This window comes from Mesoplodon densirostris, chromosome 4 (genome assembly GCF_025265405.1).
Source record: "Mesoplodon densirostris isolate mMesDen1 chromosome 4, mMesDen1 primary haplotype, whole genome shotgun sequence".
Classification (NCBI taxonomy): Eukaryota; Metazoa; Chordata; class Mammalia; order Artiodactyla; family Ziphiidae; genus Mesoplodon; species Mesoplodon densirostris.
The window spans coordinates 177,413,869-177,468,511 of record NC_082664.1 but is presented as its reverse complement, the minus strand read 5'-3'; the positions used below and the strand labels follow the sequence as shown (position 1 = coordinate 177,468,511).

Sequence of the window (54,643 nt, the reverse complement as noted above, 5' to 3'; positions counted from 1 at the left end):
TGCATCTTTAGAAATAGAAGATTACTGCCATCTAACTCCATAAAAAGCAGCTATAATAATAAAGCACATCCCAAAGCTTGAACAGGTGGAAAATAGCAGTTTTAAAATTTTACTGAGTCAAGATATTTCTTCTCAGTCTGCTGGGAACCAAGGAGAGAAATGAATGGAAATCCTCTCTTGGTAATAAAATCTAGAGTCTGATGTGCACGGCTCACCTTCAAGCTCTCCCCTCAATACAGGCAGATTACTTGTCTTGTTTTACTAAGAGAATAATCTTTTTCCTTAGTAACCCACTGAGCATTCTCAATGCACTAGTCAACGTTTTCTGGTGAACAGAATGTGGCTAGCCCTCTCTTCAAAATAAAAAAAAAATCTTTCAATTTCAAAGGAGAAACATATCTGTTAGAGGGAAAAATCAAACTTAACATAATTGTAAAAAGAAAAAGTGCCTCTCCCCTATTTCCCTCCACAAAAGAAGCCACTGTTAAAAGTCTGGTGTTTAGTCTTCTATACTTTTCTCTACATATGTCACATGCATATTTATAAACAATTATTGAGTTTATGAGTTTAGTTTTTTCTTTTAAGCAAAAATGGTACCTTACTTTACATATGGCTCTGCAATTTTGTTTCATTTAATATCAAAGACTTTTAAATTGTTCTTAGTTATCTAGTAAGAATTAACAAACGACTTCTTAAAATCAGAAGTTCTAAAGACAGAAACAATTTTAAAATGCAACGTTAAATTTCTGGTAAAGTTCCCTTCAATCCACTCAAACAATTTAATTCTAAATAGCTCCATGGTAGAAAAAGTTCCTTGTATTTCTCACTAATAAAGGAAATCTTTAATGGAAAACAAACAAACAAAAAAGGTTGCAACACTTAACAATATACTGTAGTTAAAACAGAAACATAAATCATACAGTTCATTCAAAAAGTATTTTAATATAAACATCATTTATAAACAAAACAAATAATGTTGATATTTTAGTTCTAAAAAATGCATGGTTTCTCTCAAACACTAAGATGCCACCTCAATAGTGATTGCCTCACATTTTCCGGTCTCTTGATCCGTGCATGTCACGTGTAAAGATCCATCCCTAAGCAAACAAAAAATAAATAACAATTCATAAGCTCAATTTATAAAAACAGATAGTCCTTAAGAAATTACTTGAGGATTTTGAGTAAACAAGAGATCATTTTACTTTTTGAAAGAAGAGCATTAAGAGATAAAGAAGAGACACAACTTTATGTCTTTACATTTAGAACCGTATGCCATAATTAGGTAGTTGTTCTTAAAAATTTCCTCCTAGATCACTGTGATGAAAAGTTGTATTCCTTGAGAACCCATGATGATAAATACCTTAAGTTGAAAACTTCATGCAAGTTCAAGAAGTATCAAGCTGTCTTCAAGCCCAGGCCATGGCAGACCTACCCTAATGAATTCTACATTTTGACTAATTATGGTTTATGGAATGAATTGTCCTTAATGTTAATTTGGAACTGATTTACTTGTAACACATAGTATTATGGATGGACTGTAGTTAAGGAAATGATAATAACTGGATTTAATTAGTAATTTATTTTCTACAGATTTCCTCTTGCAATATTGAAATAAACTTACCCTTTCATAGGACAAAAAATCAATTATGTAAATCTCAGAAAATTATATTTAAAGTTGATGAAAATTATATCTCAAACTTGCATGGACCAGTTTTTTAGGTTGACTACACCCATAATAATCAAAGAGTTCATAAAAAATTCAGAGTGCAAATGACCTGAGATATAATTTTCTTTGTAAATATAGTAATTTTACAGGGCAAAAATTTAAGTTACTGATAAGATCTTTATAAGTTTTTAATAAATGATTTTCCCAGAATGACAACAGGTTAAGAATCAATAAACTAATAAAAAAGGTCAAGTCTCAAAGCGAATTTTCTTAACATCAGAAGTAGTTTAGGGCCTCCCTGGTGGCGCAAGTGGTTGAGAGTCCGCCTGCCGATGCAGGGGATACGGGTTCGTGCCCCGGTCTGGGAGGATCCCATATGCCGCGGAGCGGCTGGGCCCGTGAGCCATGGCCGCTGAGCCTGCGCGTCCGGAGCCTGCGCGTCCGGAGCCTGTGCTCCGCAACGGGGGAGGCCACAACAGTGAGAGGCCCGCATACCGCAAAAAAAAAAAAAAAAAAAAAAGAAGTAGTTTAATTTTTTACCTTTTCATAGTAAGAACAGCTAATATGTCACGTAATCCATTTTCTTTTTTATCTAAATCCTGGAGTACAACCTGTTTATGCAAAAATAATACAAGGATGATTTAGTACTTTGACATATTAATAAATTGATGCATCAATTATTCCAATGGACTAAATCTTACTCATTACTGAAATGAATCTTTTAAAACAGGGCCGTGTTCAATTCTCCTACCATTTATCATAATTTGGAAAATAGAATTAAGCTTTCTTAACTGACATGTCTCCTCTAAAAAGAGGGCATGTAAGATAACTAATATATTTAATATATTTGTCCCTCTTAAATGTCATGTCCTAGATTAAGATGATTATTTACATGAAGTACTGTTTGTCTCAGAAAATAAAGACCAAAAAAAAAAAAAAAACAAAATAAAGACTGCTCTTCTTTTTGGTAATTGCACCATTATAGTAACATGTAAATTACATTTTGGTAAGCCTTTTATATATACTTTAAAAAATTCAAATATTTTAAATGCACTTGGAAAACCTATTTAAAAGAAATACATGTCAAATTCTTTTGTACAGCTAAGATTACATTTGTAAGTAAGAGATACTAATGAATTTACTATAAAATTCCTTGGTTTCCTAAAGGAAGGTATACCAATAGACCAAGTTTGAAAGTGACTTTTCAGATTTTGCCAAAATCAAGTTTTATGATCTTAGGTAAGTACTAAGTCTACTCGTTTGTAGAATGAGGACGTTAGAACAGATGGAATCTCTAGAAGATTCTCTTCCAAATAAAGTATTATGTGACTAATTTTTCTCTTTCCAGCATCTGTAAGTTAGGATGTAGTGACAGTAGCTGTAGTGTCTCAAGAGTAGTATGTGGAGAGAAAAGGTAAGAAATGTACCAGAGAGGAATACTAAGACTTCCACCTGAGTTTAGAAATCTGGTGCACAGGAAAATGCTTTTATAGTGATATACCACAGAAACATCTGGCGGAGCTTTGAAACCTTGACTAGTTGAAAGAGCCCTTCTCCAGTAGATCCTAAGATGTTAAGTCTGAGGTGGAGCCCAGACATATTATGTGTGTGTGTTTTCATTATCCTTTTGTTGAAATTAGAAAACAGATATAAAGCTAAAGATACTATACATTCTCTTTTGTTACCTACGTTTGTTTTATTTTTACTGTAAAAGTAATTAATCTTCATGTTCTGTGCTGTCTGTAAAAAATTTAGTATAAAGTGTTAAAAAGTAAAAAAAAAAACCTTCTTGGCACCTTCAAATCTACCCACTGTTAAGTTTCCTCAGTACAGTTCAAATACCTGTAGTTACTTTCTGTATCCACGCATGGGTATCTAAATACACACACCTATCCAAACACCACTCCTTCACACACAGCCACGCTCTCAATCGTTTTACTTAAACACAATGGTACCATGCTGTAAATACGGGTCTGCAGTCCTTGTGTGTGTGCTTTAATGAAACCATACTTGGGCATGTTTCTAAGCAAATACAATGGCTCCACCTCATTCCTTTTAAAGGATGTGGAGGACCATATCCTATGATATATGCATGTGGTATTTGAAAAAACAAACTTATCCTATGTCAGAGGCAGCATGGTATAATGGCAAGAGCATGGGCCCAGGAGTAAAACCAACCTGAGGCTAAATCTCAGCTCAGTCAAGAAAATAACAAGGTATTTACTACCATGAGCCTGTTTCTGAATCATCTATAAAATGCACATAATAATGTCTATCTCACAGCATTTTGAGATTATGTTTGTAAATTGCCTAGTCCAGCACACCTGGCATTTAGCAAACAAAGAAATGTCATTTCCCCTGCCACTGACCTTACTACCAAGGAGGGTTAAGAGCACAAAGACAAGCAGTAGAAATACAATTGTACTTTATTTTCCTCTAACTCTTTCAAATTGAAATTGCCTATTTCTTCTCTCTTTCAAAAATAAATAAGTACAAGTAATCCATTCATAAAAATGTGTTAAATGTCCTATATGCATATTATATTAATTGATATTAAACTGAGTCTAATCCAGAAGGAAAAACTAAACCGTTTCAACTGATTAATTCATAGTCCAATCTGATGTAGTCACCTGTGCAAACTTGTTTTCCTCTTTTGCAGAGTTTTTCCCCTCAGACTCATAGAGTTCAAGACATACTGAGGATGTACTTCCAGGGGCCTGTAACGTGTGCTGTCTTCGAGCTGGCAAAGGAGTCCCCGACGGAAACAGTACTTTGAAACTGTTGGCTCCTGATTCATCGACTCCCTAATAAGCAGGAAAATAATATGCACACCCTTTGATATCATTACAATTGTAAAAAATCACTCCTATTATAAATTAACATATATTCCTGTTGATAATCTGGAAACTACATAGCGGCCAAGAGAAGACAATAGAAATGATCCTTAATCCCGACCCACTTTATTTAAAAATAAATTGAACCTCTCTACTTGTATTATACAACCTCTCTACTTGTATAAATAAAACCTCTCTACTTGTATTAGAATCTTAAGCTTAAAAACAGTTAATTAAGAAATTAACATATTAGATTAATACTAACTAAAAGAATATCAGAAGCTCATTAAAAGTAAACTTATAACTCGAAATTTAAAATTTTTACCAGTACACAAAGTTTTATTTTAAAAACAGTACGTATGTAAACCTGTGGCAATAAATTTATACTACTATGGAAAAGTGAAGAAAAGCTCAACATACCTTAACTAAAATATCTTTGGCTGAACACTCTATCTTAAGAGCGTCCTCCACTAAAAGGTTTTCTTTCCCAATAAGGATTCCTGCTTCCATAGCTGCACCAATAGGGATAACTTCATCAGGAGGGACAGAATTGAGAAGCTCAACAGCTGGGAAAAGATCTTTAATCATTTGCTGTAGCCTTGGGATTCGAGAAGACCCTCCACAAAGGACAACCTAGAAAATAAAAATAATTTTGTTTTTTACTTTTAGAACAATGATTGTTTCTCAAAATTAAGTGTAACAGGATGAGTCGTCTTCATCACATGAAAAGGTAAAATATAAGAAGCCCTATTTTAACATATTATTTTATGTTATACTTACCATATATACATATAAATATGTATTTAATACATTATAAATATTTAACGTACTGTTTACCCATAGCAACAAAATTTAAAATGAGGAGATCTCAGCACATATTAGAAAATATAATAACATATATGTGGCTCATGATGAATACTGGGCATATGAGGCTTAACCATAGATACACATTTGTATAGGAAATATTGTACTTAATATTTCGTACGGTTCAAGCATTATCTAAAGGAAGTGTTTACATAAATCACAGCATTTCTGTGACAAAATAAACAGTGGCAATCTTCTCTATGTGAAAACTATGCCATAGATTTTGTCTTCACTGTGGAATAATAATTTTCTTGAGGAAAAAGATGTTTCTTATACAACTACGTTTTAAGCTACGTTATATTACTACGTTATAAAACTACGTTTTAACCACTTGATTAAATATGCACAAAAACTCCATATAAAATTGTCCCTTTATGAGCCTGCCCACACATCTAGTGCCCCAACTTTTATAGCTGCCACCCAAAGGATGGGCCCCCAGATCTCTAGCTCTGAGAGCCAACAGGGCTTGCATTCATGAGTCCCACAGGATGACAGCAAACAAAGAAGCTGTTTTTAAATGGGCAAAGGAGCAACTCCTGCCCTGTGGCTATACACCAGGGCTCAGCACAGAGGGAGAAGGCAAGCATGCCCATCTCCCAGCTTCTCCCTGGAAGGGTGTGACTGCATCCTTTCCCAGCTGCTGCTGCCTGAGGGTCTGGTTTCTAATCAGCCTATATCTAGGTGCTGCCTTTGATCTTCCTCTTTGTTTGATTATCATCACTCATGATGGTCTTGGCACACCCTCAAATACTGAGAGCCACCAAGAACACAAATGGCAGCTTAGACGGGCACAAAGTTTTGAGAAGCTACCAGGAACTCAGGTAGGGCTGACTGACAAGGTTCATCTCCTACACAAGACCAGTCTGTCAAAACTGGAAGAGGGAGCAGTTTTTTGTTTTTTTTGAGGTTAGCAGTTTTATGTAAAGCCCAGAAACCAACACAGAGAGTCTAGGAAAATGCAGATACAGAAAAATATGTTCCAAACAAAATAACAAGATAAATTTCCAGAAAATGATCTTAATGAAACAAAGATAAGTGATTTACTTGATAGAGTTAAAAACAACAGTAATAAAGATGCTCAATGAAGTCAGGAGAGTAATACATGAACAAAGTGTGGATTTCAACAAAGAGACAGAAAATATAAAGTACCAAAGAGAAATCATAGAGCTGACGAATACAATAACTGAACTTAAAAACTCAATAGAGGGTTTCAACAGCACACTAAATAAAGCGAAAGAAAGGGTCAGTGAATTTGAAGACAGGGCAGAGGAATTTATTCAGAGGAGCAAAAAGGAAGAAGAATGAAGATGCGTTCAGGGACTTACCAAACACCAGTAAGTGGACCAATATATGCAAATATAAGGGTCTCAGAAGGAGATGTGGAGGGGGGAGGGGGGCAGAAAGCTTACTCAAAGAAATTATGGCTGAAAACTTCCCTAATCTGGGGAAAGAAACAGCCAGATCCAGTGAGCCCAAAAAGTACCAAATAAGATGAATCTAAAGTGACCCACACTGAGACACATCATAATTAAATTGCCAAAAGTTAAAGACAGAAAATCTTAAAAGCAGCAAGAGAAAAGCAACTTGGTTAGATACAAGGGAACACCCTTAAAACTATAAGTGGGTCTTGCAACAGAAATCTTGCAAGCCAGAAGGGAGATATTCAAAGTGCCGTAAGAAAAAAACCGTCAGCCAAGAATACCCAATTCAGCAAAGCTGCTCTCCAAAACTGAAGGAGAGATGAGTGTTTTCACACAAACAAAAGCTGAAGGAGTTCACCACTACTAGATTGGCCTTACAAAAGAGGTCAAATGGAGTTGTTCGAGTTTAAACAAAATGCTAATTAATACACATGAAAACATATAAAAGTATAAAACTCACTGGTAAAGATAAATATAGTTAGATTCAGAATACTCCAATATTGTAATGGTAGTGGGTAAATCACTTATAACCTTAGTACAAAGGTTAAAAGACAAAGGCACTGGGCTTCCCTGGTGGCGCAGTGGTTGAGAGTCCACCTGCCGATGCAGGGGACACGGGTTCGTGCCCCGGTCTGGGAAGATCCCACATGCTGTGGAGCGGCTAGGCCTGTGAGCCATGGCCGCTGAGCCTGCGCATCCAGAGCCTGTGCTCCGCAACGGGAGAGGCCACAACAGCGAGAGGCCCGCGTACCGCAAAAAAAAAAAAAAAAAAAAAAAAAGACAAAGGCAGTGAAAATAACTGTAATTACAATAACTTGTTAATGGATACACAAAAGATATAAACTGTGACATCAAAAACATAAAATGTGGGGAGAAGGAGTGTAAAAATGTAGAGCTTTTGTATGCGTTTGAAGTTAAGTTGTTGTCAGCTTAAAATAGGCTATTTTAACTGTATAAGATGTTTTGTATAAGCTTCATGGTAACCACAAAACAAAAATCTGTAGTAGACACACAAAAGGTAAAGAGAAAAGAATTAAAGCAAACCACTACAGAAGGTCATCAAATCATGAAAGAAGAGGACAGGAAAGAAAGAAATGAACTACAAAACAGACAGAATATGATTAACAAAATGGCAATAGTAAGGTCATACCTATCAAAAATTACTTTAAATTACTTTCTACACACTACAAATTATTGGATGAAGAAATTAAGAAGACAATCCCATTTACAGGACTATCAAAAAGAATAAAATACTTAAATAAATTTAACCAAGAAGGTGAAATATCTGTACCCTGAAAACTGCAAGACTTTGATGAAAGAAACTGAAGACACAAATACATGGAAAGATATTCCGGGTTTATGGATTGGAAGAATTAATATTGTCAAAATGTCCTTACTACCCCCAATATTCAATGTAATCCTTATCAAAATTCCAATGGCATTTTTCATAGAAATAGAAAAAACAATCCTGAAATTTGTGTGGAACCACAAGAGACTCCAAATAGCCAAAACAATCTTGAGAAAGAAGAGCAAAGCTGGAGGCATCACACTTCCTGATTTCAAACTATATTACAAGCTGTAGTAATCAAAACAGTATGGTATTTGCATAAAATAAGTCAAATAGATCAATGGAACAGAACAGAGAGCCCAGAAATAAACCCACATATATAGGGTCAATTAATTTTCAATAAAGGAGCCAAGAATATACAACAAAGAAAGAAGAGTCTTCTTAATAAATGGGGTGGGGAAAACTGGATATCTACATGCAAAAGAATGAAACTGGACCACTATCTTACACCACACATAAAAATCAACTCAAAATGGATTAAAGACATGGAGTAAAACCTAAAATGATAAAACTCCTAGAAGAAAACATAAGGGGTACACTCCTTGACAATGGTCTTGGCAATGCTTTTTGGATCTGACACCCAAAGCAAAGGAAAGCAAAAACAAACAAGTGGGACTTATCAAACTAAAAAGCATGCACAGCAAAGGAAACCATCAACAAAATGAAATGGCAACCTATTGAATGAGAGAAAATATTTGTAAATCATATATCTAAAAAGGGGTGAATATCCAAAATACACAAGAATCTCATTAACTCAATAGCAAAAAGCCAAATAGCACAATTTAAAAATGAGCAAGGGACCTGAATAGACATTTTTCCAAAGAAGACTTACAAGCAGGTGAAGGTACCTGAAAGGGTGCTCAACATCACTAATCATTAGGGAAATGGAAATAAAGATCACAATGAGGCATCACCTCATACCTGTTAGGACGTCTATTACTAAAAAGACAAGAGATAACAAATATTGGTGAAGATGGAGAGAAAGGAGAACACTTATACACTGTTGGGAATGTAAACTGGTATAGCCACTATGGAAAACAGTATGGAAACTCTTCATGAAATTAAAAGTAGAATTACCTTATGATCCAGCAATCCCACTTCTGAGTATATACACAAAGGAAACAAAATCACTATCTCATAGAGATATCTGTACTCTCATGTTCACTGCAGCGTTATTCACAATAGCCAAGGTATTTGGAAACATACTATGGAAAGATCATAAGTGTGTGTCAGTGGATGAATGGATAAAGAAGATGTGGTACAGATATACAATGCAATATTATTCAGTTTAAAGAAGGAAGTCCTGCCATTTGTAACAACTTGAAAGAAACTGGAGGGCATTACGCTAAGTGAAATGAGCCAGACAGACAGAAAAAAACTGCACAGTATCACTTATACGTGGAGTCTAAATTAAAACAAAACAAACAAAACAACTCATAGAAACAGAAAGCAGAAAAATGGTTGGGGTTGAGGGGGTAGGGAAAATAGGGAGGGGATGGTAAAAGGGTACATACAAACTTTTAGTTATAAGATGAATAAGGTCTGAGGATCTAATGTATAACATGGTAATTACAGTTGACAATATTGTGTAGTATATTTGAGATTTGCTAAGAGAGTACAACTTAAGTGTTTTCACCTCCTGCAGAAAAGGTTAATATATAAGGTGATAGATGTGTTAATTAACTCGATGGTAATAATCCCTGCACAATACATATACTAAATCTCATGTTGTATACTTTAAATACCTTACAATTTTGTCAATTATACCTCAATAAAGCTGAATAAAATAAAATTGCTCCTTTATAAATATTTTAATTTCCTCCTTAATTAATACGTTTAACACTTGTAACTCCATGGGTATGCAGAATATTGAATATGTTCTCTCAAGGAGGGAAATCATCAATAATCACTACTAATTTCAGTCTATATATGGATGTTCTCAAAGCTCCATGTGGTGGAGAAGATGAACAACTGATGAAAATGAGGCCCCGCTCACATCAGCCGTGAAATGAGGAGGGAGACCACGTTCCTCCGCAGGTAAGGGCATGAGGAACATCAACTCAGGGTTACAAAGAAAAAAGAAAAGCAGGTTTGCCTCGGCAGAGTTCTCCCAAAAGTCTGCTTTGGAGGTAAGTTAAAAGGAAAGTCTTCTCTAAAATGTCTGATCCCAGGTAAATACCATGAGAATAAAAGTGAAGGTTATGCCTTTTCATGAACTTCTTATAGTCAACATCGAAATGCTTTATAAATAAGCAATAAGTGGTGCTGTGTTAAAACAAAAAACAAAAAAAAACCCTGGAAAATCTTGTTTTTTGGTATTCTCATTTAAAGGGTAAAAAGTACTAATAGTATGTCATTATTAATGCTGACAGTAACCGGAAAATTTTAATTTAAATAAATTCTTTAAACATTTACTCTGTAGTCTGAGATTTCTTTTGCAAACTTAGAGGAAAATTGAAAATATTAAAGATTATTCTGATAATAAAGAAAATAATAAAATCTATCAGAGCCTGTGGAATAAAACCAAGCTGCTAATGAGTAAAACGGTAGTTAATTTTTTTTGTGTGTGTGGTACGCGGGCCTCTCACTGTTGTGGCCCCTCCTGTTGCGGAGCACAGGCTCCGGACACGCAGGCTCAGCAGCCATGGCTCACGGGCCCAGCCACTCCACGGCATGTGGCATCTTCCCGGACCGGGGCACGAACCCGTGTCCCCTGCATCGGCAGGCGGACTCTCAACCACTGTGCCACCAGGGAAGCCCGATAGTTAATTTTTTGGTTAGGGAAAAAATAAAATAAAATAATTAATGTTCAAAATAAACATTTATAAAAATAATGAAAGTATCCTGGAAAGACTGGAAGAAATAAAGTGCAAACCAGAAATAAAACAATTAGGAAAGAGAAATGTATCACCTGAAAAAAAAATCTAAGAAAGTTTTTTTGGGGTTGTAGTGCCAGGAGTTGGAGCAAAAAAAAAAATAAAACAAATATCTACAAAACCTAGGGAAGGAATAAAATAGATAAACTCAAAAAGAAAAATAAAAAGAGAGAAAAATCGGCCAGTTTTAATTTAAATAACTTCTTTATACTTTAAAATTTTAATATCAAAAGCTATGTAAAATTAAAAATTACAAGAACATTATGCAAAGTTGTATGTTAAAAGTTTAAATCACTATGAAATAGGTCTATAAAATACTTTAATTCAAAATTGAAGTGATAAAAAGAAATTATTAAAGTTATAAATATACTTCAAAAATTAGTTTCAGACAAAATGTGTTTATAGGCAAATTCTTTAGAATTCTTGAGGAACAGAGAATATTTATGCATTGTGCACTAACCTGGAATACTTAAAAAGATGAAAACGTATTAAATTCCATTTTATAAGCACTTGATAGGCCAGGAACAAAACAGTAAAAATAAACAGCAATAAAACAACACGTTCTGGAGTAGAGGTTGCCAAGTAGCAACTTGCAAATTCTATCAGGCAAGCTATATTTTCTCTCTTCACATAGTGTTTTCAAAAGTTCTGCATTAGCTACTAACATTGAAACACCCCTGGTGGCGCAGTGGTTGAGAGTCCGCCTGCCGATGCAAGGGACACTCGTTCATGCCCCGGTCCGGGAGGATCCCACATGCTGCGGAGCAGCTGTGCCCGTGAGCCATGGCCGCTGGGCCTGCGCGTCCGGAGCCTGTGCTCCGCAACGGGAGAGGCCACAGCAGTGAGAGGCCTGCGTACCGCAAAAAAAAAAGTCTGATGGTAAGTCCTAGTTTTGAGAGTCTGTTAAAACGTCCCGGGCTCCAACAGCACTGGCCTGCATCGCTGGATGGCAGTGACTGGTGGGGAGCAGCAGCTGCCCCTTCTGGGCTAGAACAGCTCATGGTGTGTGTGGCCAGCCCACCACTACCTGCCGTGGCCCTCCCACCAGCTACTGGTCCTTGGCAATTATAATCCTATTTGTGCTCTTACTTTTCTTACAGCAAAGAGTTCAATGTGAAACTCTTTACTCTCTAAACCCAGTTCTCAAACTAGTAGGAGAATGAAAGGAAGATCAACAGGACTGTGTGTCTCAGGAAAAATGGTTAGGGACATACTTCTTTATGGTATGGTACAGTGAGTCTACTGTACTACATGGCATCTGGGCAGCTTAATTGTGGTGTAGGGCCTAAGATACACATACTGTATTTTTATGTGCGGAAAGAAACTGACCTTCTTTCATATCATCTTTGGGAAAAATCCCAGCATCAGTGCATTGGATAAGACTGGGGCCAACGATTTGCTTATGACTGACACTGAATTCCATATAAACACTACCGATACTTTGGTCCCCGTAAAGGATTTGATTTGTTTATTCCTAGAGAAATGAGTATTTTGGAAAACTCACAAGGCAAGGGATTTGGCACACTTTCTTATGTTGAACTTAATTTACAGCTATGAAAGTGATAAATTAAAATCATATTCCCACATTGTGGAATAGAAGGGGGACTTGAGAATTGTACATGTATCTTTGGAGTAGTCATGAGAACCTATTTTGTGAGTTGATATTTTTCATGACGAAATGAAGTGAGCGTGGACCCTCTCTCACACTATGCTTTGGGTTATGAAGAAAAGGAAGGTACTATCAGCCTATTTCCTGAAGAACATCGTGCATGATTATGTTACCTTGGAATAAAGGGAAATTAAAGCACCGGATGTCTTGGTTTAGAAGGTATTGTTCTGAGTAAATGAATTAGATATACTGTGATATTTTGTCATTCTCGGTAAGTTCAAGCACTTTAAAATCCCCTATTTCTTTGAGTATGTCTCAGGAGCTTTTAAAAGAGAAAAGTAGCCTCTGCTTACAAAGTTATACAACCTTAAAGAGCAGGTCATGCTGTGTGGACAGAAAACAAAAAAGGGAGGTGGGGAGAGGAAGGGTTAGCAAAGGTCTGAGCATTGGCTCCAGCTTCTCACTCGCTCACTGCTTGAGACTCAACCATGTGCCTCTGACTCTCCCTAAACGGAAGCCCTGGGGACATATAGATAAGCCATGGCCCATCTCATCATCCAGGAAGGAGAGAACGAGCTGGAGGCAAGAAGCTAAGGCACTTCTTTAGACCAATGCAACCCAAAACACAGGACGATTCCCCTTTCCAGTGTCTGATGTTAAAACGCATTACGTTATTCAGACAATATGCATAAGGCAGGAAAGTTCGAAATAGCCCATCTCACTTCTGCTAACTTAGCATGAACAGCATGAAAATGATACATGAATTATCACAGAAAATTAACATATCAAAAGAATAATTCCTCATAATCAAATAAGATCTATCCCAGGAATACAATGATAGTTCCATATTAGGAAATTATCAATAATTCATCAAATAATTTGAAGACAAATATAAAGAAAACCATAAGACTGTCTTTCAGGTGTCCGAAAACAATTGTAATGACTCAACACCTATTTCATATTAAAACACCTTTAAAAAGAAATAAAGAGAAGTGCTCAATATGATAAAGAGAATCTATTTCAAACCAGTTACCAGTAATTAAATCTGTTGGTAAACGACTAACACTATTCCCCTAATAAAGAGAATAAAAGAAAGAGGTCCAGTGTCAACTAAAATATTCAAGGCCTGACCAAGGCAATCAAATATAAACAAGAAGCGAGAACAGGGAACTCTACTCAATACTCTGTAATGGCCTGTGTGGGAAAAGAATCTAAAGAAGAGTGGATATATGTATATGTATAGCTGAGTCACTTTGCTGTATACCGGAAACTAACACAACATTGTAAATCAACTAAACTCCAATAAAAATTAAAAAAAGGCTTTCCTGGTGGCGCAGTGGTTGAGAGTCTGCCTGCTGATGCAGGGGACGTGGGTTCGTGCCCTGGTCCAGGTAGATCCCACATGCCGCGTAGCGGCTGCGCCCGTGAGCCATGGCCACTGAGCCTGCGCGTCCGGAGCCTGTGCTCCACAACGGGAGAGGCCACAACAGTGAGAGACTCGCGTACCGCAAAAAAAATAATAATAAATTTAAAAAAATCACAATGGGATTTTTATCTAAGAAGTTGAAAAAATAATTCTAAAGCACCCTGAAAAAAACCAATATGAATAAAAAGAATTTTTAAAAATTGCAACGTTAATAATGAGGGTTTACACCTACTCAGAAAGTAAATTGCTTTTGGTGAGCGATCTGATAAATACTAAAAGTCTTAAAATTTGGGATTCTACTCACAAATCTTATTCCAAGGAAATTAAGGATGTTAACAAAGCCACAAAGACTGCTATTTATAAAACCAAAATAACGTACACACTCAACACAAATAATTGGCTGTGTAAATTATGATACATCAATGCAACAAAATACTATGCAGGTATTAAAATTGCAGCTGAAGAGTCTGGATGCTTGGTAAAAATGGCGAGAATTAACTGCATTGGTATATCTACGTATCCTTCTACAAGCCCACTTGTAGACAATAAGGGAATTTAAGAAGATATAAATGGCAGAATAAATGCAGGAGAGAACTCGAGCTTGAGATTTCAGCAAATTTTGGAAGCTGAAAGGGAGAGAAGTAACTGTCTTAAAGCTGACGTGGCCTGAGATAACCAAAGGGGAAGCAAGGTGGTTTGAGTCACAGAACCTAGAGCGGCTTGGGACTGCGAAGCACCAAAGGCCACAGGAAGCGAGGGCCAAGCCGAGGGGTGAAAGCGGGACACCGGGTGGAGAGCAGCCCCGCCAGCACGCACACGGGGCCAGCAGACCCCCAGACCTCGGTCCTGACCCAGCAGCGCCTCCTGCCCCCTCAAACACGGGGATTCAGCCCAGCTTGGGGACAGCAGGGGAGAGAGGGGAGCACGGTGCTGAACACAAGGGGGATAAAGGAAGTCTAACGTAATGAAGAGTAGGAACCCTGACGCTCCCTGTCCTCAGAGATCAGACGTGGCCTTCTCAAGCAAGCGATGAGAGGATTCCTTCGGGAAAAAACAAATACTCCTAAGACTAGACTGCCCGATACTAAAGTGGGAAAGGCGATGGGCATAAGTAAGAGTAAAGAAAGAGCACGGACTGCGAGGGCAGACTGTGAGCTCCAATTCCAGCGCCAGCACAAGCGTGCCAGCGTTACTTTAAACAAAGCACTTAACCTCTTCGGAACCTTTTTAGTTTCCTCCTCTGGAAATGGAGATAGCGGTGCCTATCTCCTGATGCCTTTGTGAGGATTAAATGTGTCAATGACAGTAAAGCCCTCCCTCCATCCCCATAAAAGGATTATACTTCCCCGCCCATTGCCACTGCCCTCCGTGCAGGTGGAGATTTCCCTGCCCACGCACTCAGGCCTGGCCATGTCTAGCTTTGGCCAAATGAATGTGAATACACTGAAGTACAATGTGTCTAAGCAGAAGCTTTAAAAGCCCTGCCCATTCCGCCAGCTCTCTTCCTCTTTCCCCTCCACCGTGAGAACCGCAGGTCCCAGAGAGCTGCTCCTTTAGCCTGGGTCGTAGAACGAGAAGCACGGAAAAGAGCCATAGCAGTAGACCTACGGCCAACTTCAGCTGCCCACGTGAAACACTAGCAAGAAAAGATTGTCTACAGTAGAAAACCAGTGAGACTTGGGGGTTGTTTGTTACTGCTGCAAGGTCAACAAACTACAGAGTCAACTCTATATTTTTAAGTTCTCAAAAGTTTGTATTTTAGAAGTATCTGGAGAGTGAATCTTTAACAATATTCTTAATCCTAAGAATGTACTTGACCTCTAGTCAAGCAATTGAGGATCGTACCATTTGTGGTATCTAATGTGAGGGCTGTATGACCAGTTAATGAAGGAAGAGAACTCACATTAACTGATCATCTACAATACACCACACCCTGTGCCATACATGATATTTCATTTAATCCTCATAACAAACTTATAGAGTAAGTTATACTTATATACTTATAAGTTAAGTATTATCACCCTCCTTAATAAGAAGAGACAAGTAAGGCTCAGGAAAGTAAGTGAGTTGCCTGTTCTGGAACTACCAGCGCCGTGAGCCTTCCCGTTCAGGCGGGTCTGTCTCCAAGCTCATTCCCTTCCAGCCCTGCCTGGTACCACTCTTCCATGTGCCTTAATCTTTGTAAGCCACCTTCACCCCCGCCACACACACACCCCCAATCACCTAGCACAACGCATGGCATGTTATAAGTGTTCAAAAAAAATACTTACTCAACTAAACTGAAAGGAAAACCTCCACCAAAAGACAAAAAAATGCAATTTCCATCTTACAGCATACAGCAAAATAGTGAAAATATAAAAAGTTTCAAACTATAGCAAAAAGAAAATAGTATTAAATACACCTGAACAAAGATGGAATTTATAAACTTAGAAGCAGCTGAAGAAATCAGAGTAACAGACCAACAGATTTAAATAGATAAAAAAATGAAACCTCAGTGTATCAAATACCCTCCTCCATAACAGGACCAAAGTTAAACAGTAAACTGCATGCCTCAAAAGAAGATTATAGTAAATAGCAGTTAATTTTCTGATTATATAAAGCATTTACACAAATACATTTTAAAAAATACTAAGATTTAATTGATCAAACAGGCAAAGAATATGAAATATTTACACATAAGGAAACACAAGATTAAACATTTATTATATATATTAATAATAAATATTTAAAAATAATCCTATAGTAGCCAATAAAATATAAAGTAAAAATATATCTCTTTTTCAACTACTTAATGGAAAATTTATCTTTAAATGATAAAACTCAGTGTCAGCAAGGTTACAGTAAAATGTCTTTTCTCATATATTGCTGATGAAAGTATGAGTTAATTCAACTCTCTTGGAAGGTAACTGAAGGTAAAAATAGTTTTAAGCTATTTATACTCTCTGACCCAATGATTTTACTATGGGAATCTATCCCAAGGAATAACATTAAATATGGGAAAAGATGGGCATCACTGTTCTGGGGAGGGGAAGACCTGATCTAGGAATCCAAACAGAACAATGAAGTAATCTATGGTGCTCTTCCTTTTCTAGGATATTGAGTCTATTTAAAATTGTGTTGATGAAGACTACACAGTAATATGGGCAAAGAAATTGATTATATTATTATTTAAGGAACATAGAATTCAAAATTGTGCATACAAATTAGACTAGTTTATTATAAAATAAAACACTGGTTACCTATTTTCTGAGTTTTCTTATATGAAAATGCCTTTATTAACAAAAATGAAAAAAATTTATATGTATTTTATTTTATTTTTTATTTATTTTTTTTTTTGCAGTACGCGGGCCTCTCACTGTTGTGGCCTCTCCCGTTGCAGAGCACAGGCTCCGGACGCGCAGGCTCAGCGGCCATGGCTCACGGGCCTAGCCGCTCCGCGGCATGTGGGATCTTCCTGGACCCGGGCACGAACCCGTGTCCCCTGCATCGGCAGGCGGACTCTCAACCACTGCGCCACCAGGGAAGCCCTGTATTTTAAATGAGTAGAAATAATCTTGGGAGAAAAGGTAACATTAAACAGTTGGAATATTTTTGAAAGTCTCAAAATCTTTTCTTATGCAAGCAAATATGCAATATTTCCCAGCAAGCAGACAGAAGCAGTTTGGTGTACTGGTTAAGAGCAGACTTGGGAACCACACTGAGTTAAATCCTAGCTCTACCACTAAACACACAATTACCATGAAGTTACTTATACCTTTGTACCTCTGTGCCCCCAATTATAAAATGGGGATAAATAATAACACCTACTTCATGGAGCTGTTGGTGAGCATTCAGCAAGTTAATACATGTAAAACGCTTAGAAACAGTGCTTGACACATGGCAAATGTTCTAATATCTGTCAGTTTTTGCTTACATGTAAAAAAATATACTGAAAAGGAATTAGTCTTTTTTGCTAAGAAAATGAACATACAGAACTATGAGTTCATTAGAGCCATTAATCAAAATTTAATCAATGTCCTTCCTAATATAAGCTAAGAAAATATTTAAATGTATAAAAATATTCTTTCAGTACCAAGGGGCTGTTTCCTAAATTCCAAATTGAAAATTACTCCCAACATAAATAAGAAAATACAAAAGTATTACCTTGTTGATATCATCTGCTGTAAATCCACTTTGTTCTAAGAGTTCTCTGATTGCTTCTATACATTTATTAAAAAGTGGAGAACAGAGAAGTTCAAATCTTGCTCTGTACACACACACATACACAAATACACATACACACAGAGAAGAGAAGACACAGAAAAAAGTCAAACAAGACATCTTTTTCTTATGAAGGTTAATGACAAAACCTACTGTGATGAATCTCTTTAGAATAGGTTTATGATCAGAACAGGATAGTAAACACCCAGCAGTGCAATATCATGGAGTGAAAAAGTCTAGGTTATCCATCCACAAATGTATGAAGATGTTTAGTATTAAATTCAGATGGAAGATTATCTTACCCATAGCCTGCTTGTAAGCTTTCAAAACACCTAAAAATACTCAGTGTATGGCATTTCTGACAATAAATCTATTGCTCCAAATCAAACCATCATTTGGAAATTTTTGCTATTTTTATGTGTAAAGTTTTAAAAAATTGTTTCTCACTACTTTTCTTTATAGTCTGAGCCTATGCTGCACATAGGTTTAGTTCTTTTGCACCACCTGAGAAGCTTAAATGCTAGCAAATAAAATTACGAATTCTATTTCCTTCTTAATAAATTATTTTTCCTTCTATTTCCTTATTAGAAAGCAAATATATACTGAGTACTTGGACAAACAGCACTAAGTTAACATAAAGACTCTGTTGCCACAAAAGAGATTTAAATTCAATTTAACAACTTTCTATCTTTTAGATTGTAGCTTGAAATCTCTCTTAAAAGATCTAGAGAACTTTCTGGAGCCACTGGCTACATGAGACTACTGAGCACTTGAACTGTGGCTAATGCTACTGAGGAACCGAATTTTTAATGTTATTTACCTGTAATTAATTAAAAAGTTTAAACAGCCGCAGGTGGCAGCGCTGACCTGGAGTCTTCGGGAAAGCCCAGAGAGAGTGAGGAAGCTAAACTACAAGGGCCAGATGAAGAGAGGATTTAACCACACAGAGTCAGTAAAAGCCTAAAAATAATAGAATACTGCAATTCTGGACATCTTCACTATGCTTCCAAGTCACCCATCAGCTTGTTGGGAGGTTTAAATTGTGCTAACGGGAGCTATTATCATTGTGAGTAATATGCAATGCAAAATGATAGGATGATAGGACAACAGCCTCCCTTGGACTTCCTGGGTGAAGGTGCAATCATCTGTAAGCAATGTTTTGGATTATGTAAAAGATATGAGGATTAAAAACAATTTCATGCACATTAAACCTGTGTTGACTAAATGTCATAAAAGCTATTAAAATTTACAATGCTGCCAACGGATGACAGAGCAAATAAAACCAAGAAAGGGATCAATCCTCAAAGTACTGTGATAGGTAACGGAACTCTGGAGTCAAAACTAGCTGGGTTTGAGTCCAAGGTCTGTCACTTACTAGCTGGATAACCTCGGACAAGAAATGAAACCTGTGTTTCAGCTTCCTCCTGTGTAAAGTAAGGAAAATAACAGTACTTACCTCATCGGGTTGTTAGGAGAATTTGAGAGTTAATACATAGAAAGTACTTAGAATACAGCCTGCCACACAGGGGTAACGATCAAGTTATAGTAACATCCACTGATACATGTGCAAGCCCCACAAAGAACTAGGGACTATACAGGTGGGACTGCTATTCAGTAAGAGAAACTCGCAAATCTCAAACTTCAAGTCTTCTCTCATCTTTCTTTCAAAGATCTAGGAAGCCCTTTTCACACACTGCTCTTTGTAGCTGTAAAATAACAGGGCAATCACAGCTGACATGATTACTTTGAGAATAGTTATTTAGTCTGACAAGAGTTGGACCCCAGAAGTAAAGACAGGAAAACTCTCCTTTTATAGAGGGCTAATAAACCTCAAATGAGCAAACGAAAAACCCAAAGTGAGAAAATCACACCTAAATGTGAATACCCTTGGAATTTTTTTGTTTAAGTTTTTTGAACTGCAGTTTTACCTGGACACATTGCAGTCAAAATCTTGACCTTTATACAACGAGTCAAGGAAACAATTGGCACTTCCCAAGGTTGACAAAGAATGTTTTGCAATGTCAGCACTGTTCATCAGTTTCACCATGGCACGGGCATTTCCTCGCACGTCATGTTTAAAGGATCTAAATTAAAAATACAATCTTTGAAGTTGAAAAATTACTAGGTCATTTAGAATTTATTGTAACTAAAATCTGGATAACCCCTATTAGGATAACTATAAGCTCATGAATCAATATTAATACCAGATTTTAGTATCTCCAAAATATCCAAAGAAAATTCTCTGCAATTTAAAGAAGTATCTCAAGAAAAATGAATAATCAATATACTTAACACTTTGAATTGCTGGATTCTGTAACCACAATAATGGACTGTGCTTTGAAGAAGTACAGGAGCCATCATCTTTTTGCAGATGAGACAAAAGGAGGTTGAATGAGATTCATGCAACTGGGTCAAGTCTCACACCTCACTCACCCCTTACAACCGCAGCATGATTACTGTTTGATGGCACAAAATTATCTGTCCAGCATTAAAAAAAAAAAAAAACTAAAAGTGCTTCTTCAGAGAAATCTGAAACATAACGAAATACGTAAAATTATAGTTCCTCTACCTCCAAGGGGAGTTAATTGTTAAAACTGCTTGCTAAGTGGTGATATTGATGGCCCCGTTTTTAAACATGTTTAAAAACTGAAATCCGTAGTAAAATTAACAATGCCCTTCCTTGAGTTGGAACACCTTTACAACAAAAAGCAGTATAGGTCTTTATTAAAGAAATGAGAAATTATCACTTTTTCAAGACTTTTTTTACCCAGTTTAGTCAAACTGATGAAAATGCTATTTCAGCTTCTTTTTACAGCAGGAATGTCCCAAATATAACCTTTATATATTTGACTCATGATGTGCCAAACAGGATTAGAATTTTGAATGGAATAATTATATCCAGCAACAAAACTAAAATATTCCTTGTGGTAGTAGATTAGTAATAAAATAGCAACACTCTGCAAGACATTCATTTACTGGAATCTAACTATAACATAATTTCTACACCTGTAAAAACTGTTCAGAAGGTAGTGAGGCCTCAGTGCTTTTACCCTCCTTCATCCAGACATAAAAGCAACCACTGAAGAATTGAGGGAAAAATCCAAGTACACTGCACTGGGCAGCTTGGCCTCTGCTTCCCCGTTTACCAGAACAGACCTTAGAACTTTAGACACAAAAATATCCAGCGTACTGGAAAAAACATGTCCGCCTTTGAAGGACAATTTCAAATAAATTAGGAAAAAATTAAACCTGAAGTGAAACTTCAATCGAAATATATCATCAAGTCCCTTTATACTCACCTCTGAAACTCAGAAGCTAGGTACTGTGCTAAGGTTTCTGTGAAATGTGTACCTCCAATGTTATTATCAGTGTTTGTTGAGAGAACACGATATATTCCACTGTTAACTTCCATGACACTGATAGATAAGGATGTTCCTCCAAGTTTGAATACCAAAATGTTGCTAAAAAAAAAAAAAGATAACATGAGTAAGTTCTGAGAGAATCACAGAATTGTAAAGCCAGGTTCGACTTCTTAAACTAAGAAGTCACTGTAAATCACAAATGAGGAAACTGAAAATCTCACATGAGTAACTAAGTTGTCCATGGTCATCACTCAGTGATGACTTAAGCCTAGAAACCAGATCTTCTGATTTTAAGTCAAAGCTCTTTTTCATTTAGTTGTACTGGTAAAACTGTATTCTTCTGACTAACTGGAGTTCAAAACACTAACTTTTCAAAGTAAATAAAGAAGAGATTTGTAATTAAAGTGAATTGTAAGAGAATTAAACATACAAATTTTATGTTAATATTATCCTTGTTACTACTGCAATAACATGTTCTACAAAAGTAAAACATATACAAAACTAGGAGCTAATTTCCTATGTATCAAAATCCAAAATTTCTGATATTCCAATTTATATTCTATATTTTAGTTTACCTAAAAAAAATCTCCTAGTAATTTATACATATTAGTTTAATTGTGAGATATGAATGAAATGACACAATTAGGGGAAATTAACACATCTGAATTGATTTCCCTAAAATTACACGATGTGTCAGACCTATTAAGACAAGTTTTATAATTAAATTAGGAGTATGTCTTACTATTTCATTATCAAATGAAGTCTTAAATCCCCATACTGGCTTTTCCCCCATCTCCTGCCAAGACAAATGTACATAAAAGACTTCACTGTTTCTAAGCATGTTTAATACTTAGAATTGGTAGTAAAATTAACAGTGCCCTAGAGCTTCAGTTGGAACTTGGCTGGGCTTATAAATTTCAAATCTTCCTCCACTAAGGGGACAAAGTGTAGGTGATAAGAGAAGGGCGGAAAAGCTCAACCTTCCCTCCTGCCTGTTATATCCTTTCTCTACTTTCCTAGGACATCTTTCTCATCTATTTGAAAAACTCTAGGTGAGTTTCGATGTCTTTCCATCCATAAAGGCTTGGAACCACTGTGCTATATAACAATCTCTACTGAAATAATTGCTATACTCTAAAATGTTTTCTGCAGTGAAAAACTTAAATTTGCAAATATGGTTTTTACCTTTTTCCAGTGGGGGAGTCTTGTCCAATTCCATAAGCCAAAAGAGCTGCAGATGGTTCGTGGATTAATCGCAAAACATTGAACCCAGCAGCTCTGGCTGCTTCCCTGTGGATAACTTACTTTTAATACATTTAGTATCACAACATGTTCAAGTACATTTTTAGAAATGCTCTGCTAAAGATTTTATGCAATAGCATATAAGACTTCGTAAGTAGAACATGAAGGGTAATGAACGATCTTTAGAAGCAAGATAACAGAACATAAGAAATAGACTTAAGTCTTTAAGCATAGATCACTTTCTGTTTAAAATAATAATGTTCAGAGTCTATTTCCTTGACAAAGAAAATAACGTGCTTATACTGAGTAAGGAAGAGAGAGCTCTCCAAGTGCTCAAGCTTACGAACTTTAGAAAGAGATTAGGACATATTTATAATACATTTTAGCATTTTCCAACTTCTTTAATTTAGGGTCACAGTTTTAACACCCCACAAGTGCAAGTAAATAAAGCAATTCTCTGCCCCAGAAGCAACTCAGGTGTTCAGCAAAGCCCCATAGGGAACTCTATCCACAGAGCAAAAGTCTGGGTGCTTGCCAATTACATTTGCATAACAACCTATAAAAACTAAATATAGGGCCTCCCTGGTGGCGCAAGTGGTTGAGAGTCCGCCTGCCGATGCAGGGGATATGGGTTCGTGCCCCGGTCTGGGAGGATCCCATGTGCCGCGGAGCGGCTGGGCCCGTGAGCCATGGCCGCTGGGCCTGCGCGTCCAGAGCCTGTGCTCCGCAGCGGGGGAGGCCACAGCAGTGAGAGGCCCGCGTACCGCAAAAAAAAAAAAAAAAAAAAACTAAATATAACTTTTTGTTTAGATGTTAATCTAAGGTGAAAAAATAATCGCAAATATTTTCTAAAATTGCTTATTTTTATATAATTCCCACGTAAGCCTTAATTACATGACACTAAGGTAAAGTGATTTATAAACATCAACTTAACCTGGTAATCAAAAACATTTCCAATCAAAATAGCTAAGAAAGTACATTTAATTTTATGTTCTTTTGGCATTTCATAAAATAAAGGAACTATTAATGATTATTACCATAACTGTTTACCAGGACTTACATATGTAAATATACATGTATTTACAAATACAACTTTATTGTGTAAGTTATTTTCAAATGCAATTTTACCTTTCACTATATAGTGATACTGTGAAATCCGTTATTTCCTTTAACTAAGCAAGTAAAAGAAACCCCATATTATACTTACCCAAGAGCATTTTTTTGTTTTTCTCCAAAATCAAATGGAACAGTAATAACTACATCATTTGCATCTGAGCCCAAGACAGAATGTGCTGTTTCTGTACGTGAAAAAAATATTTTAAAAGTTCACGAAACGTACTGTGGTAATCACGTCATGATATACATAAGTCAAATCATTACGCTGTACACCTTATACAGTGCTGTATGTCAATGATATCTCAATAAAATGGGAAGAAAAAACATATAAAAATAAATTTTGATGATACACAAAAATGTCAAGTGATAATCTGAGGTTTGTTAATTTGAGCCAAAGACATTCTCACTATAAGGATTTTCCAATTCACTTGACTGCTCCACCCCAATGATCTTCTCTTGCTCTCTTAAATTGTGCACTACTTTTTTGTGGTTTTGGTATAGTTTGTGGACATGGAACTAAGTACTTTCCAAAGTGCCTTGCTCTTAGGCTTCCAAGTTTCAAGCGTCTCCCAAATTAGACGGGTTCTTAGACAACGAGCTTCTAATGCGCCTATGTGCAGACCAACGACCATGGTGAAAGGCTGCCTTCCATCCCACAAACCCATTACACATTCCAGAGCTGAAGTGAGCCTTGTCAGTAATCTACTCCAGAACCCCTCAAGCTGCTCCACAGGAGGCTGCTCAGCTAGCTCCAAGCCTTCACCTGAAGTGGAGATAAAACCAGACCTACTTAATCTGCCTAAATTACCATGGAGAGTGCACTGTCAATCTTGAAGGAGATACGACATTCACTATTCACCAAGCTTATTGGCCACTTCATCTTTTTTTTAAAAATATTTATTTATTTGGCTGCACTGGGTCTTAGTTGCCGCATGTGGGATCTTTAGTTGCCGCATGTGGGATCTTTAGCTGCGGCATGCATGTGGGATCTAGGTCCCTGACCAGGGATTGTAGCCGGTCCCCTGCGTTGGGAGCGCAGAGTCTCAGCCACTGGACCACCTGGTCACTTCATCTTAAGAAGTTTTGAAAATGCTAATTTGGCCCCATCCATTTACATTACTTCTAGGGAAACCAAGGTCAGGGAAAATAAGTCATTTAACCATGGTCACATAGCCAGTTAGTGGCCCGGGCAGGTCTAGCATAATTTAGGTCTCCTCACTGCTCATTCGCTCAATCACCCTGCTTATTACCCCCAGATCAAAAACCATCTCTAGATTTTTTAAAAGGTCAGTTTTTAAAAAGATCTTTTCTTTTGCTCAATACCTTTCATTTTACTAAATATCAGTCTGGCAACATCTTCTGGGCTGACAAATTTCTTTTCTTCTCCAGTATCTATTTCATATCGTAATTTCCCATTTTTTTCAATGACCTAAGAAGGAAATTATGAGTGTGTTAAATAAGGAATGATTTTAATAAAAATACATTTTCAAATCAACATAACTGGCAATTACTTTGTATAATAGGGAAATAATAATAGAAGCATACTCACTAAACATTTACTATCCCTGATGTATTTCTGAGCCTGTGGATCATCAGAGCTGTCCATAGAGATAAACATAGTTAAATATTTATATCACTATTGTTGACATATAAGTTTTAAAGAAGACTATATTCTTCAATACCGCTTGACAAATATAAAAATATAAACAAAATTAAGTTGCTTAATATTAAAAGAAATCTTGCAATATTAGGGTAGGTTTAGACGGTAGGAATGAACGGCTGTAGAATTTACAAGGTTTAGAGTAATTCTATTAAAGTGCTAACTTCACATTTGAAAGTGAATAGCTCTTCCCTGTTCTGATCTTACTATCAACAGATGTTAAACATTTGGGGATGATTTTCATAATATCAATGATTTTATGTCATATATACTCGTATCTTTGATCCTGAAGACCCAACCACTGAGATAAAAAGGACAAAAGGTCCACAAACTAATGGCAAACCAGAATACCTAACACCATCTTTGCTGCTTGGTTTCTGAATATGAATCAATGCCTGAAACCTGAAAGGACTAAGCAAAAGTATGAATATTATATATGTAAAAGTGCAGAGTACTACAGGTAGATAGATATATAACATCCTATACGAAGTAGGCACTGAACAATTGTGTATGGCAATGGAAAAATTAAAACAATGGGTGTTATGTTGCTCAAAATAGTAATACGAATTAATGCAGACTGCAAAACGTTTTCACACGTATTACCTTACTTCCTTCCCAACACTATAAGGGGCAGCGTCAGTACTTAATCCCAGGCCTTCTCTACCAGGCTAGGGTTTAGACTGCCTCGCGGTAAGATGCTAAATGACTAAGGTACTTTCACCGTGAGCAGGGACAGGAGTCTGATCTTTGGCTTAATTTCATCTAGAAACGACGATGAGGTAGACCCTTTCACTAAATCCTTCTTGCAAGGGGCAGTGGCTATTCTGTCCAGAGACCAGTCTTAACTGTTTAGTAAGAGCAGGTGAAAATTAACACTGACTAATTGCAGAAGGGTAACTGAACACCTGCGGACCCTCATCTGTGTAAAGAAGGGGAAAATGCCCAAAGTCACATGGCTAATTAATAGAACTAGCTGGAGTCCAGATCTTTAACGCAAGGTTTAATATTCTTTCCACTAGCCTTCCCCCACCCCCACCCCTTTTCTAAACCCAATATTTATACTAGCTCCTGGACAAATATTTTAAGGGTAAGAAAAAAAAGATTAAGTGTGCCCACAATAATTTTTTTTTCCTACCAATACGGTAATTTTGGCATGACACTTAGTGGTTCTGTTTCCTTTAAAACAGAATTTAAGTCAACCAGGATAATTTCACCAAATAGCTATCTATCACTCAGACAAGATAACTTGCCAGAAAAGGATATTTTAATGGAATTTATAGAACTCTTAGAAATGGAAAATTCTTTCTCAATTGCCATGCAGAGAGGGCCTTGCTCAGGTGAGGCCAGAAGCACACGTAGCTCTGAGGGCCACAGAGAGGCCAGACCCTGGAGGTTAGCCAGCGGAGAAGCAGAAAGCAGAGAATGGAGGTGACGACAAATGATCACGGTAGCGCCAGAAAGTAGTGGACTGACCACAGCCAGGTACAGATGACAACTTTATTTGTCCACACCAGGATTGAGTTACTGAACAGAGACAGAGGGTGGTGGCAGGCTGGCATACACAGCGCCATTTACGTCGAGGGCTTCAGGAGGCCGAGCATCACTCCTACCAGGGTACCAGGGCCTTCATCCTGCCCCTCCTCCTCCCTCCTGAAGGGCCCTGCCCCGCACTCACCAGCACTCACGTACTGCTGGGCTTCTTCCCCCCACTCTCCCAGTACAGAGCCCACCCGGTCTGGAAACGTCTGTCTTTACATTCATCTGCCCACTGGGCCCTCACACAGCTCCTGCGACGTAGCAGGGATCGCCTCCCACTGGATAGGTGAGGGGCCTGAGGTACAGAATGGTCAAGGGACCTGCCTGCAGACTGACAGGGCGTCACGGCTGGGCCTAGAGCTCAGACAGGACTTCTGGGCCTGTTTCTCGACAGCCTCCCCTTATTACGACTTCTCTCCTCTTCACAAGATTTGGCCTGTTTCTTACTGTTTTTAAAGATTTTTCCCTTTAGTTTTATTCCTAAAGCTACTCTGCCCATTAGATCTGCACACTTACTACCTCCCAAGTTCACCTTGACTTCTGCTCTTTAGCACTTCTCTTATCTCAAATAATCCCTGCCTGTGTACTTTGCTACCATTAATAGATTAATATAGTACAGGCCTAACTCTTTCAAGTACTTCCCTGTTTTTCCAGAAAGTCTACCTATCTACAGTAGTGTTATCCAGTTATAACTGACATGGACCCCTCCATGTAAGGGCCTAAAACTGAGAAAAAAAATTATATATCTCCATTTCCGTGTCTTAAACATATGCTCCTTTAAAGCATGGAATCTGTGTCTGGGTGTGGTGCTTACAGAAGTTCACGAGTACATTCATAAATATTAATGCCATAGAATGCTTCCTTAAAACACACACATTAACACGCTGCTGTGACTGAAAATATCGCAATCAGAATTTCACTTTGCCTTGTTATGCTATTCATCTAATTTTTTAGAACTGGAAGGTACAAGAAACATCACCTAGTACAAACCTCTCATTTTAGAGATAAACTGAGGCACAAAAAGGGCAAGTGATTTGCTCAGTGTAACGAAGTGTAGCAGCATTAGAATCTGGGGGTTATGGCTAGATTCCAGTGTGTTCTATCTCACGCTGCTTCCTACAGAATGGCCCATTCCCAAGAGAAACCTGCCATCTATTCCTGCTCCCTGTATGTTCCCGCTGTGGTCTGGACCATTTCTCCACCTATTGCTATTTCCAGCATTTAGGTAAGCAACCAAGCTGGCAAAATAGAAAATAAAACCTCTCCCAACATGCCTGCACTTTTTTCCCAGCCTCTTGATTAGAGGAAAGCTCTTTACGTTCTAAGTCTCCTTTTTGTACTTTCTGAAAGTACTAAATAACCACTAAGAGCTTTAAGTTAGGTTAACGATGGCCAGTAATGGCTTCCCTTCTAGAGTAAATTGGAAGCATGGCTCAACACCATCATAACTCCTCTAGGAAGTGTATGTGTTTTGGAGGGAAAAGGGGATGGATTTGTGGAGGGTTGGTGCTTAAAAAGAGTTAGCTACTGCAGGCCGTCCTTATCCACACCACCCAACTGTTCCCAAAGCTGTTCTATTCCATCATATGCCATTAATGAGGTGAATTTTTGTCTATAACGTGAGAAAAAGTGACTTTGGAAAGTTCCCTAAAAGAAAAGTTTTCTAGGGCTTGCCTTCTGTAACATACTAGACAGAAAAAAAGGCTAACAGAGAAGAACAAAATTAGCTAAAAGCATTTGGGAAACTGATATCAACTGAATTGTTTCCACAAGGTCCAAATGGCAAACCAATGTTAAAGATATATAATTATGCAGAATCAAGGAACCTAAAAAATATGGAATGCAAAGAATTTACTTACATGTAATATTTTATAAGACAGCCAATTTCTCATTATATCAAAGATTATCAATATGAACCAAAACGCACAATTGTGGCTCCCTGTCAGTTGTGAATTATATCCATAGTGATGAGAGACTAAGGACTAGTAAAATGGAGGGAAAGATGGTTTGACTATTGAGTGTGTGCTAGTCGGTATGTCACAGACACAGCAGTGAAAATATGAGATAAAGGTACCAATACGTGTTGTGTCTCTATTAGCCTCATGAGCTATAGAGAGATTTAAAGAAGTGAAGATTGTAAACTCCAGGAAGCAGTCAAGTTAAACTAGTAGATTCAAGCAATGAGGTCTTGGTATACAGCCCTAATTCTACATCTTGTCAGCTACTGTGCTTCATCCTAGCCTGACCTCAGCCAAGGTCATATGCTTTAATAACTTACATGTGTATAGGGCTTTTAAACTTTTAAACCCTTTCACATCTATTTAAGCCATCTGATCCTCACAACAACCCTGTGAGGTAGGCAGGCTGCCCCCTTTTAACAGCCAAGGAAACTGGTGTTGAGAGGTAAACTAAGTTGTCACGCATCAGTGGTGAAGCCAGGGCTAACTAGCTCTCTGGACTTGGCTGCTTCCGTTGTCTACTAGGCCACCTCTCACGTTTCTGAAACGTCTTTCAACTAGTGGAGACGCTTGGGAGAAGCAAGTATTCTACCCTTGAATATTCTAGTATTACTACCCTTCTGCACATTAATGGTCCATCCACTCTTTTCTTTCTGAGGACACGGAAAAGGAGGCAGGCTACCAGAAGGCAGCTGTTGGACCCGGGCCTCTGCCAGAGTACGAAATACACCCTTGTGTGATCAGCTCCTAACTTTTGGTGTTTGAAATTAACCTCTGAAGCAACTTTTCAAGCCCTAGCTGGAAAGCACCGGTTGCCTCTTCCACCGCCGTGGCCAAGCGTCTCATGGCGACCACTGCATCCCTACGCAGCTCGTTGGCTGTGTCCTGCTGAGCACTGGCCTCCTCGCCAATGGCAATCAACCGGTCCAATTTTTCCTCCTCCCGCTTTGAAAGTTCTCGTGCCAATCTCCTGTTTTCTGCCAACTCGGCTGCGATAGTCCTGGCCACGGACCGCCTTCTTCGCCTTGCCCACCTGGGAGGGGGCTCACTGGTCAAAGGCCCATCCCCACCAGAAACAAAAGGAACTCTGGAGGAGGAGCCTGGAGGCCGCTGTGCCGAGGCCACCCCGGGAGTGTTTCGGCCGGAGCTGGTGCAGGGGCTGGGCTCACCGGACACCCCCAGTCTGGTCACGGGGCTGCTCTGACAGGGAGCAGCTGCACCTCTGAAAAGGTGGTGGGAGCTGCTGTAGCTGGGGGTCCCTTGAGAGCACCCTGAAAAACAAAAGCAACAATGTTGCAGAGATTACATTCCTGTTACGGGAATGCTTGGAGTCAGCAGCAGAGCTGAGGGACAGTGACAAAGCTATGGTATTCCCAGCAAGGCCTCTTTCCACAAGGGATGGGGAAAAATTCACTTCCTTATCTGGACATTTTGTTCTGTTGCAATCATACATCCAAAACCTCTCCCCTCGCCTTCCTGAGCCCCTTTCCACATAGCTATCCAACCTACTCTACAGCCACAGATTCCTAAGTCTCCATTATTAACGATGCCCAAACTAGTCTGGTTCTAAGGAGTGCTTCCAGGTTTAAAGGAGCTCTAATATCTTACATACCTAGGGTCACGCCTCTTAAAAACCCGAAGCCCTTTATCTTACCATTAGATTTAAAAAAGAGAGCAGGGGGCAGAAATAGGGACTATGCTGACGAGGTCACCATCCAAACATATAACGATTAGAACCAAGTGACTCTGGGACCCTGATCCTTCACACGCTGGGGAGTTACCTGCACCCGAAGATTCATCCCAGGAATCCTCAAGGTCACTGGTTTCTCGCGTCTGGTCACTGATCCTCAGTTGACAATCCTCATCTGATTCCTTAACTGTTTTCAAGATAGGCTGATGATCTGCTGCCTGAGTCCTCTTTGCTCCCAGAATGCTGGCTCCCTCTTCCCCTGGGGTGTCAGGGGCCGCTAAGTTCTGATCACAGTGCTCGGCCCAAGCAGCATCCTCCATTAAGTTGTCTGCGTCAGTCACTATCTGAGTTCGGAGAAGCTGATCCAACGTATCATAAAAGGGACAGTGTGGTGGATCACCCATACTTGTGGCGTGGGCCACATAGGCCTTTAAATATAACGCCTTCAGGACTTTGAACTTGGAGCGGCACTGACGCTCGGTGCGGCGGAAGCCTTCCTGCTGCATCCGCTTAGACACGGCCTGGTAGACGTCTGCGTTGTGATGCACGGTCTGAAGGCGCTGCATATACTCTGCCTCGCCTAGTATGGAGAGAAGCGTGCGTGTCTCCTGTCTGGACCACCGGATGCCTGCGCTGCTATTGGAAGTGGCCATAGCGGACTGAGGAGGAAGGCTAGCTGGAGGAGGCTCCTGGGCAGCAAGGTGCCGATCGGAAGGTGTGGGGAGGCTCTGTGTGCTCAGGTCTATCTCCAGGAGCCAGCCGATTCTTCCCTCTCAGGGCTAATTGCTGAGAAGCCAGGTCCAAGGACCGCATTTCTGGCTGGAAGGCCACAGGGGAATGAAAGTTACAGGGATGGGTAAGGATAATTGTGGCAGCAAGTTAAGCGGTGCTACCTGTAAGTAGGCTGCAAAGAGGCAGGATGCCAGCACTGAGAAAGCCCAACTTTGGGAGTTCGCTCAGGATGGGTACTGGATCAAGGGCTAAAAAGGGCCTTACTGGCTTGGTAACAAGGGGACTGGCTCCTCCACAAAAGGCAGAATGCTTCCAAGGCTGAGACCTGGTACAACTGTGTATCTGTAAAAATCACCATTAACTTCTAAGCAGACAGACCGAGGCGGAGAAATGCCTGGACCATGAGGCAGCTCATTCTGGAGAAGTCCTAGCAGCACCATGGCATAGCCATACATGTCTAAAGGGGATCATTCCTTACTAACCTTGGCCTAAGTGGCATGCTGTGGCTATGTATTACCCAGCTGACTGTCACCATTGCACTCTTTTGTTAAAAGGTAACTTCCAGGGCCAGAAAAGCGAGCTGAAGTTGTTCTTGCTAATACAAAGCTTTTTGCATAATATGGCAGAAGACCTCCACATCTTTACTTCGACCACCTGCCCCAAAATAGCAGCAAAAAACCAAACAGGGCTACCAAGGGGATGGATCTGTGGAACTGTTCTGTATCTTGATTATAGCAATGCCAGTACCTTGGTTGGGATACTGTAGCATAGTTTTGCAAGATGTTACCACTGGGAGAAAATGGTAAATCCAATAATACATTCCATCTCTCTGTATCATTTCTTGTAACAGTATGTAAACCTACCATTATCGCAAAAAGAAGAAAAGTTTACTTAAAAACATACATTGTTGGCTGCTTACAGTGAGTGAATCTAGCTTCTACAACTCCCTGCTTTTTTTTAGTCTATAATTTAAAAATTTTTGATACCAACTCAAATTATTTCCAATATGCTCAGTACTAAATTTTGTCAACAGATAAATGGATATGGGAATATATGTATCATCAGAGAATATCTGAATTCTCTCTGAAATACTACAAGTTTTGACGTAATGCATAAAGATCCTAAGGGAACAAAATGAGCATCAAGTTCAGTTTAACTAAACACAGGTAAGGGATAGTAAAAAATACCTGTATGTATAAAAGAAATAAATTTTAAATTTAATCCATGATCCCCAAATCCTAAAGTCAACACGAGGACATTTCTACCTAAATTCTTAACTGACAAAGTAGAAAGGAAAGAACCTGGGGCTAACGGTTAGGCATCCTGGACTGCAGTCCTTTCTAGTTTACCCCCTAACTAATTTAGGGGTATCTAACTTCTGTGTGCCTTGATTTTCTCATCTAGAAATGGGAAGGGACAAAACCTGCCTGACAATCTTACAGGGATTTGAGAGAGTTCAATAATAGATGGGAAAGCACTCTGAAAATTTAAAAACACTATATCGAGTGTTACAACTCCAGTGAAAATGAAAACCCCTAATTATCATGGTAATCTATAATTTGAGGAGTCAGAAGTCTGGGGAAGCAAGCCTCTTTAATCTTTTAATTAAAGTTATAACAGCTGATTAACCTGATTCTTAAGACATTAATTAAGCTGTTTCCCTAATGCTTAAATTTGAAAGCCAACTGTTAAAGTTAGTTCCCAGAAAGTGTCACAAAAAGATCTGAGGAAGAAAATCAATAGCTTCTACATAAATATTTCACCAATTATAATAGATTCCACGAAATTCAACGACAGTGCAAAGAAATCTTCAAATTCGCACACAATCTTTCAAGTTCCCTCAGTTAAAAAAGTACTGTACGAATGTGATAAGTCCAAATTCCCACCTCTGGATGACACAAATTATCAAAACTAAATGTATGTTGGCATCTATCAATACTAACAGATCTGAAAGCAAGAAACAAATGTCTGAGTGAATCCCATCCTTGAGAAGACTCAGCAGAAGATAATATCAGAAGATAACAGCCTCCTAGAGTATTCTGTGAAATGACCCAGTCATAGAAAACAATGAAAAAACACACTGGCGTTTCTAGTTTCATTTCACATGACACTTAGAATGTATAAACACGTTTTTATTACCATGGGTAAAAGTATTATTTTATTCCATACCTTCTGCCAAGGATCTGCTTTACTTTCATGACTGTATTTGAAATATTCCTCATTCTACTTTGTTTTGCTGCCAACCCAACAACCTGAAAAAGAGCAATAGATTACAACGCACATAATTTTTTCCTTATTTCAAAGTTCCAAAATGAGGGGAACAGTACCTCTTCATTTTCTGAGTAAGCAACAACAGCTGGAGTAACTCTATCACCTGCATCGTTGGCGACCACATCAGCCCGGCCATCCTGGAGAAAAATATGCAACTGTATTAGTTCTTTTGTGATGAAATATACAGTCTCTTTAGATATATTCAGACATGGGTGGGCCAGTGTTACTCTGACATATATATGTGGAGAGAAAAACTGCTTTATCTTTATTTTAAACACGTAGATTTAATTGTCCTTATCAATTTCCTAGATTTTAATTAAGACCAGAATTCCACGAAGAACTACCTCATTTTTTTCAGTCTGCTCTGTATAGTGGATAACAGAACAGACATAATAACAACCTATCTATGTACAATAACAAGCCTTACTGCGTTAAACTTTCTACTTCTCTTCCTTTCCCTATAAATGCCTCTTTCTTCCCTTTCTCTACATATGATGAAATAGCATTAAACCCTTTGGCTTTTCCTTACAAATCATTTGACATTTAAACGTGAGACTAGGATCAGGGCTGTCCCTCATTATTGTTCCTTCCACCTGCCCACTGATGACAGGAAGCCCCTAACTCCTAGTCAGGCTCTCTCATTTCCAGAAAGGACAACTGAATAGAGCACACACCATCATCTGGCTTCACACGCTTCGCGGGATCAACACCTCCAGTTCCAGAACGCGGCCAGCCCGCCCTTTCTTGGCCAACGTCCAGAAACCTCTGGGTACCACACGTTCAGGTCCCTCTCGGGGCCTCCTGCGCCCGCGATGTCCCGGGTCCGCCCCCGCTCGGGGGCTCCTGCATCCGCGAGGTCCCGGGTCCGCCCCGCTCGGGGCCTCCTGCGCCCGCGAGGTCCCGGGTCCGCAGCGGCCTTCCTTGAGGAGCCGCGGGGGACGAGGCCGGGTCCGCCCAGCTCTCAGCCCCGAAACTTCCCCACAGAATCACCTCTCCGGCGACACGCCGTTCACAGCCCCGCAGGAGACCAAAGGACTTGGCCTCGCACCCAGACAACTGGGTACGCGCATCCCAAGTCCCCGAGTCCCTCACCTTATAGACGGCCACACAGGCTGATGTGCAGCCTAGGTGAACCCCGATGGCCGCCATGAGGCGACAGAGACGGCGGCAGGAGTAACGAGCGGTACCCCCCGCCACAAGAGCGCCAGGCCGCGGAACAGCCCCATCAGGCACCGCGGAGACTTCACGTTCCCGCCCGCCCACTGCGTCCGGTCCCTCCGCCGCGGCCTTCCGCGTCCTCGCCAATCAGCGTGAAGGTCCCGCCTTTCCCCTCGAGCAGTCAGCGAATAGCTTTACTGCGTCTCTCCCCGCCCCGCTGGGGAGGCACGGCGTGAGCGAGAGTGCGCACGCGCGTGTCGGGGAGGGAAAGGAAGCGGCTGCTTCGCTTCGCCCGCTTCCATGCCCTTTTCTTGAGAGCCAATGGAAACTCACGGTTGAGTTGCATCATGTGTCCCAGCAACTCCAGGCAGATATTTTTCCAACCCCGGCTCTGCGCTCCCGTGTCAGCCCCGGGCGATAGCAGCGCGGCGGTTCATTTCGCAGGTGGCGAGGCGTTTGGAGCTGGCTCAGCATGTGGTGCGGGAGCCCAGCCGCAGTGGTGGCCTTTTGCGCCGGGCTTTGGGTCTCTAACCCGGGGCGGGCGCAGGGCCAGGAGGCCGGGGGGCGGCTGGGCGCCGACTGTGAAGGTGAGCGGTGTGAGACCTGCTTGCATGGCGGTGACACCGCGTCGCAGTGCAGCTGTTGTCGGCTTTGGCTTCTCTCGGGCCTGTCTATAAATAGCTTTTCACTCAGGAAATACGGTCCCTGGCCGTGGTTTCCGATCGCCTTCGCCCAAGCCTAGGCAAAAGTTCGAGCCGGGCCCAGTGACACTTTCAGGCCGCGTTCTTAGTCTTGCTCGATTAAACTGCCTCAAAGCTGGTGGGTTTGGATTTGGATTCGATTTTGTGCAAACGCACGTAGATGCAGACGACCCTGGCTCCAAAATGATTCTGCTGCCCTAACCGGCGAGACTTGCCTTTCCTTGCACAGAAGCCTTTCAAGTTCAAATTAGTTTATAACTCCCCAAAGGAGAAAACATGACAAATTGTCTGTAATTGAGTTGAAATGGCTTAAATCAGAGCACATAACTAACATCTGTTAGGACTTTACAGGGAAACGTTTCTTTACAAAGGAGTACCTTAACTCCTTAGAAAGAGGAGGAATACAAAAAAACGATTCCTTTTCTGTTCACAGAATCTCAGCTGTGGACTTCACCCAGCCTTCTGGCTCTGAGGCCACTGTACCCGGTTCTGGCAAAGTCAAAGTGATAATACCTACACCAGAAGGCTGGTAACGAGGTCAAAGGAGATAATTAGCTGCGCTACCTCCTTCCTCCTGGACTACTGTAGCACTTACCTCCGTGTTTCATTCATTGAAATAATTAGCTTAGATGTATATCCGCTTCACCCTTCCCTGAGCTTTCGAATCTATTCTTACATAACAGGAAATGGTAGGTTCACAATATACGTTTAATGAATGGGTGAGTATAGACTGTAATATAACTGAATAAAGTCTTAACAATTGGAGTCCAGTTTTCTATCAGCCCTGCAATAATTAAACTTTTCTCCAGAAATTTAAAATACCTATGTGATGTTATTGTCAAACTTTAGATATAGATATTTGTTCAGCCAAGTTATAATTTTCAGTTAAAGATCCCTTATAACTGGGTACTATACATTTAAAGCAGCATTTGTGAGGCATAAACAGTTGACTGGCTTAATCATCAGTAATTTAATTGCTGGAGCTTCTACTTAAAAACATTTCAGAAGAGCCAGAGCATCTGGATTAATTGTGAAGCTTCTAACGTCTTTCTTGAATTTATTACAGCATATTGTGATTATTAACTTGCATGTCTGAGTAACCTGGGTGTATATTTCCTTTTGTTAACACTGTAGAATCACAACGAAGGAAATACTGGTTTTAGAACAAAAAGAAATAGAGTCTAGATCTGGCTCTGTTTCTGCTTATGAGTCTTTATCATTAGCCAATTAATTTTCCCTCAATGTATAAGATTAAAATCCTATACATACTCTAGGGCGAATTTCCATTCTTATCTTGATTACTCTGTGGCATGGGACACCAATGACTTATCAGTAAAAAACTGACAGTCCATGAACCACCTGGGACCTATTCATGTATTTATTAAGTTCACAAAGTATTTTGAAAAAACATCTAAATTAATTGGCTGTATTTTAAACTTGGGAGATGTCATTTTAAAAAGTTCAGATTTCTGGCTTATCTTGAAAACCAGGTGACCAGTCAAGACTAGCCCATATGTCCATATAGTGGGAACTGATGGTGGCTGCTCTTTTTTTTTTTTTTTTTTTTGCGGTATGCGGGCCTCTCACTGTAGTGGCCTCTCCCATTGCGGAGCACAGGCTCCGGACGCGCAGGCTCAGTGGCCATGGCTCACGGGCCCAGCCGCTCCGCGGCATGTGGGATCCTCCCAGACCGGGGCACGAACCCATGTCCCCTGCATCGGCAGGCGGACTCTCAACCACTGCGCCACCACGGAAGCCCGGTGGCTGCTCTTTTTAGAAAGGATATGTGTTCTTCAGGTTTTTGTTTTTGTTTTTCTTAGACTTGGATTGCTTTATCCATTCATTTTACTTGCCTGGGCCCTGTGAATATTCAAGTTTCTGACTGCTTTAGGTCATGTGAAGCTTACTGAAAAAAAAAAAAAAGCAAACATTTCTGAATTTATTTAAAAGGATTCTATTATGGGGCTATTAAATTTTTTTTTACTTTGAAATAATTATACATTCACTTATGGGACTAATTTTAATAAACAAAACCCTATGACATAAATAAAAAGACTATGGTTATCTGGTTATAGCAATAAATGCATGCCAGGATCCTTAAATTACAAATTTGTTAGGTGATTTATAGTGAGATTAATCTCACAAGCCTCTTAGATAGCCTCATCCACCAGAGGGCAGACAGCAGAAGCAAGAACTACAATCCTACAGCCTGTGGAATGAAAACCACATTCACAGAAAGATAGACAAAATGAAAAGGCAGAGGGCTCTGTACCAGATGAAGGAACAAGATAAAACCCCAGAAAAATAACTAAATGAAGTGGAGATAGGCAACCTTCCAGAAAAAGAATTCAAAATAATGATAGTGAAGATGATCCAGGACCTCAGAAAACGAATGGAGGCAAAGATTGAGAAGATGCAAGAAATGTTTAACAAAGACCTAGAAGAATTAAAGAACAAACAAACAGAGATGAACAATACAATAATTGAAATGAAAAATACACGAGAGCAATCAATAATGGAATAACTGAGGCAGAAGAACAGATAAGTGACCTGGAAGACAGAATGGTGGAATTCACTGCTGCAGAACAGAATAAAGAAAAAAGAATGAAAAGAAATGAAGACGGCCTAGAGACCTCTGGGACAACATTAAACAACATTCACGTTATAGGAGTCCCAGAAGGAGAAGAGAGAGAGAAAGGAGCTGAGAAAATATTTGAAGAGATTATAGTGAGGTTAGTCTCTTCATGTAAGCCCAAGGAATAAATTTCCATTCTTACTGTGGCCTCTCTGTGGCATGGGACACCACTGATTTCTTTCTTTTTCAGAAAATGTCTTCTCTTGATGGCTATGATACTGCTTTTTCCCTGCCTTTGCTTCCCGTCTCTGTGCCCACTTGTTCATAGTATCTTTGTAGGCTTCTAATTCTTTAGCCATGGCTTCAATATTAGAATATCTAGAGTCTGATTAATCCCAGATGTTTATATCCACCCCCCCTTTTTAGAGTCTCAGACCTTGCACCCCATTGATGACTGAACATCCCTACTTAGATACCTTATACCTCAAACTCAACAGAGTCACAAACCAAAGTCATTGTCTCCTTCCCTTCTCAGTCCCCCAAACCTGTTATACTTACGGCATCAGTACATAATTGGTCCACTAGACTAGACTTCTGTCTCTCCCTGATGCCCTAAACCTGTCAAACACTGGGTCCATTGATTCTACCTTCTGGCTGACTCTGCTTCTTTCTCCTTCCCCGACTCCAGTGCCTCGTTACAGACCTTCACCCTTTTCAACTGCCTTACTATCACAACAGCATCCTTCCCATGACAGGGTGATCATGTTATTCCCTCACTAAATACCTTTCAGTGATCTCCCAATTTCCTCCAGGGAGGTGCCTCTCTTTTGTTCTCCCACAGTATCTAGTACATGTCTCATAGTGTTGAGAAATCATTTTGGTCTCCTCCGTGTGTGCATTCCTTGACAGTCAAGACCGTTTCTCTCACCACATCATCTCCAGTGGCTACCATGGTGCGGGGCATAAGGTAGGCACTCAATTCTGTTGAATACATGTACACACATATGCTGCAATAAAATATTATATAGCTTGTAGTGAGTCAAAAGTGTATCTTTCAAAGTACAAGTTAGAATTCCCAACACCCACCATCTAGGTAATACATTGACAGAGCAACAGTTAAGGTGTAGAAATCATCTGAAGGTGTATTGTGGGAGTAGAGAAAGAGCTTTGAGGCATCAGGACACAGGGTTTCTTTTTCAGGAAGAGGAGAATTACAGGTCACCAGGAGGCTTTAACGATGTTTTATGCATGGATCATTACAGTAGGTGTCTCCCTTGCATACTTGGTCTTTTGCTAATTAAACTTTGCAAAATACGTGTTGGCAAATGTCTCGTTTTCCTCATTCTATCAGTAGCATTTCACATAGCTGATCAGTCAGTCCCTCCTTTTTAACACTTTCTTTGCTTGTCTTCTGGACACACTCACTCTTTGTTCTCATCCTCCCTTACTGGCTGCTCCTTTCAGTCTTTTTCTGGTTCTTTCCTTCTTTCCAATTTCTAAACAATGGAGTTTCACAAGACTGAGACCCAGGATCTCTCCCTTTTGTGTGGTCTCATCCCACAAAGATCATTTTAATGTTGATGACTTACAAATTTAGTATTTGTCCTAGAATTCACCCCTGAACTCCAGATTTATATCCCCAGCAGCTCTTTACTGTTTGCAGTGTCAGACATTATATTAGGGGTCTCCAGAGGAACAGACCAATAGGATACATACATACATACATACATACATACATACATACATCCAGATAGATTTATTATAAGGAATTGGCTCTCCTGATTATGGAGGCTGAGATGTCTAAAATTTGCAGTGTGGGCCAACAGGCTGGGGGCCCAGGAGAGCCATTGGTGTAGAAAGCAGTCTGCTGGAGAATTCCCTCATGCTTTTTTGTTCTATTCATGCCAACCCTTTGTGTTCTATTCAGGCCTTCAAGTGATTGGATGAGGCTTATCCACATTATGGAGGGCAATCTGTTTTACCCAGAGTTCACTGATTGAAATGTTAATCTCATTCAAAAACACCGTCCAAGTGGACACTTAAAATTAATCGTCACAGTTGTCTAGAAGTATCTCAAAGTTCACATGTCAAGACTGAATTCCTGCTGGTCTCCACAAACTTGCTTCTCCTGCAGTCTTACCAGTTCAGCAAATGGCAACTCCACTCTTGCAGTTTCTCAGGCCCAAATCCTTGGAGTCATTCTTGACTTCTGTCTCCGCCTGCCGCCCCTGCCCCCGCCCCCATGCCACATCCAATCCATTAGTAAATTCTTTTGGCCTTGCCTTCAAAATACATCCAGAATCCAACCATCCTCATCACCTCCAATGTTCCCACCCTGGTCCAAGATATGCAGCTATTTTAAGAACCTCCAAATGGTTATGCCTGCTTTCATTCTGGCTCCCCTGCAGTCTATTCTCCAAAGAACCTCCAGAGGCATAATTTAAAAGTAATATCAGATCACTGCACCCTTCTACTCAAAACCTTTAATGGCGTGCCTTCTCAGAGTAGGACCCAGAGCCCTTACCATGACGTCCAAGCCCTAGATGACCTGGCATGCTGCTGCTCATTTGACCGCATTTTCTACCATCCTCCCTCTTGGTCACTCTATTTCCCCCATGCTGGCTCCCTTATGGTTCTTGGACCTGCCAAGGACGTGCCTACGCTGTTCTTCCCTCTGCCTGGAGGGTTCTTCCCAAGCACTCCACTTAAGCTGTTCTCCCACTTCCTTAAGGTTTATGCTCAAACACGACTTTATCTGAGAGACCTTCCCTGACCACCCCATTTAGAATAATACTATTACCTTATACTATTACTCTATCCTTACCAAATTTATGTTTCTTCACAGCCACAGGATACTTTTATTTATTCACCAGAATGTAATCCCTGAGAGTAAGAGCTTTGTTTTTCCAACAACAGAATACTGTCTGGAACTTACTGATTGCTCAATAAATATTTGTTAAAACCACGACCTGGCTCTATTATATTTCGTGTTCTGTTCCTATTAAATAGCATTAGGAATGAATATGACTTCATGTTCTAAAAATTGACATTTCTGGTCATCCAGCTGAAAACAACTGAAAACACTGGATAAAATAAAAATGTGAAAATGTTAAGTGTAAGTTAGTAAGGCATACTCAGAGGCCAAAAACAATGTGAAACTGGAAACCAAAAGAGGTAAAGGGACCCCTGAAGCTGGGATTTTTCTTGAGGGTATTTGCCACCCAGGCAATTTAAACTTAGATTTTCATGGCTGTAAAATAAAGAGAATGACTAAAATAAAAAGAATAATGACATAGCCCAGAACCTCCCCAAGTTAGGTGTGTAATACTGGATCCTCCCCCAATTAGTTTGGAACCCCAGAGAGCTAGACTTTCATTATAAAAGGTGACCTGGAAATAACCACAATTCTACCACCATTCTTTAGAGACTAAAAGAAATTGTAGTACTTGAACTTTTTACTGAATAAAAGGTAAAACAAAAATGTCTCCCGATCACTCATACTCACAAGCTACCACATATATGCATTGAAGCCCAAATTGACACAGCCAACCTGGGTGATCCAAAACATCTCAAACTGAGAATTTAGTTTAAAGGGATTTCAAGTAGGCATCAGCAAATGTTAATCTCACATAGGAATCCACCTTCAATCCAGCCCCATAAAATTCTAATAATTCCCACAAAGTTCTAAGAAAGAAAGCTCATATTCAGAAAAATCACAAACCCATGGGAAGAAGAACACCATAAGTGACAGCCAGTTGAGATAAGAGACAGAAGAAGCATACCTGGACAGGCTTCAGGTTTTAGAATTATCAGGCACTGAATATAAAATATTTTAATTATATTTAAAGAAATAAAGGAAGGGATTGAAAATACGAATAAAGGGCAGGAAGCTATTAAAAATGTCCAAACATATTTGGAAAAGAACCAAATAAACATGTACAAATAGAAATTAGTGAGATTAACCGCAGACTAGACACAGCTGAGAAAAGAATTAGTGAGTTAGAAGATTGAAGAAATTGTCAAGAAGGAATCACTGAGCAATTAAGAGAATAAAAATATGAAATAGATAAAGGTACAATGCAGATCAAGAGAAAAATTCCCACATATGTTAACTGGACTTCCAGAAGGAGAAGAGAGAGTGTATAGGTGGAGCAAAAGAGATGATAGCTCATTTTTCCAAATGGATGAAAGTCATCAATCCACAGATTTGGAAGTCCAGTATATTCCAAACAGTATAAATAAAAATAATTCCACATCTAACCATATCAGAAGGAAATTGCAAAACACAAAAGGAGAAAAGAGAAAATCTTAAACACAGAGAAAGAAGACTGATGAACTTAAAGGGAATGGCAATTAAGACTGTCGGGTGATTCAACGTTGAAAGGCCCAAAGCCACAGCTAGTAAATATTAAATAGTAATGCCAGGATTTGGACCCAGAGAGTCTGGCTTCAGAGCCGAAGCACTGAATCCCTACCTATACTGCTTTCTGAGTGTGGAGTTGGGAACTAATTTATTTAAGGCAATATTAAAAATAAAATTAGAACAATGAAGCAATATACAAATTATTCAAGAGCTTCTGGTTATTCTTAAGTCTTAACTCATTACAACATGTATTTTATTCCTAGGTAGCAATTCCCCCCTAGTACCGGTACCAGCAAGACTAATCTGGTGTCTTTTTTCCCCTCCAAAATCAAGCTGGAGCAGATAATGTAGGACTGACTTCAGTTCTAGAAGGTGTGGATGGAACTGCTGAAAATAATGTTCCTAGCCCACTGATAATTTAATAATTACACTAACTTGATTTTAAACTTTATTATTATCTTTTCAAAAAAGTTGTAGCTCTTTTCCTGCAGGTGGCATTATTATATTTTTCAAGTACTAAGTTAAGTAGTAAATACTCAAGTTAAAAGACAAAGATTGTAAGGCTACATAAAAACATCCAACCAAATGCTTTTTACAAGAGATGGGTTTGGGCAAAAGAGTTAAATCTTTCTCTTCCACAGGAAAAAACTATAATAAATATCTAAGACTAAAAATAAAATTAGGAATTAGCCACACAAACATGTTATTTAAAATTTGTAAATTCCAAAGGAATCAGCTAAAAGAGTTGAAAATGAAAGCTTTGAGTTTGGGGGAAATGGAGAAGGGGAGACAAGGGACACTATTCTTCAAACTGAACCTTTTATAACTCACTGGCTTTAAACTTGGTGTGGGCGGGGAGGGACAGAGAGGGAGAGAGAAGAGACCTGGAAACTACAAGTATAAAAATTATTTTAGAGTGTTTTTCTTAAACAGGAGTGGAGAAATGTGATGTGATGTTGAGAGGGGTTTTGTTGCTTTTAAGATATAAGAATTAACAGCATGTTAATGGGAACAAGACAGGCGAGAGAGGGCAGAGGTGCAGGAGCAGGGAGTGGATAGGATCTGCTTTAGCAGGTGGAAGGGTTGTCACCGTTCATTCATAGAGTTAAGGTAGACTGTGCCGGGACACGTGTTGTAGATGTGGTGGCGGAGCAAGCAAGAGTTCTTTCCTGTTGCTTTTTTTTCCCCTCAGAGAAATAGGAAGCACCACCATCGCTGAGGATGGGGTGGAGGTGTGACACAAGGTTTGAGAGAGCAGCTGCGCAATCGTCCTTTTGAGAGTGGGAGAGAGTGAGAATGAGGTCAATGGAGTAGGATTGTTGGGAGCACTGATGGCTCACTGAGATGAGCGGCCATGAATTTACAGTGAGACCAGTGAGTACAGCTGTGCTATTTCCTCCAGCCACGTTCAGTGAGTATAGGTGCAAAGCTTTAACCAGGGTTAGGGTTTTGCTGGGTGAGTCCAACAAGGGAGAGAGATGCAAGGGAGTTCAGTTTGTGTGCAAAGGAGTTATTATAATGTTGAACCACGGAATCTAAGCTGGGTGAGGAAGCAGGGTGAAGTGGTGGCGGAATCAATAAATAGTATGACCTGGAGGGGTCAGGGAATTGTTTACCTTGGGGTGTTAGAGGATGTGAGCTGGAAAGATGGGAGATGATGATCAGACAATGGGATGTTTCCACTGAGATTATAGTCATTGGTAATGACTGGACCTAAGGGTATGACCATGGTGATTTTTCATGTATTTTGGATATTAATCCTTTGTCAGGTATATAAATTGTAAATATCTTCCTCCAGTTTGTGGCTTGTCTTATCATTTGCTTATGATTTCTTTTGCATTAAAAAACTGGTTAATTTTGATGTAATCAAATGTATGATCTGTGTTTTGGTCTCTTCTTTAAGAAATCCTTCTCTATCCTGATGCCATAAAGATGTTTTCCTAAGGTTTCTTCTAAAACTTTTGTAGTGTTGCTCTTCCCATATGTCTTTATTCACCTGGGATTCACGTCTGTGTGTAGTTTTGGATAGGTGTCTAAGTTTAACTTTTTCCATGGCAGGTGGTCCTAGTACCATTTATTGACTAGTCCATTTTTCCCCCACTGATTTTTAGCATCACTTCTGTACTATACCAAGCTCCTCTAGATTTGTGGATTTGTTTCTAGACTCACTAGTTTGTTCCATTGGTCTATTTCTGTGCCAGTCCCACAATGTTTCAAATGCTATAGCTTTAGAATTAGGTCTTGATATGTGATAAGGTCAACTCCCCAAACTCCTTCTTCTTCAAGTATTTCTTGGCTTTCATTTGCTCTTTTTTTTTCATATGTATTTTTGGATCAGTATATCAAATCTATATTTGAGATTTTCATTAGAAGAGCATTGAGTTTATTGATCTACTTAAAAATAATTATCATCCATAATATTGAATCTTCCCATCCATGAACATGGCTTATCTTCCCATTTCTTAGGTCTACTTTTAGGTCTTTTGATAAAGTTTTGTAATTTTTTTCCTTCAAAGTCTTGCTATACTATTAAATTTATTCCTGGTTACCCTAGAATTCGCCACTCTTCCTTATGCTATTTCCTTAAAATTCTTTCTAATATGAGGGCTGCTGTTTTCCAGCATATGCTCTGGCCTCCATGTCCTTCTCTGATTGCTTGGACACTTCCCCTTTGGGACAACAACATGGGAAAGCAGCCTTCTGCTATTTCAGAGTACCCTAGTGGATAAGCATGTGGGCCCAGAGGGAGACCATCTGGGGTCAAACTCTCTCTACCACTTACTGGGCAAGCTCACTGGCCTCTCTCTGACTCAGGTTCTTCATGTGTAAAATGAGGATAGTAATGTATCTACATCAGAGTTTTGTTCTGAGACCTGAATAAGTTCATCCACATCAAGTACTCAGAACAGTGCAAACAAATGGTAACTATGGTTGTTCTCATTGCCTGTGCCTCTTCTGAGTGTCCTCTCTTCACTGACTCTGGACCGTGTGATTGAATATGATTGTTCAGACTGGGGTTCAAACTGGAACATACAGGCAGATGCAGACTACCAAGGGGCTGCATTCAAGACACATGTTCTCTTTTTTCTCTATGCTTTAAACAAAGCTGTCCCAAGCATCATATCCCAGAGGAGGCAATATTTTCTTTTAGGGTTAGTGATATTTTGTGGGAAAGTTCTCATATTAAGTGGAACTTGCTTCCACAGATTGATGGATTGATTCAATAAGCTCGTGTTATTCAAGGCCCAATACTAAGCTAAAAGCTACAGGCCTGAAACCATTCTTACTCAAGATATGAATTTAATTTGTCACAATGCGTTGAATCACACTTACTTTTTTATTTGGTGGGAGAAACATATACATAGGTGTGGTAGTGGTGATACTGTACACAAATACATAATTTATTTGTTCCTTCTAGTGTGTCAAGAATTCTTGAACCGATTCTACAACTCCTTGATAGCCAGAGGAGTCAACTTTTCTCTGGACACCATAGAAAAAGAATTGATCAGCTTTTGCTTGGATGTCAAAGGAAAAGAAAACCGCCTGGTATGGTAAATCTTCACCTTTCATTTTCTCCCTGTGCTCGGAGAAAACTGCTAATCATTTCATTTCTCATCTTGAATTTAATGTTCTCCTTCTTTGATGCTTGCCTCAAGCCTGCTCACTGCAGAAAACAAGCAGAAATTGATCTTTCAGGGAAATGGAGTCAATGTATTTTCATCGAGAATATGTCTCATTTCATTTGGCTTTTTTGAAAAAACCATAGGCAACCAATTCCACGATTTCTTAAAGGAAATTATACAATTGAATTCCTAATGAGAATTTACTGTCCTGAGTTAAGAGTGGGTAGACTTCCCACTTCTTTTTTTTTTTTTTTGCGGTACGCGGGCCTCTCACTGTTGTGGCCTCTCCCATTGCGGAGCACAGGCTCCGGACGCGCAGGCTCAGCGGCCATGGCTCACGGGCCCAGCCGCTCCGCGGCATATGGGATCCTCCCAGACCGGGGCACGAACCCGTATCCCCTGCATCGGCAGGCGGACTCTCAACCACTGCGCCACCAGGGAGGCCCACCCACTTCTTATCAAGACAATTCGTGAAACCTATCAAAATATTTTACATCATTATTTATGCATAATTAATGAAGTACTTTTATTATCTTGTAATGGTGTTTCCTGGGTATACACAAATGACCTGTTTCAATATACTGTTTTTACAGCACTAAAGACAAGCTTGGGCCAATTCATTTTGCCTAAAATCATTATGTTGAATCTGTCAGTTAAATTTTCCTCGTTGACAGCTCACCACTGACACACTGTAAAAGTCTCAGCATTTGTCTGCACCATTAAGCTTTATATTTTTAAATGTCAAATGCTTGTCAGGGAGCTTGAAAGGCATTAGAACATGATGGAACAGGGCATGGACTCCAGAGCCAAAAGGCTAGATTTTTAAATTAATTTGGTCTTTTCTTCTTGCTAGTTGGGTGACCTCCAGCTGGCTTGCGTGTAAAATACTAGTACTTACGTCACAGGATTGTTATGAGAATTAAATACATCAATACCTTTAAAGCCCTGAGAGCTGTGTGTTGGCACAGATAAAACATTTAGCAAGTGTTAGCTCTTATCAGTAGTCTTTAAGCATCATGTGAATTGCAGGGCACTTCCAATTAGGCTGATCATGGGAACAGAGTCATTTGTTTTCTGGCGTCTTAGCAGGGGTTAAATTTAAAAGCTGGGCCACAAAAACTAGGTTAACCTCTGTCTCACTTCTTGAAACTATACTACTTGCTTTTTTTCAGTGTCTGGGCCCCTAAAGTCTCTTCATTCCCCTTCAGTGCTACTATCTAGGAGCAACAAAAGATGCGGCCACAAAGATCCTAAGTGAGGTCACTCGTCCAATGAGTGTGCACATGCCTGCAGTGAAGATTTGCGAGAAGCTGAAGAAGATGGACAGTCAGATCTGTGAGCTGAAATATGGTATAACGGAGTCAAATGTTTCTTTCCCCAAATGTCCAGCATATTGCCAGTTCTGTAAACATAGGGCCAGTTTCTAAAAAGTCAGTGTTAGAAAGAAAGAAGTTCTACACTTGCTAATAGGGTGCTGGACTGCTGCGTGGTGCCTAGTGCCATCTGAACTTCCTGTGGGGGGAGAAATGAATTCTGGCACAGTCAGCATTAGGTAAAACTGCCCACCCAAATGGCAAAGTTTAACCTCTTAAATCACCAAGGCGTTGTCAACTACATATGTCAAGGAAGAGGTCAAAATTTCAAGGGAGCAGCTACTCGTGGTGAATTAGCTCTTGGTAACCTATTAAGACAAAAGCTGCATCTATTCAAAGGTGATGTAAGGACTCTGAAGTTTTAAATGGGACTCTAACGTTCTTCCTAGAGCTATCATCCTGCCAGCTTTAACTTTTAGGAAATAGGTTATTCACATCAAAGCAGGTTTTACCTGATGAAATAGCCTTATCAAAGGTGCCTAAAATAAACAGCCAGAAAAGGAAGATGTCCTATTTAAAACATTATCCTTGGCCTTATAAATTTTACATACATAGATCTATTCTTATACAGAGGATTTGTATCTGGGCCAGTCTTTTGGGTAGATTGATTAGGTATCATAAAAGGCTGGAGGGGGACTTCCCTGGTGGCCCAGTGGTTAAGACTCTGTGCTCCCAATGCAGGGGGCCAGGGTTCAACCCCTGGTCAGGGAACTAGATCCTGCATGCCACAACTAAAGATCTTGCATGCTGCAAGGAAGATCCTGAGTGCTGCAACTAAGACCCGGTGCAACCAAACAAACAAATTAAATAAATAAATAGATAGATAGATAAATAAAATAAATTAAATAAAAGGCTGGGGGATTCCCCACTTAGCCTATCCTAACACCTGTAATTCCACCAGTAGAAATCCATTTCTTTTGCTTATGTCATTGTTTTTATGTTATGTACCTGGCATAGTCTTGTAAACTACCTAAGTAATTAGCACCTAACTCTGAATTACTTTAGTCTTATTTTCCAGCATAGCTGTGTAATAAGCCTATGCACCATAGCTACACAGATGTCTTTAAATAGGTTTAAGGTCAGAAGATACCAAAGACAAACTGTTTCTCAAATGGCCAAGGGCAGGCCCTAACTTCCAGGGTGGTGATGAGGCAGATGTTTCTTTTTATTGGCTTCCAAGTAATGAAGTAGAGGCAGGAAGCACTGAGGCCATATAAACGATAGCCCCCAAAGGGACAAAACTGTGCTGATTCTTCCATTCAACAAATTTCTTTTGAATAGCTTTTACTATGAGCAAGGGATCTTACTGGACTCCTTGAATAATAGAAAAATTAATCAGATATTATTGAGAAGAAGAGAGTACTTATTAATGTTTTGGCAATGCTGGCCACTAGAGGCCCTTGGGGAGCCATGGATAGATTTACTGTCGGTATTGACCTTTTCCCTGTAGTTTTAGGGAGTCATAGAGGATTTCCCCCTTTTAAAGTTAATGCCAAATGCCAAATTCTCTAGAATAACCTGAAGAAACTACCAACACTTGCAAGGAAATATTTTTTTCCTTCAACCATTTATCTTGAATGGACCACTAATTCTAAATTCTTCCCAGCTTATATTTGGCAGGAAAGTTGAGACTGAACAGGGGCCTTTGAGCTGTATAGTATTAATAATTTGGACTATAAAAGTTTCTACTCCTAAAGGTATTTTGTCATGTCAGGTGGGAAATTAATAGACAAGATAAGTGTCGACTTGGATTATGTTTTCAATTAGGAAGGTGTTATTTGGTTTTTGACCTGAAAGAATGTTTTCGCTTGCTCTGGTTTTTATTTTCATTTATTTATTTATTTTTATAAATTTATTTTATTTATTTATTTTTGGCTGTGTTGGGTCTTCATTGCTGCACGTGGGCTTTCTCTAGTTGCGGCAAGCAGGGGCTACTCTTCGTCGCACTGTGCAGGCTTCTCATTGCGGTGGCTTCTCTTGTTGTGGAGCACAGGCTTTAGGTGCGTGGGCCTCAGTAGTTGTGGCACACAGGCTCAGTAGTTGTGGCTCACGGGTTCCAGAGCACAGGCTAAGTAGTTGTGGTGCGTGGGCTTAGTTGCTCTGCAGCATGTGGGATCTTCCTGGACCAGGGCTCAAACCTGTGTCCCCTGCATTGGCAGGTGTATTCTTAACCACTGCGCCACCAGGGAAGCCCTTTGCTCTGTTTTTTAAAAGAATGGGAATCACTATTAAAAAATGTAAGAATTCTCTGGAGCAGAGTGTAGCTGACCCTCCAAATAAAAAAGCCTTTAAAATCCAACTTTTATTTATTTATTACCAGCTTTACTGAGATGTAATTGACATATAACAGTGTGTAAGTTTAAGGTGTACAGTGCATTGATTTGACATACCTCTATATTGCATTATGATCACCATGTTAGCTAACAGCTCCATCATATCACATAATTACCATTTCTTTTTTTGTGATGAGAATATTTAAGATCTACTCCTTAGCAACTTTCAAATATGTAATACAGTATCCATAACTATAATCACCATTTTGCTGTTCTTTCTCAGGATTGCTTTGGCAATTCAGGGTCCTTTGTCATTCCATACAAATTTTAGGATTTTTTTTTCTATCTCTGTAAGAAGTGCCACTGGCATTCTGGTAGGGATTGCATTGGTTCTGTAGATTGCTTTGGATGGTATGGACATTTTAACAATACGAATTCTTCCAAACCATAAACACAGGATCTCTTTCCATTTGTTTGTGTCTTCTTCAATTTCTTTCATCAAAGTCTTGTAGTGTTCTGTGTATAGATCTTTTACCTCCTGATTAAATTTATTCCTAAGTCTAAAATCCAACTTTTAACTTAGGGTACACTGACTGGAAGATCTGATAAATCACTTGACAACTATGTTAGGTTATTAAAAGGCTTTTAAATGCCATGTTCTACTATGTAGGGAAAAAAAGGAATGCTTCAAGAGGTCAAGCTGAAAAAGTCCTAGGCTGCCACTAACTGTAACATAAGTCAACTTAAACGCTGTATCGATGATCAAGCACACCCCTGGTGGTGAGGAAGCGGGGAGGAGACTTTCCTTCGAAAGAGAAAAATTGCCCCTTTCTCACGGGGAAATCAGAATCACAAGTATATTATAGATAAGCTTAATTATTTTTCTATTTTTGGACTTGGCAATAGAAAAGTAGCTGAGTTCTTGACACCCTTTGCAGATAATCTGTAAACAGGGAAACAATAGTCTCGCTAGAGGAGTTAGATGTTGGTGACAGGTATTACTGGCAAGAACGTTAGGATCCAGATTGGCTGGTACCGAGGCACCAGTATTAGAGAGGCGGCTGTACCCCAAAGGTCTGTAAATAAACCCTGTGATGATTTGGGAATCCCAGTAGGGGTGGAGGGGTCAGGTGAGTTTAAGCAGAGATCCAAAACAATTAAGGATCAGTGATAATGCTCCTGATTTTCTTCATGTGTTTGGGTTTCTTTAAATTTGTATTTAAAAACTAATTTGTATTAGTGCTTTGTAATATGTGTGCTCATCTGTTTTACCACAGACATATCTCCTATAAAAGTGAATCATAACTTTCTAGAGAAAGACAAATGCCGTACGCTAACACACATATATGGAATCTAAGAAAAAAAAATGTCATGAAGAACCTAGGGGTAAGACAGGAATAAAGACACAGACCTACTAGAGAATGGACTTGAGGACATGAGGAGGGGGAAGGGTAAGCTGGGACGAAGTGAGAGAGTGGCATGGACATATATACACTACCAAATGTAAAACAGATAGCTAGTGGGAAGCAGCCGCATAGCACAGGGAGATCAGCTCGGTGCTTTGTGACCACCTGGATGGGTGGGATAGGGAGGGTGGGAGGGAGACGCAAGAGGGAGGAGATATGGGAACATATGTATATGTATAGCTGATTCACTTTGTTATAAAGCAGAAACTAACACACCATTGTAAAGCAATTATACTCCAATAAAGATGTTAAAAAAAAAAGTGAATAGTAACTTTCTAGCTAATTACAATCTATGGCTTTCAGTTGGCCGCACACACAGGGCCATCCCAAGGTACCGCCTTTTATTGATTCCATTCTTCTTACCTTAGGAGCAGCAATTAGGATGCAGTGCTATTTGTTTTATGAACGTTGATCTTGAGAAGCCATGGAGTGGTAGCAAAGACTGCAAAGCTACACAGGCCCTGTTTTGGAGCGAGTATAATTCCATGGAAAGAAAGTCCAACAGATCATGAGTTATCCCAATAGCTTTGCATATGATACATTTTTCTTAGGTATGTCCTGTTTTCCATAGACACTGGAACTGTTCCCCACTTTGAATCACAGGGTAGTCAGCACCAAGATAAGTAACACTATTTGCTTTTCTAAGTGTTTCATAGTTGGTTTTATTTTTTAAAAATTGTGCTTTTCCTTTCTGTCATGAAGAAAAAAAATTGGATTTGGCATCAGTGGACCTGTCCAAGATGAGAGTAGCAGAGCTGAAACAGATACTGTACAGCTGGGGAGAAGAGTGCAGGGCCTGTGCGGAAAAAACCGACTATGTGAATCTCATCAAAGAACTGGCACCCAAGTACACAGCGACGTACCCCAAAACAGAACTCTGACCCCCGGAAGCTGGTGCACCACTGATTGTGATTAGAGACAAAATGCCTCTCCAGGATACGGATGCGTTTGTTGAGAGGAACCAGGAATTGCAGTGTGTGTGGTCTCAGACTTCTTGTTTTGATATTACACCTCAGAATTGGTTACCTGGGTTTATAAGTAGAACTGCTAGTATTAGTGGTTTCTTAAATCTGCAGTGTACCAAAACCTACAAGTGCCTTTCTCATGATTTTCTTGTATGTGAGTTACCATTGCCTATCTCCTAAAACAGGGAAAAGTGAACCATTGAAAAATCGGTGTAGTAAATTGATTCTAAGCAGGAAGAGAGTGCTCAGAGGCTCCTATCTGTGCACTAATTTTTAATTAAATATGTTGGATTAGAGAAAGACAAATATCATATGATATCACTTATATGTGGAATCTAAAAAAGGGGTACAAATGAACTTAACCACAAAACAGAAATAGAGTCACAGACATAGAAAACAAACTTATGGTTACCAGGGGGTAAGTGGGGGGAGGGATAAATTGGGAGATTGGGATTGACACATACACACTACTATATATAAAATAGATAACTAATAAGGACCTACTGTATAGCACAGAGAACTCTACTCAATACTCTGTAATGACCTATATGGGAAAAGAATCTAAAAAAAGAGTGGATGCATGTATATGTATAACAGATTCACTTTGGTGTACACCTGAAAGTAACACATTGTAAATCAACTGTACTCCAATAAAAAAAATGTTGGATTATGACAAAAGAAATGATGTTTAGCTTATCTAACTCCCAACTTCAACCCAAATGATAACCTGGCATAATCAAAAGTCTTTTAAAAAGTAAACTTTGTGTTTTTAACTGTAAATCACTCTACCTTCTAGCTCTCTTTGGTATCAGAAATAGGAGGGCAGGAAGCATTACTTGAAATTAGTGTTTCCCAGGTGAAGAAAACCTTTTAAAAACCTATTTAAACCTACTTAGAATAGATCAAGAATCCACACGAGTACAGCCAACGTTTTAGCGAATTGTATCCACACTCACACTGTTAACTGAACCAAGCTCAAAGTCATTTGCCTTTCTTCCTATCACACATTAGACAAGCTTTTGATAGAGGATTAAAGAATATTAAGAGCACCTGTGGACAACATGGAGATTTATGGTTCTTAATGCTATTTTATCAGCTTTAAATTGGAAAATCATTTTTGGTTCCATTTTCAGGCCACACAAGAATAAGAACCCCACTGTAGACATGACTGCCTCTCTGTGGCAGGTGGAGGTGGGGAATGACTGCAGGGCAGCTGGAGGGAACGTTCTGAGGTGATGGGAATGTCCTGAATCTTGACTGGGGTGATGGTTACATGGGTGAATATGACTGTCCAGTTCATCCAGCAGTACAATTAAGATATGGGCATTTTACTGTATGTAACTTATACCTAAAATACTGCTGTAGAAAAATTATTTGAAAATTAAGTAAAATCAATTGATTCAAAACATCTTGTTTCTTTAAGAACTGCATTTGCTTAGAGTTGCCATATGATCCGGCAATCCCACTCCTGGGTATATCTCCCTCCTGGGCATATACCCAGACAAAACTATAATTTGAAAAGATACATGCATCCCTATGTTCATAGCAGCACTATTTACAATAGCCAAGATGTAGAAACAACCTAAATGTCCATTGACAGATGAATGAATAAAGAAGATGTGCTATATATATATATATATATATATATATATATATATATATATATATATACACACACACACACATACATATACACACACACACTGGAATACTATTCAGCCATAAAAAAGGACATTTTTGCCATTAGCAACCACATGGATGGACCTAGAGGGTGTTATGCTCAGTGAAATAAGTCAGACAGAGAAAGACAAATACTGCATGCTGTCACTTATATGTGGAATCTAAGAAATAAACTAGTGAATATAACAAAAAAGAAACAGACTCACAGATACAAAGAACAAACTAGTGGTTATCATTATCAGCCATAAAAAGAATGAAATAATGCTATTTGCAGCAACATGGATGGACCTAGAAATTATCATACTAAGCAAAATAAGTCAAAAAGAGAAAGACAAATATCAGATGATATCACTTATATGTGGAATCTAAAATATGACACAAAGGAACATATCTATGAAACAGAAACAGACTCACAGACATAGAGAACAGACTTGTGGTCGCCAAGGGGAAGGGGTGTGTGGAAGGGATGGATTGGGAGTTTGGGATTAGCAGATGCCAATGAGTATATAGAGGATGGATCAACAACAAGGTCCTACTGTATAGCACAGAGAACTATATTCAATATCCTGTGATAAACCATAAGGGAAAAGAATATTTTAAAAAAAGAATGTATATATATGTATAATTGAATCACTTTGCTGTACAAGAGTAATTA

At 39.3% G+C, this 54,643-nt stretch overlaps 2 protein-coding genes across 6 annotated transcripts; one reads left to right on the top strand and one right to left on the bottom strand.

Annotated features, from left to right (window-relative positions):
• Positions 1–922: 922 nt before the first annotated feature.
• On the bottom strand, positions 923–35,070 carry HSPA14 (heat shock protein family A (Hsp70) member 14). 5 transcript variants are annotated; one of them, XM_060097763.1, is made up of 14 exons: positions 34,904–35,070; positions 33,868–33,948; positions 33,710–33,792; positions 25,514–25,562; positions 25,288–25,393; positions 24,056–24,146; positions 22,792–22,896; positions 21,544–21,705; positions 20,173–20,328; positions 18,188–18,290; positions 4,921–5,133; positions 4,297–4,470; positions 2,207–2,277; positions 923–1,097 (listed from the first exon to the last, which is right to left on the bottom strand). In XM_060097763.1, the coding sequence occupies exons 1-14, from the start codon at positions 34,958–34,960 to the stop codon at positions 1,019–1,021; spliced, it is 1,530 nt and encodes a 509-aa protein (XP_059953746.1). In that variant the 5' UTR covers positions 34,961–35,070; the 3' UTR covers positions 923–1,018. The 5 variants fall into 5 exon arrangements, with proteins under 5 accessions (XP_059953746.1, XP_059953747.1, XP_059953743.1 ...); XM_060097764.1 differs by lacking the exon at positions 34,904–35,070 and adding an exon at positions 34,486–34,587; XM_060097760.1 differs by lacking the exons at positions 33,710–33,792; positions 33,868–33,948; positions 34,904–35,070 and adding exons at positions 29,891–30,389; positions 30,900–31,586.
• Positions 35,071–35,348: 278 nt separating this feature from the next.
• CDNF (cerebral dopamine neurotrophic factor) lies at positions 35,349–53,885 on the top strand. Its single transcript, XM_060097759.1, has 4 exons — positions 35,349–35,556; positions 46,027–46,154; positions 47,440–47,581; positions 52,046–53,885. Exons 1-4 carry the CDS (start codon positions 35,442–35,444, stop codon positions 52,222–52,224), a joined length of 564 nt encoding a protein of 187 aa, XP_059953742.1. The 5' UTR covers positions 35,349–35,441; the 3' UTR covers positions 52,225–53,885.
• Positions 53,886–54,643: the final 758 nt, after the last annotated feature.

Bases quoted from the DNA above. Each gene is read 5' to 3' on its own strand.
- HSPA14 (XM_060097760.1), bottom strand. From the start codon at position 31,461: ATGGCCACTTCCAATAGCAGCGCAGGCATCCGGTGGTCCAGACAGGAG. The intron at 24,147-25,287 runs GTATTGAGCAAA...TTTCACGTACAG, and splicing joins GATATTTAGTAAAATGAAAG to AAACAGCACATTCTGTCTTG. The intron at 22,897-24,055 runs GTAAGTATAATA...AGTTATCCACAG, and splicing joins AAACAAAAAAATGCTCTTGG to GGAAGCAGCCAGAGCTGCTG.
- CDNF (XM_060097759.1), top strand. From the start codon at position 35,442: ATGTGGTGCGGGAGCCCAGCCGCAGTGGTGGCCTTTTGCGCCGGGCTT. The intron at 35,557-46,026 runs GTGAGCGGTGTG...TGTTCCTTCTAG, and splicing joins GCTGGGCGCCGACTGTGAAG to TGTGTCAAGAATTCTTGAAC. The intron at 46,155-47,439 runs GTATGGTAAATC...ATTCCCCTTCAG, and splicing joins AAGGAAAAGAAAACCGCCTG to TGCTACTATCTAGGAGCAAC.